At 32.5% G+C, this 70,202-nt stretch overlaps 7 protein-coding genes, 9 non-coding genes and 1 pseudogene across 19 annotated transcripts; 16 read left to right on the top strand and 1 right to left on the bottom strand.

Annotated features, from left to right (window-relative positions):
* The first annotated feature begins 7,975 nt into the window (after positions 1–7,975).
* Positions 7,976–12,058, top strand: LOC145579873 (uncharacterized). 3 transcript variants are annotated; one of them, XM_081637162.1, is made up of 5 exons: positions 7,976–8,622; positions 8,827–8,910; positions 9,021–10,691; positions 10,784–10,943; positions 11,220–12,058. In XM_081637162.1, the coding sequence occupies exons 3-5, from the start codon at positions 9,024–9,026 to the stop codon at positions 12,044–12,046; spliced, it is 2,655 nt and encodes an 884-aa protein (XP_081493288.1). In that variant the 5' UTR covers positions 7,976–8,622; positions 8,827–8,910; positions 9,021–9,023; the 3' UTR covers positions 12,047–12,058. The 3 variants fall into 3 exon arrangements, with proteins under 3 accessions (XP_081493288.1, XP_081493290.1, XP_081493289.1); XM_081637164.1 differs by having other exon boundaries at positions 7,979–8,622; positions 10,787–10,943; XM_081637163.1 differs by lacking the exons at positions 7,976–8,622; positions 8,827–8,910 and having other exon boundaries at positions 8,922–10,691.
* A 4,732-nt stretch (positions 12,059–16,790) lies between these two features.
* On the top strand, positions 16,791–24,467 carry LOC145579872 (protein LIKE COV 1-like). The gene is made up of 7 exons (XM_081637161.1): positions 16,791–17,128; positions 18,993–19,045; positions 20,047–20,156; positions 22,327–22,494; positions 22,603–22,700; positions 23,445–23,571; positions 24,074–24,467. The coding sequence occupies exons 1-7, from the start codon at positions 16,985–16,987 to the stop codon at positions 24,169–24,171; spliced, it is 798 nt and encodes a 265-aa protein (XP_081493287.1). The 5' UTR covers positions 16,791–16,984; the 3' UTR covers positions 24,172–24,467.
* A 1,289-nt stretch (positions 24,468–25,756) lies between these two features.
* Positions 25,757–25,852, top strand: LOC145580524 (small nucleolar RNA Z43). The gene has a single exon (XR_014099546.1). It is a non-coding gene; the product is annotated as a small nucleolar RNA Z43 (small nucleolar RNA).
* Positions 25,853–26,097: 245 nt separating this feature from the next.
* Positions 26,098–26,182, top strand: LOC145580528 (small nucleolar RNA U83). The gene has a single exon (XR_014099550.1). It is a non-coding gene; the product is annotated as a small nucleolar RNA U83 (small nucleolar RNA).
* Positions 26,183–26,230: 48 nt separating this feature from the next.
* LOC145580520 (small nucleolar RNA snR60/Z15/Z230/Z193/J17) lies at positions 26,231–26,324 on the top strand. The gene has a single exon (XR_014099542.1). It is a non-coding gene; the product is annotated as a small nucleolar RNA snR60/Z15/Z230/Z193/J17 (small nucleolar RNA).
* A 69-nt stretch (positions 26,325–26,393) lies between these two features.
* Positions 26,394–26,504, top strand: LOC145580526 (small nucleolar RNA snoR1). The gene has a single exon (XR_014099548.1). It is a non-coding gene; the product is annotated as a small nucleolar RNA snoR1 (small nucleolar RNA).
* Positions 26,505–26,553: 49 nt separating this feature from the next.
* Positions 26,554–26,680, top strand: LOC145580533 (small nucleolar RNA snoR77). The gene has a single exon (XR_014099555.1). It is a non-coding gene; the product is annotated as a small nucleolar RNA snoR77 (small nucleolar RNA).
* Positions 26,681–26,794: 114 nt separating this feature from the next.
* On the top strand, positions 26,795–26,881 carry LOC145580525 (small nucleolar RNA Z43). The gene has a single exon (XR_014099547.1). It is a non-coding gene; the product is annotated as a small nucleolar RNA Z43 (small nucleolar RNA).
* A 230-nt stretch (positions 26,882–27,111) lies between these two features.
* Positions 27,112–27,237, top strand: LOC145580534 (small nucleolar RNA snoR77). Its single transcript, XR_014099556.1, has one exon. It is a non-coding gene; the product is annotated as a small nucleolar RNA snoR77 (small nucleolar RNA).
* Positions 27,238–27,327: 90 nt separating this feature from the next.
* On the top strand, positions 27,328–27,421 carry LOC145580521 (small nucleolar RNA snR60/Z15/Z230/Z193/J17). The gene has a single exon (XR_014099543.1). It is a non-coding gene; the product is annotated as a small nucleolar RNA snR60/Z15/Z230/Z193/J17 (small nucleolar RNA).
* A 253-nt stretch (positions 27,422–27,674) lies between these two features.
* On the top strand, positions 27,675–27,775 carry LOC145580523 (small nucleolar RNA Z43). The gene has a single exon (XR_014099545.1). It is a non-coding gene; the product is annotated as a small nucleolar RNA Z43 (small nucleolar RNA).
* Positions 27,776–31,081: 3,306 nt separating this feature from the next.
* LOC145579871 (chloroplast processing peptidase-like) lies at positions 31,082–36,213 on the top strand. The gene is made up of 5 exons (XM_081637159.1): positions 31,082–31,668; positions 34,743–34,880; positions 35,341–35,427; positions 35,521–35,588; positions 35,698–36,213. Exons 1-5 carry the CDS (start codon positions 31,156–31,158, stop codon positions 35,828–35,830), a joined length of 939 nt encoding a protein of 312 aa, XP_081493285.1. The 5' UTR covers positions 31,082–31,155; the 3' UTR covers positions 35,831–36,213.
* Positions 36,214–36,601: 388 nt separating this feature from the next.
* LOC145579723 (NDR1/HIN1-like protein 1) lies at positions 36,602–38,920 on the bottom strand. Its single transcript, XM_081636956.1, has 3 exons — positions 38,411–38,920; positions 37,008–37,193; positions 36,602–36,880 (listed from the first exon to the last, which is right to left on the bottom strand). Exons 1-3 carry the CDS (start codon positions 38,918–38,920, stop codon positions 36,602–36,604), a joined length of 975 nt encoding a protein of 324 aa, XP_081493082.1.
* Positions 38,921–42,639: 3,719 nt separating this feature from the next.
* On the top strand, positions 42,640–44,063 carry LOC145578597 (MLP-like protein 43). Its single transcript, XM_081635897.1, has 2 exons — positions 42,640–42,868; positions 43,695–44,063. The coding sequence occupies exons 1-2, from the start codon at positions 42,676–42,678 to the stop codon at positions 43,967–43,969; spliced, it is 468 nt and encodes a 155-aa protein (XP_081492023.1). The 5' UTR covers positions 42,640–42,675; the 3' UTR covers positions 43,970–44,063.
* Positions 44,064–48,585: 4,522 nt separating this feature from the next.
* Positions 48,586–49,597, top strand: LOC145578596 (MLP-like protein 43). Its single transcript, XM_081635896.1, has 2 exons — positions 48,586–48,839; positions 49,117–49,597. The coding sequence occupies exons 1-2, from the start codon at positions 48,650–48,652 to the stop codon at positions 49,389–49,391; spliced, it is 465 nt and encodes a 154-aa protein (XP_081492022.1). The 5' UTR covers positions 48,586–48,649; the 3' UTR covers positions 49,392–49,597.
* Positions 49,598–52,535: 2,938 nt separating this feature from the next.
* On the top strand, positions 52,536–55,319 carry LOC145578595 (MLP-like protein 43). Its single transcript, XM_081635895.1, has 2 exons — positions 52,536–52,732; positions 54,839–55,319. Exons 1-2 carry the CDS (start codon positions 52,543–52,545, stop codon positions 54,898–54,900), a joined length of 252 nt encoding a protein of 83 aa, XP_081492021.1. The 5' UTR covers positions 52,536–52,542; the 3' UTR covers positions 54,901–55,319.
* Positions 55,320–68,956: 13,637 nt separating this feature from the next.
* LOC145579722 (MLP-like protein 43 pseudogene) lies at positions 68,957–69,621 on the top strand (annotated as a pseudogene). The gene is made up of 2 exons (XR_014099181.1): positions 68,957–69,179; positions 69,335–69,621. The product of XR_014099181.1 is annotated as an MLP-like protein 43 pseudogene (transcript).
* Positions 69,622–70,202: the final 581 nt, after the last annotated feature.

Raw genomic sequence — 70,202 nt, 5'->3', positions numbered from 1 at the left:
TGGTCAATTTTTTTGTTTCGTTTTTGGTTGTTTTCGTTTCTTTTTTAGTTTGATTTTGTTTTTTTGTTTATTTTTGGGTTTGATTTTCGGGTACTTTTGATAATTTTGTGGCTTAATTTTCATTAATTTTTGGGTTTGATATTCGAAGTGAAATTGTTTGATTTTTGTTATTTTTAGATTTGATTTTCGTTAATTTTAATTGGTTTAATTTTGTTTGATTTTCATGTTCGAATTTTTGTTAATTTGGTTTACGCGTGGCTTTTGTGGTGGTTGATTAGGGTTTTCGTGGGAAAGGGATATGAATCCGAGGTGGGCTGGAGTTTTCGTGGCAGCTGATGGTGCTTTCGAGGTGATTTAGGGTGGCTGGTGGTACTCCCTCTGTTTTTTTTATTTGCATCACTTTCCTTTTTGGGGTGTCTTTTTTAAGTGCATCACTTCTATATTTGGTAACTTTATACTATATTTTGTCATTTTTCTCTCTTACTTTAAACCCTATTCAACTTATTTTATCATTTCTCTCTCTTCTATGGTCCCCACTAAAATAATAAAAATATCATCCTCTCTCACATACTTTCTCTTTTATGGTCCTCATCTTACTTTTACTATAATAATTTATTCACCCATTCACAATATTATATTACTCTCCTAAAACTTTGTGCAATCCAAATTGATACAAATAAAAAAAAAGGGAGGGAGTATTTTAGGGTGGGCGGTGGTGTTGGGTCAAGGTGGTTAGGGTGGGCAGTGGTGGTGGGGTAGGCAGTTGTGGTGGGCAAAGGTGGTGGGCAGTGGTGGTGGGTCAAGGTGGTTAGGGTGGGCAATGGTGGTGGGGTGAGCAGTGGTGGTGGGTAAAGGTGGTTAGGGTTGGCAGTGGTGGTGGGTAAAGGTGGTTTCGGTGGGTTGGTGAGGCTAGATGTGAAGTACAGGGGTGGGTGTGTTTTTTTTTTGTTTGTTTTTTTTAAAAAAAATTTAGCGACGGCTTATGGCGGTCGCTAATTCCAATTTTTGCGACGGCTGATCGGCTGATGAAACCGGCCACAGTTATTAATATTTGCGACCGTTATCCAAACGGTCTTTGAAAATAATAAAAACGGTCGCAAAAAATCTGTGACTGTCAACCGGTCATAATAATGCTTTTTTGTGACCACGTGACCACCACTGTAACACCCCTGATTTACTATTAATAATAAACAATAAATAAAAGAAAAATAGACAACCTTTGAATAAAATTGCGGAAGCATACACCTAAATCGGAGGTATCACCGCCACACTTAACAACTTGTCAAGTGTTAAGGCTTACAAAATCTCAATAATCTAAGTGAGCTATTTATACAATTCTATAAATTAAACTGGTTATAACAAATTAATCGAAACACTTGATGTCCTTTACCTACGATCATCTCTTGATCAACCTGTTACAATCTTGACTGCTCACCATTAAGGACAAATTCCAAAATAGATCGTCGCAGGGCCACCATAAGAAAAAGACATGGCCGCAAACACAAGTAGCACAACAAAATAATACACACATGTCAGCAAAAAGCTGAGTAATCACCACACATTAGAATACAAAGAATAATATAATAATTAACATTACTAGATCAATTAAACAATGTAGTTCGAAACTACATTACACATTGTACTCTGAAAAAAAAATAACCTTTATCAACTCAACCTCGAATAATAATACAATCCTTCACTCAATTAACTCATAACCAATAAGTGTGTCATGCTCTTTGTTCTATACCTAGTCTTGGACATGGGTAATTCGAATAAATAAACCAACAAGTATAAAAACTTGAATACTCTCAATAACCAGAAAATACCTTGAACCAGACCACATACGGGCCAATTCCCACTGTAGGGGACCATAGAAAAATAAATAATAAAGATTGTACCTCATTCTTAACTCATGATTATTATCTCATTACCAACATGCCAAGAACCAAGGTATATAACGCTGAGCCTCAAACCAAGAATAAAATAATAATCTTAACCTTTTTTATCTCATACATCGATCAAATAATTATTCACAAACTAATACATAGTTTCTCAATAATGGCACGAGTTCCCAAATTACATGATAATTCGATTCATAATATCTCAACTCTTAAAAAAAACACTAATAACCCAAATATAATCAAATCTCAACCCAAAAATAATAATCTGCATTAACAACCCAAAAACCTCAACAAAACAATACTCTCTATAGCAACAACATTAAAACCCTAGAAATACTCAATCAATGCGACAATTAAATCATATAATACCACACACTAATCATATACATATAAATCATGATCATAAATAATTCACAAATTATAAAATTTACACATTACAATACGGAGTACAATTAATACTAACAATTTATAATCAAACAAATCAAAAAAAATTAATTAAGGTCGTGTGATTCCATTCTAGAATTGACACCCAAATATTATAACTATACGCAAACCAGAGCAACACCATCTCCGATCCACTCAAAACATGAGAAACCATAATGGGTTTGTAAAGTAATGATAATATATATAAGTATGAGATTGATCATCAAAGAATTACATTGGGAAATTGGGTTTGGTGATGATGCGATGGTGTATCAGTGATGAGAAATTGATATTGGCTAAAAAACAAGATCTTCTTTGCTTGCTAGGAATAAAGGATGGAAATCACGGCTATTATACATAAGAAAGAATAATAATTAAGCTAGGTTAACAAGTATTTATAGTTTTGTAAACAAAAGTTCTATTAGATATAAAATAAGGTTTCAAACTTTCCAAAAATAAACTATGTGTATAAGGAAGGTTACTTAACACTTAAAATAACTCAATTTATCAATAAAATATTATACATATAATATCATAAAATATTCGAGTATTACAACCACGTTACGACCGTTGACGGTCGTAATTATTTTAAGCAATCGTTTTTACTGCGACCGAATCTCAAACGGTCGCAATTATAGCATTTTGTGACCGCTACTAACGGTCGCAACAACATTAATTTTATTTTGAATTATTTTTGATATGTATTTTTTTTAAAAAAATTATTTAAATACCTTTGCAACCGTTTTATAACCCAAAAACGGTCGCAATATTGCGACCGTGTAAAAATCGATCGCAAATTTCATATTTTATAACCGTTTTCATGACAGTCGTAGAAAATCGGTCGCCAATTGACCGAATTTTAGTAGTGACCCCCTTTAGATAATACATATCTGGTCCCCTTAAATGTGGGGTTTAATTTGTGAAAACTTCCATTTTATATTTGTATAGGAATATTTTCCATTGTCTTTATTCACTACAATGGACAAATGAAAGATAAATACATTGCATGCACCACGTACGTTTGCATTTGCCTAAGAGTACGCTAGGACAAATATACTCGGTCACCAATAAATCATAAGTCAACAAAAATTTGGATGATCTATCTAGCCAAATTTTGTAATTGTGATAATGTACGTACTTTTTCGAAATAAATACATCGTGTCAATGTCGAAAGTATGATTATTATTTTAAATTTATTATGTAACTAATTAGTATACAATTTGATTATCAAATTGATCCTTGGATATAGACCTTCTACTTTGGCATAAGTAGGGATGGCAATGGATCCGGATCCAATCCGGATCTGTGGATCCATATCCGTTTTTGTGGATATGGATCTTCAAAATCTAGACCCGCGCAGATTCGGATCGGATCCGGATCCTATGGGGAAAAACGGATCTGGATACGGGTCTAAGCGTAATACCCGAATCCAGATCCGTTTACCCGTTTTAAATTTAAAAACCCTAAATATCCTACACATACCTTAAGGCCCAGCCCACAAATTACCTCACAGACTACAATTCCTAAGTACACTAACTACATCTCTCAAAAACCAAAATTTAGATCACATACTCTCTCTCTATCCCTAATATTCTCTTTCTACACCTGCAAGAGTTTGGTTTTGTTATTGCTCCCGTCGCTGCCGCACCCGCCACTGCTGCTGCTCCCGCCGCTGCTGCTGCTCCGTTAGGCTGTCGATGATGGTGGTGGCGAATCCATCTATGGCTTTAGAGCTTAGTTTAGATTAGCCCATTATAAAGCTAGATTTATATTACGATTTTTACTTGTATAGGTGTAATATAATGTTGATTATTTACTTTTAGATCTGTTTTAATTAACTACTATGATTCTATGAATTAATGTTGCTTACTTAGTTTACTTGTGCAATTTCAAGGTATATCAGTTATACATTACAGAAATTTGATTTGATTATTGAATTGTACATCTACTCTATAGTATTGTGAATTACTAAAATATGTAAATTAAATTCGTTTTTGGTTGATTTTATATCTTATTATTGAATTAATTGCTAGCTCTGTTTTGGACCCGTTTTGGATCCGTTTTAGACCTGGATCCGTAGGATCCGACGGATCTGGGTATGGATCCTTAATTTCGATATCCGACGTATCCGGGTCGGATATGGATCTAGTATAGAAAAACGGATCTGGATCTGGATCCGGTCCAGATCCGACCCGTTGCCATCTCTAGGCATAAGTGTAGCAAAACGTTAGTTATTGAATTATAAGTTAAAATTCATTAATTATATTCTTCACTTTACAATTGGCAACCAAAAAAAAAAAAAAAAAATAAAATAAAAAATAATCAATTGATGTGAGTCCAAAACTAGCCATCACACCCATTCGTATGTACTAATGATTTCTAACGTATTCACGAAGCAAAGTACAAAAAAACTGTCCATAAAAATGGTATAACTTACATATAAAAACAACAACAATATATTTTGATTTACTCCATGACTTTTAATTAAATTGAAATGTCAACTTCTTTATCTATCAAGCTCTCAAAAATTAAATTTCAACCCTACATTTATTTAACAAATTATCACCAACGGGAAAAAGGGTACTACAAGTGGTGCCAAATTAAATTGCATGCATTTATTATAAGCACCAAAAATATAAGTAAAAAATTTAATCCTAACCGTTATACAACTGCAAGTGTCCTGTGACAGTATTCATTTACTCCATTGTTTTTTAACCTAGGTTTAAATTCTAGCAATGCCTTAACTACTGTCTGAAAAATTACCAATTACGTTAGTACTAGTAACACTAATTAATATGGAATAATTAATCCTAATAAATTATTTATAGGATTTATTGAAATAATAATGTTAATTGATCAGAACCTTAAAACTTTAGTATAAAGTACTCAAACATGTACACACTACTTTAATTTTAGTGTTTAGGTTAGATCTTATATGTATTAAATTTTCTTTAGTTACTTTAATGTCATCTAGCAGTTCTAGCCTTTATTAGTGTTTCATAAGTGGCTTTTTTCTCAGTTGAAAAGTTGAATTTTAATTTAGTCAAAAATTAAAAGTTATGGCTAACTTTAGCATGTTGGATGTCGAATTGCTTGATCTATATATTTATCTTTTATAAATAATGAGTATTCAAGTTACTATGAAGTACCTTTTGTACAAAAACCATCAATACATACTGTAGTTGATATTATCGGTCATGATTTCAACAAGCAATTTACGCAGTCAATATGAATAGATCAAACAAGTTAAGTGAAATAATCAACCAATCAATCAACGAGCACCAATTATCAAGTACGTATCCTCATACGTCTATATATGTTATGATACGTAGAAATGTAGAATAGTTACCAAATACAAGTAACAACTACTGCTACAAATAACAGGTACGAGTAACTAGCTAGGCGATCTATTACAACTAGCAAGCTATCTTTGCTTCCATTTTTTTTTTTGAAATTATGGCTTCATTCTAACAACAAAAGCTGGTTACATATTTCATAGCTATATGACTCGAAACTGCCAAGATTAACCCATGGACCACGCGCTACCAAGAATTTGTTGAGCCTCATGGACCACATTGCCAAGTATCTAATGAAAGAAATCACTGCTTTAGGAGCATCGGACTCAAAACTGTCAAAATTATATCAAGTTACTAAAATTAGATTAATAGAATTCTTGATTTTCTTTCAATTCAAAAAGTTGTCTATCCAATCCTATGTATTATCACTTTATCAGGTACTCCTATTATGATACTGGTATATTGTATTTTAAATTTAAACAATCTACTTTTATTTTAGGCAAAAGAAACCTATCACCCCAATCTTCCACAAGTGACTTATATGTGTAGTAGAGCCTACAACCCTATTTATTAATTACCCTATAAAATCCATATAATTTTGAAATGTTTCTAGGGGTTGCACTATATAGGATATGATAATAATAATTTGGAACATCAATCATTATCTAGCACTTAAACATAGTATGTGTGTTTTTTTCTTTTTCTTTCTTTTTTTATTTTTATTTTTATTTTATTTTATTTTTATCATTGGTCGACCTTATCATAACTTTAAAAAAAACTAGCTTAAATTTGGTTAAATTGGACTGAGTATAGATTACAGACAAAAACAATCTAAAATATACACTAAGCCAAATAACCTTTCTCTTATAGGAGTATGTAGGGTTTCTTTACATTTCTTTTACTTGCCTTAAAAACTCTCAGCAAATTGAAACCCCAATGCATTTGGACCGCAAGGGTTTCAAGACCTGACAAATACCAACTCTTAATGAATCTTGTAACGCTTGATCTATGCACCAGGATGCACCATGCATATGGTGCACCCAGTTAAACAAAAAAGGCGGAAAGAACATAAAGGTCTTGGAAAAAGAACATACAGGTGTTAGAAAAAAAACACAGAGATGATGACCTTAAAATACACTCTACCCAGTCATATTTTTAAAATAAAAATAAACTCAAACATGTAATATAAGATTGACCATATTAGCCGCTAAATTAGCCTAAAATACACTAAGTCAACTCAACACAAACTCAATTCCTGATACATGACATACGTCCAGACTCCGGACCACCCACAAGGGTTCATAAGCTAATGCGATTGACTCAAGATAAAGGGGTTGTTTCACTTGTTTGGCAATCGACGGTTGGCTGTTGGCTTGTTTGACTAGCTGGAAGTATTAGCTGTATGAGTTGGCTTTTAAAGTTATTGTTTAAGCTGGCTGTTTACAAATGTGTTTGGTAAAATTATAAATGGTTGTTAGCTGTTTATTAGTGATAAAGTGGGCCAACAAGCCAAAAGCCAATAGAAAAAGCTACTCTTATTAGCTTTTGACTTTTGACGGAAAAACTAGCTTAAAAGCCAACAAAAAAGCCAACTACCAAACATATTTTTTGACTGTTTGACCAAACTAAAAAGCCAAAAGCTAGACAAAAAGCCAATTACCAAACACTCCCAAAATTTGAGTACAATAAAGCCATGAGCTTAAAATTTAAGCAACCTCTAGTTCACCTCATATTCTGTACAATTGCATGGGTGTCAGTTATCACCCTTGAAGCCTGTTTTGTTTTATTTTCTTCCCCTCTTTTTCTTCTCCGCCAATCACTTGTTGAGTGTGATACCTTCAAATTCTTGCTAAACCTGGATTTATTTCCCTCTCAAACAGTTTTAATCACACATAATCTAACTTTTAATTCACTACTATTTAATTTTTTTTTATGTTTCCTGACCCACAAACGACAAGTTATATGCAACCTTCCCTTTATTTTATAATCATACTCAAATAATTATTCATTAATTTTCCCAACTTTATTGTTAAAAAGATTTTCCTGTCCCTCTCTCAATCTCACATTATTTTTCTTCTACATTTAATTTTCTTTATACTTCCTCCGTCCCTTATTGATGGTCACTTTTGCTAAAAAAATCACGGGAATTAAGGAGAAATAAAGAAAGTACATTGAAAAAGTAAATTTACATATGCAAAAAAGTAGAGATAAAGTAATTAAAGTAATTAAAGTACATGGAAAAGTAAAATTTACATGGAAAAGTTAAATTTCCACAAATATTTTTGCAAATGTTAGAGAACTTTGGTAAAAAAATAATATTAATGGTACTTGAAAAAAGCAAATGTGACTAACATTTTGAGTCACCAAAAATGACAAAAGTGACCATCAATAGGGGACGGAGGGAGTAATTTAATAATTTAATTTCACTAGACAAAAACCCACCAAATCTAACTCTTCATATTCTTATTCTTCTTCTTCCATACTTCTCTGTTACAATTTTTCTTAATAATTTTTTTTATTTTATTTTTAATTGTTTTTTATCTTCATTGAATTTTCTGGGTTGGTTGTTAGACACCCTTTGAAGTCAAATTTGGATATAATTTTTATTAGTCCTTCTTCTGTGGATCTCATTCACCATTACGCTCTCTAATAGTTTTGCAGGTGAGCATTGTCAGAAAACTTAAAAACCCTGCTTCCTTTTTCTTTTTTGGCCTAAATTTTGATTTTTTTATCATCATTTCTAAATTTTGGGTTTTTGGGTAGATGCTAAAAATTTAGGAGGGAATTGGGTTTGATCAATGTAAAAAAAAAAAAAGGCGAGTCTTGAGGTTACCTCAATCGCTAACCCAGAGCCTATTAGTTTCTGACTAATCCAAATTAGAGCTGGGCCGGGCCCTTATTGGGATGAAAGCTCTCCCAACAAAATGCAGAGATTGCAGTTGAGAATTAAGAGTGAAGAAGAAAGAAAGAAAGAAATTACTCACTCAAGTAGTCAAGTGGAGGTAGTTACTACTCTAGTACTTGCTAGTTCTTACAAGTTCCTTTCTTAGCATCTTATCTTAAGAAAAAAAAAAATTAATAATAAAATAAAGATCTCAATTTTTCTTAATTTTCTCTGTTTTTTGTAGTAAATTATGATTTTAATTGAATCTTTGATGCACAATTTTCATCTAAGAGGGTAAGCACTTTTTTTTTTTCTTTTTCAGTTGACAGTTGGTGAAGGAGTATTAAAATGGTGTAATCAATGTTGACAATCTTTGAATAATTTGGTTCAATAATAAGTTGCAAATGTAAGGCTTTTTTTCTTTTTCCATTTTTGTGAATTTTGGTTTTTGAAATTTAATTTACTCACTTTATTTTGTATATTTTTGGTTTGAAAAATTGGTTGGTGGGGTTGAAGAATATGCCTCAAGACAAAAGAAGATCATCAATTAGTTATAGATCATTTGTAACATGTGATGATCCAAAAGGTGTTGAATGTGGGGTAATTAGAAAATCAAAGATCAATAATAATTCTCAAAAAAAGGAGCAAGATTGTAGTAATAAGGTTGAAGCTGACAGAAAGCAAAGAAATCAGAACACATCTCTAGTTGTTGCTTCTGTTATTAAGGAAGAGAGAGATAAAAAGGAGATGGGGGTTAGAGGGATCACACGGGCTGAACTCGAAAACCCGGTATCTTTTCAGCTACTAGAGGTATCTAAAGAGACTGAGAAGTTGAATCATGTGATCAATTCTTGGTCTAGTAGTAGTGGTAGTAGTTATGACAAGTTATTGAGGAAGAAACAAAATGATAGTGTTGCCAAAGATTTGTTGAGAGGAGCTCTTGATCTTCAAGAGTCCTTAGTCATGCTTGGGAAGCTGCAGGAAGCTTCGAGTTATATGTTGGGATTGTCGCGAAAGCAGAAGCAAAAACTCGATGAAGGAGCGTTTGATGTAATGGTTAGTGGGGTGAGGGGAAATTCGAGGCCTGCAATGCATCATGTAGATGGTTATCCTAGGAAATCGGTTGATGAGATGAGGAATGTTGTTAGAGATAGTCTTCTTAGGCAAAATATGATATCAAATCCTGTATTTGAGGAGCATTGTGATCATAGAAAGATGTCTATGGCTTCTCCTGATATGTTGCCTTCTACTAGTTCGAGTACTCAATCATCGATGGTTTATTCGAGTAATTTCGTTCCCTCTGATTCTTCTGTCTCATCATCAACAGCTTCTCGGAGGAAAAATGGAAAAGACTCGAATTTGATTGTTAGACTAATGGGTTTAGAATCATTCCCTTCGAGTCCTAGGAAACACACTGAGAGGGAGAAATTACTGAACTTGGCAAAGCCTACGTACGAAATTGATTCACCAAGGGCAAAGAGGCCTCAATTTGGTGCTCAAGAGGTGGGTTTGAAACAAAGAAGTGTTGAAGAAATACTTGAGAGATTAAAATTTAAGGGGCTTCTTAGAAATAGTTCTGTGGATGGCCTGACAATTCATTCCTCGGAGTCTGAAAATTACTCCTCGAATAATAGTTGGGTTGATGAAAGACCGCCTATTGTTGTCATGAAACCTATGCGCTATCCCTGTCTAGATCTCGACGAGCCTTATAAGACAAAGTTTTGGGGAGAAAGAGACATGAAACCAAGATGCAGTAGAGGATCTGCTCAAGAAATTGTCAGAAATGAAGCTGTGAACTATAGTGAGAACAATGAAGTAGCACGAGTTGATTGTGAAGAAAAGGCCAAGTCCGTAAAGAAGGTTGCATCTGCTAAGCTTAAAGGTTCTGTCAATGTGAAGCCAAAGCCTCAGAAAAAGCAAACGGAAGTCAAAAAAGCAACTGAAGTTGAGAAGGTGACTCCAACTAGAAGGAAAGTTGAAGAGAAGAAAGATGCAAGATCGAGTGATCAGTTGAATTCACGAGATCAGGCAAGGTTTTCCACAGCAAAGATTACAAGGCAAAAGGATGGAAAATCTATCCCCAAAAACCAGTCTTCTAATCAACAGAACACTACTTCCACTTCAATGTTAGATCAAAGGAAACGCAGAACATCAGAACGGAAAAAGAACAGACAACCAGCCTTAGGAGTGAGTCCCCCTAGCTGAAAACTGTAATCCTTGGTCTCTTTCAGTTTATAACCTGTCACAAATATGAGTAACATGAGTTTCTTATGATGCAGCAGGAAGAAAAGGGGATTTGCAAAGGTGAAAAGAAGGAAAGCACTGTCTTCTATAAAGAGGATATTGATTCAGCAAGTGACCGCACTTCTGTTTGCCCTGCAGTCAACAGTTTTACTGCTGATAACAATGACAACAAAAGGTGTCAAATTCAGATCAGAGGTTAGCTTACACCTTCATTTCCAAATGTATTGATCTTTCTAATACACTCGAGTTTTTATTCTCTATTTTATCGTATGATCATCTCTCGTAAAGTAAACATATATTGCTGTTAAAATTTCTTTTCTGTGATATTATATGCACACAGATCCAGAGTTTACTACTTTACTGCTTTTTGATTGTGCTACATCAAAATTTTGGTGATAGTTTGTGGGTGATGCAAGATCTGTGTTTATTGAGAAACCATTTTTTAGTTTTGCTTTATTTTTTTGATTGCAGATTATGATTTTGACAGTCAGATTAAGCTGTTAGATACTCCAGACCAATATTCATGTCTTCCAAATGACAAAAATATTTCTCATTATGATGACAACCAAAGCTCTTATTCTGAAATAACATCAGTGTCTACTAGCGAATATTGCAATGCGGATCAGCTCAGTGAGACACAGAGTACTCTTCATGAAGTTACCTTGATTACTACCCATGAAAACGGCATTGCAGTTCATCATGAAACTAATCAAGAAGGAACTAAAAGCCTCAAAATTAGCGTTGAATCAACAGATAACAAGGCCTTGAGACCGTGTCTTACTCCCAGAATGAAGCTAAAAGCTTTGCTTCTAAACAACTCATTGTTTGTGAGCCACATTGAGGAGCTGTTCAATATCCAAGTCAATCCTGAATCAGTTCCTTGCATGATAGATGACAATGATCAAGATTCAGAAAGTGCTCAGATACTGATAGATTGTGCTAACGAACTTTTGGAACTTAAAAGCTCGCAGTTTTTACAATCGTGCCTGCCTCTTCCGCGCATCTATACAACAAAATTACAAAGTTATTTCTCCTTGGACCGACTGTTGGAGGAAGTATGCAATGGAATCGAGAACCTAAGACTCTATTCAAGGCCAGTAAATGATGAGTTTCCCTTCGACGATCTCTATGTTATACTAGATCGAGATTTGGAGTTCAAGAGCATAACATGGGAAGTTGGTTGGAAGAGTATGTTTACTCTAAATGAAGTTGAACAAGTTATAGGTGAGGTTGATAAGTTTATCTTAGGCAATTTGATTGAGGAGGTTGTTTCAGATTTTATGCTATATATAGTATAGTACTACATCCTACATGTTTCTTTCTTTTTTTTTTTAATTAATTTTGCAGCATTTATGAAATTTAGAAGGTATATGCTAGAAATTTGTAAATAAGCATCATATTGTTGATACAACAGGTGGTAGGCCAAACACAGGTGACTTATTCCAGAAAAATTTCCTTCAGATTGAGAAGAAATTAAGGTTACCCCACCTAAATAATTAGTGAATGATTTCCTATACTTAATTACTTTGTCTAATGTTCTTATTTCAGGAGAAAATAGTAAACATTTCTTGGTATGAAGTTGTTGGATTTGAACATTAGTAAGCATGAAACATCTGAAATTCTGTTATTCTGGTGAGATTATGGTATTACTATTATGAAAAATTGTTTTTTTAAAAAAAAAACAAAGTATTTGACATGCTTTCAAAGTCACAAGTCTTAACAACTTTCAAATTCGAAATGAAATAAGTTTAGATAAGTTCAAACAAAATAATTGTGTGGTTTATTAGTGTACCATCTTTGATGAAATAGGATAACCTATTATGTACACCCGGGTGTACCGAATACCCGGGGTAATTTGCTCATTCAACCAACAAGTAAGTAAAAATATTATTTTCTCATTTGTTGATTAAATGAGCAAATGAGCCCGGGTGTATATAACAAATTCTAACGGAATAGGAGCTAGGTAGATATGGCCAAAGGGAGGACAACCCAAGGCCCAAAATGGTGGATGTTCTTGATTTGTGTGTTTTTAACCATTGGACTATACTTAGTTGATGGGCCTTGGCTAGTTCAATGTATGTGGGCCTATATAGTGAAACATAATGTTAACTGCTAAGAGCCCAATTTAAGTATTAGAGGCACACAAATCCACTATGTAGCTGAAGAAACTAGAATTGAGAAAAAACTCTGTTTAAAGAATTACTACACACCAATATGACAAAATTTTCAATTTTCTTGTAGCTTTATTACTTGTATATGATAATCTCATTCAGTTCTCAAATAAATGGGTATAAGCTCAAAAAAAGCGAGCGATGACAAGTGAGTTGATTTACATATACCTTATTAAAATGTTCATTCTATATTTTCCGTTGTAACTGATTGATTCAAATGATTGTGACACTCTAACGAGTTTAAATATCACTTATTACATCTTATTCAAACTTTATTATGACTAGAAGTTATATTCGATATAATACGGAGTATTAATTTTCTCGTAAGCAGTTTTTAAGGTGATAAGATTGTTGATTCTTTCAAAGTTTGAAATATATGTGCCCCTAATATTGCTCCAAAATACTTAGTACTATTCAAAATTAGAGCTATATGTTTTGACTTAATAGTCAATATAACAAAGCAAACTATTTTTGATCCTTGACCGTTATTGTGGTTGTGGTCCTGTGCATACCATCAATTAGTACGAGTAACGATTTTTTGTACTAGAAAAAAAAATGCAGTAATAAAGTGTAATGAGTTACAAAAAAACAGCCGCCTCCTAAAGTTGTCAGTATATCATGACAACTCAGCACATTCCAATTGAATAATTGCTCTTATTTGCTTGGTCAGAACAGGTGGAGTTTGGAAGGCATAATTTCCATTTTTAAACTTCATTTCATTATTCTTCGAAGGATTTATTATTCATGGCAATAAAATTACTCAAATTCAAGATGATAATAACCGACACTAAGCTATTATGATGTATAAACAGCTTTTATAAAGTGTGTCCAAGTAAACAAATTTGTCCAAGATGAAAAATAGGACAATCAAGAACAAACAAGGTTGTGAATTTCTCTCCAATCTATCTATTTATATCTATACTATTATACTAAAGTAATCCCCGTAGTTATCCCCTAAGTACACGTGTCACCACCTTATACAAAATTTTCCCGCCAAATTATTTATTTATTTATTTATCTTTATTTATTTTTTTGTTATTTGTCATTGACAGAAGTTTGTTGCTATATGTTAGGGAGAAGTTTTAACATTATATTTTGTAATTTGAATTAGTACTGTACGTAATAATATAAAATACTCTACTTAGGATATTATCAAATTTTTTTTTTTTTTATTATTATCTCCTTTCATCTTACATACATTAATTATACTACAAATTCACAATGTTTATTGTAATTTTTTTTCTTTTTTTTATTTATGTTTTTTTTTTTGTGTAGTTATAATGATTTCATTTTGTACAGTTTCTATTAAACGATTAATGAAATACTATTGCAAAACCGTGCATAGCACGGGTTTTGAACTAGTATTATACTAAAACACAAGCGCTCAATGTGAAACTGACAAATGTCTCTTTATGATTCGCGGTCTTTTTTTAATTTTTTATTATACATTTTTGTTTCCGTATAAAAAAATATTCTAAATATCTTATTCTAAATATGTAACACCCCGTTCTTAAATTTGTGGTGTTACAAAATAACTAATTAAACTATTATAGTAAAGGCTAGCAATATTTTTGCGACATAATGAGCAAAGGAAAGAATTATACAAGTATTTCGGATTACATGATACTTATTGATACGAGCATAATGGTCAGAGCATCTATTATATAGTAAAGTTTAGAAATATTATTTCTCAAATAAAAAAATTAAAAAAAAAAAGTCTAGAAATATAATGGTAGCATGATACGGTAAAAATAAAATATTCCAAATATTAAAATCAAATTATAATATTCAAATAATAAAATAAGATACAAAATTTTTTGTATTCGTCTATATAAATAATAGTCATGGTCATAGACTCATAGTCATATAAGTCTTTACATTTTTCATTTCAAGGTCATATTATATATCTATATTACCTAAAGGTTAATATATTGTTCTTCAATATGAAATTCACATATTTGACCTCGTCCCTCTTAAAGAATCATGGTGAATAGATTAAATTAAATTAAATTAGATATATACAATCCGAATAAAGATATACAAATTAAAGTGAAATAAATTAAATTAATTTAGATTAAAAAAATATATATCTAATGTAACTTTTTTTCTAAATTAAACAATATTTTCCTAACAATAATTATGCCAAAAATTTATGCATATATAATAATTAAAGATTCCGTACAATTTTAAAATATTTTTTTTTATTAACATAGATTTCTAATGAAATTTATATGAAGATCGAATATTCTCATTTCTATAACCATAAATTTTCATATTTTCGTACTAATGTAATGCTAATATTTAAAATTTAAATAATTACAGTATAAGAATACATGTCTGTAAAAAAAACATATTACATACATGATTGAATAGTTGATGAGATTTGCCTTTTATTCTTAAAAATCATAATAAATATCTTTTATTCGTATAAAAATTAACCAATATCTTTATCTATATATTTGTGTTGTATATTCTATCAGCTGTTGCTTGGTTGTATGGATATTATGTAATTGTTTTTGACACAATGTTTTGCTTAAAAAAAATGTATATAGTTGTGAGTCATATATAATATAAGGTTATTATTGTGTCTAAAGATTTGGTGAATACGATGGGTAAAACAAATATTCGATTGTATAGCTGCTGAAGTGAATGATATGGTAATAAAATTTTTGTTTTTATCTACGGGAGATAGGAAATGATTTAGTCTACTTCTCTTATATAATTATGTGGTGTATAATTCATTTAGTTTTCAATTAAAATTTTAACATTATAAAAAAAATATAAGGGAATAAAATAAATCAAATACCAAAGACATAATTAATTTGTTAGTGAAACAGAGCCCTTTATTACTAAATTGAATTTTTTTTTCTACGGGATTAATAATGTTTTTTTCAAAAAATTAATAAGTTGATTTATAAACCGTGCATCGCACGGGCACTAAGCTAGTTCACTTAATATACGAAGATACTTGCTAAGTCTCCCAATATCTTTTACCATGTTAAAAGAACGGATAATAGGGGTGTTTGGTAATTGGCTTTTTGCTTGGGTTTTAGCTTTGGTTTTATAGTTTGGTCAAATAGCCAAAAAAAAATTGTTTGGTTGTGGGCTTTTGGCTGCTAATATAGCCTTTTCTTTTGGTTTTGCTTTGTTGGTCTATTTTATTACTAATAAACAGCTAACGATCACAACTAATTTTGTCAAATACTTTTGTAAACAAATGGCTTCAACAACTAATCCATACAGCTATATTTCTAGCTGGTCAAACAAACCAATGAAAAGCCAATCGTTGATTGTCAAACAACCCCAATAACCAAATAACCCTAATTAAGTAACCCATAACCGTCCGAGTAGCTCCTAACCGACTAATCCCGACCACATGATGTGACCAGCCATATGTGAAAATTTATGTACTCCCTCCGTTTCAAAATGTTAGTCCCATATACTATTTTGGGCTTTTCAAAAATATCTATCCATTTGAATATATTTCATTTATAACTTGATTTTTTTTTTGAATTAATTGATTGTGGATTGATGACATGACTCTAAGTAAGGAAATTTTTATCTTAAATTATACAATTATGACTTGTGCTTTCCTAATGAAAAATCAAAAAAATTAAATAAGGTAAACTAATTATGAAATTTGTTGTACTTTAATGTTAGATTCTAAATATATTTGTTTTCTTATTTTATGTGATTGATTCCATACGGGACTAATATTATGAAACAGTGGGAGTATTATAAATCATAGTTTTACCTCATATAACAAACAAAAAGAAACGAATGAAATTTTATTTTTTTAACAACGCATATATTGATAATTCGATATAGATTAGGCAACCTAGCCACACAAGACACAAATCAAATTTTATACGAGTAAATTGTTTTTTGAAAAAAAAGAAAAGCGACAAGAAGATTAGGAAGGAACTGACTTTGCTAATTTGAAGCACCATCTTTCCCAATTTTCTCTCTCATCAAAAAAAGCAACTGAGTCAATTCTTTGAAGAACTCCAGCTTGATTGAGGTGGGGGCAGTTGCAGAGTTCTGCACACAAATTCAAAATTAGTGATGGGAGATGACAAATCCACCATGGGTAATTCCAGTAGAGAAAGAGATCGGGAACTCCTCATTCCAGTTGCTGATTCTTCTGGCAATCATGATGATTCTGCTAAACCTAGCCCTTCTGTTTCATCTTCCCATACTGGTCGAGAGGTCATTCTTTCTCTCTCCTTTTTGTCCGATCTATCTGGGTTTTTCTTCAATTTTTATGGGTTTTTCTTCAATTTTTATGGGGTTCTTTCAATTTGTTGTTTACCCTTGAAGATTTTGGTATATTTGGGCTTTTTTTTAGGTTTTAATTAGCGGGTTCAGCTTTTTTAAAGCTTGAGATTGATTATTGTTGTATTTCTGCTGAATTTTGTTGATTTGGGAATGTTTAGATATATGGATTTGATCATCATAATAGTGTGATATAGGAAGGATTTTATGTTTGGGAATAGATTATGATCTGGTTATTCTTTTTAATTTTCTATCTTTGTTTGATTGCTTGAAATATTGAATTATTGGTCTGGTATAAGATATTATATGGGTTGAAGTTGAATTCAATAGCTCAAGGATATGTTGATCTTCTATCCTCTCATTGCAGTGGGTTTATCTTGATTTGTACTCATGGAAGCTAGTGCAATTGGTTAAATGAGCATATGGTCTTCGTGAGTGTCATTCGTTAGAGAGGCACTTAGTGTTGTACAATATAGGGGAAGTGTTGTATTGAACCTATTGGTTAAAACCCGAGTTTGAATTTCGGTGCAGCTTGAAGTGTGGTAATTTCATCTCCATGTAGTGTCAGTTGTTAAAGCGATACAGTGGTAAATTACGTTGGGAATGTTGGCTTAGCGCAATCCTTAGTTCAAATTTGTGTGCACCTTGAACTGTGGTGGTTACAATATTTTGTCATCATATAGTTTCGTTTAGCTGTTCTTAACCCTCATGGTGACTTTGGTAGCCAAGCTTTGCCGTTTACTTTCTTGGATTTAAATAAGAGCTACCTATGGGAAATGTACTCCAATTCTTATTTCTTCCGCTAATTGACTACCACTGCCATTCATTAGAGCTATAGAGATTACTCTCTTTATCCCTCCAATTCCTTTGGCAGTGATCACTGAAGCCAAATCAGCACGGTTAGAAATTGCTTTTGATAGAGGTATATCATTGGAAATGTTTGGAGAGCAAAGGGGAGTAAAAGGACAAAGAGCATTAGATAATGGATTTTTTTTTTCAAAGTTGATAATGATTTTGTTGAAGGGTGTTCCTTTTTAGTTTCCTGTCTCTGTGTTTAAGACATATTACACAAGGGATAAATATAGAAAGTGATTTACAAGGTGCCTAGACTCTATCTAATTGCTTAAGTTATTGGTATTAATGAACTCTAGCTCACCTATAGCCATCTTTCCGAACTCTAATAAAGCCTAATTGTTTCAAATTTAGAACTTTGTTTTTGCTTAGAAATATTGTTGCATAACAACTGTAAGTCTGTAATTGATGGGTTTGAGAGTAGAAAAAGTCTTTTGGTTCCTCACAATCATGGTAATGCATGTTTCAGACTTACATATACACACCAGGAGATCAACGATGACCATGGCTTTTGTCTATATTTAAAAAAAGAAAAAGAAAAAAAGGTGGCTATGACCTAGTACTTGGTGTTGGAAATTGTTTATTTTTGTAAGCTCGAGTGACAAGCATTTGGTGGTTTCATGTTGAGTTGTAATATTTGGGATAAGGTGACTGTAGGAAATAGTGAGTTACTCTCTAGTACAGAAGGTGCTGCTTTAATTGCAATTGTGATAATATCACTAATTTATTAATTACTTCATAGTAGAATGTTTGGTTTCTGGGGTTAAGTTTGTTACAGGTCTGTCATTCCTTAATGATAATGAAGTAGCTATTGGACTTGGTGAATAGAATTGGTCTGCTGATGTAACCTTTTTACCTTTTTGTTGCCTTCTGTTTGATTCAATGTGGTCACCTGATCTTCTTCTGATCTTGTATAATTAATACCGTTTGTATTTTAATTCCACAGACTTTTTCTAAAATAATCAGAAGTTGGGCTTCAAAGAAGTTTATGACTGGATGGTAAGTTATGTTTTGCTTTGTCTCAAAAGTACTTGTATACTCTGCTGGAGTGAAGTTACCAAAGTCTATTCCTTGTTCTATCTTTTATTTTAGATTTTTTTTTAGTTATAACCGACCTTGATATTATATAACTCAACACCAAGACTATTCTTTTGACAAAACCTCTATTTCTTGATGGATACCTATAGCTTTTAGGTTCACGGCTACTTTCCAAGCCTTTATTCTTGATTTTGCTCTGTTTACCATGTCATTGGTATGTATATTCCACTTCTATTAGTTTCTAAAGGTTAAGAAATGGAGTATATTGATCTTGTGCGATTTGAAGATTCTGCATGAATATAGAGTTGAAAATGACTCTGGAACTTGAGCACTAGACTGTCAAACTGTGCTATAGACTGTCAAATCCTACATTGGTTTAGGACTCAGGAACTTCATGCTTCTGAAACCTTGGGAGAGTTAAAAGTGTCTGCTTTAACATAGATTGATATCTGAGAGAAGAGACAGACATAGGACTTACTAAGTTACTAGAATGTTCTGTACTAGAAAATTCTGAAGAATATTGAATAAGAGGCTTCTGTAGACTGTAACATCTCGAGAGAAGAAATTATGTTGGGCTTTCAATATATAATTAGTGGAGCAAATAAGTCCATGTCATTATATATGTGGACTTATGCTGCCTGTATTCGACAAGTGTTTTGTGCATTATGGTTTCTTTTTCTTGTAATTCATGAGCTATGCACTTGAGCACTAGACTGTCAAACTATGCCTTGTCTATAGCAGGACCTTGTTACATTATGTTGTTTAATTATAAATTTTAAATAGGTAAGATAGTTACTGAAACAGCTGTTTGATTCTAGTTTACTTGGATAAATATCACTTTAGAGTATTTGTATTTTTAGTTAGTTGAACATGTATTGATGATCCCTTCTTCTTCTTCATTTTTTTTTTGACATCGCAAAGACTTCAAGTACTGATGCTATTACTTATTTTCTGATTTGCAGTGTCATCCTGTTTCCAATAGCTGTCACTTTCTACGTAACCTGGTGGTTCATACATTTTGTGGATGGATTTTTCTCTCCTATCTATGCTCAACTTGGAATTGATATTTTTGGTAAGCTTTTATGCTTGTTTTGCGCTGCTCCCTTGTCTTAACTGATGGGAACTGCGAAGTTATAGCAACCAGTCGGCTTTTGTTTCTCATTCAATCTATTTTTTTGTGGAGCAAAATTGAAATTGAGTCTTAGGCAAATAATTATCTTGCTGAAGGATTGACTCTGCAATAATGAGTGGAAATGTGGAATGCAAGATTTATTTGTTTATCTATTACTTCTTCTGTTTTTTTTAGTTGACACCTTTCTATTATCATGCTTGCCAACACATGTTTTTCACAATTAATTTCTCTAATATCAACATTGTAAAATTATAAAAGTGGATATTAATAAAATATACGTTGCGATGATTCGAACAAGATTCCACATGACTATGCTTTATCGTATCTATATCTATCTATAAATCAAAAAAGCGAGTCATAGTGTACCAGTGTAGTGTGTGAATAGTGTAAAAGTCAAACGGTGTCAACTATAAAAAAACCAAGGAAGTATTAATTAGTGTAATTAGTCACTTAACTCATCACCTTATTATTTATACCGAACTTGATTAAAAAATTTTAACACTTTATTTAACTGATTTACGCTAACTGACTTTGCTTATGTTAAGTGATTCACTGCTATATTTGTTCTTTGAAGTTACTGATCTTGTTGCTTGAGATTTATATATAATTATTGAAAGAACTTTTTGAATATCATTTTTTAATGGAGGAAAGTACAGGGCCTTACCCTTCACTTTGCCTTCTATTATGCTTTCTTGCCATGATGAGTTTCTACTCCAACTGCTCAAGTGATGTCTTAGGTCTGTGTTTTTTGCGTATCATGTATATGCTTGAAATGATGTATATTTCAGGTAATGATAATTACATAAAATTTGAATGTATGAATATGAATAGGGTACCATATGTAGTTCTATATTTCTATTATCCAGACTATCGGTGGTAAATTTTGTGATTTGAGTAATTTAATACTGCATTTGATCACTACAATGCTTTCAGAAACACCTTTTACATCCCCTGACATGTATATTAATTTATTTTCATAAAGTAGATAAACAAATATGTACAGATTACGTACACAATAAGATTTATTTCAATCCTAATTTAAAAAAACAACTCACCAGATTTTTCACTGCTCAATTAAAAACTTATTATTTTTTTTCCTTAAAAAAGCGGTCATTCAGTGTTTGATTACTTCGCTACTTTGATGTGTTCATTCTTGAAACGCTCATTCGCTAGCTATGCATGCACTTTGATTCGTGATGAATCCTATTCTTTGGATTGTGTTGAATCTGTTGATCTAATGGCTCTTGTTCTTTCCTACTAGGTACATTTTCGTTTATACCTTAGCACATGATCCAAAATCTTACTATCTTTCTGAATGCATGTATGCGTATTCTTATTGGATTGTGTATAAATGTTCATTTACTTACATGAACATGCCTATTCCACTGCTTCAAAGTGCTCATTTCACTATTTCTGGACATTCATTACCCACTAATCCGTGATAGAAAATTACTACGTATATTTCTTGGATAGTATTGATCCAGTGGTTTGTGTTCCTTCTTTACTTTAATCGTTAAAGCTTTCTTATTACATGGTACAATGTCCCTCTATCTACCTCTGATGTTTGTTAAATGGGTGAGTATTATTGATTAAAGCCAAAACCACAGTTGCCTCATCACAGTAGTTTCATAAACTATCAGAAGGCAAATTTAGTCACTTGCGACAATTCCTCTGTGGTTCTGTATACCTTTTTCATTGGAATTTAACATATAATCAAATCGTTTGTTTACCCTAGTTTTTTTTTTCCTAGTTTATCTTTCTCTTTTTAAAAACTTGATTTGATTTTGTGGAAGGCTGTTTCAGAAGCCTCAGAGTAAATGCTGCAGAATTCCTTGTATAATGAGTACATTACCAGGAGGTATATTTAGTGAAGTTTGTTGGTCACTACTGCATGGTGGATTTTGTTACCTTTGCATCATAAGATAATGCTATCACTATATGCCTTCTGGATTGATTGATGCTGCAGTTTTATTGTGGTTTGATGTCAATTGGCTTCTTAGCGTTACAGTGTCATTCATGAGTTTAAAGGTTGTTTGGGAACACATGGTCAGATCAAGTACTTGAATATTAATATACTTTTCTTTCTGTTATACTTTTTTTTTCTTACTAGGCCTGGGATTCATAACCTCAATAGCATTCATATTCTTGGTGGGTGTGTTCATGTCTTCATGGTTGGGAGCATCTGTTTTAGGCCTTGGTGAGTGGTTTATTAAGAGGATGCCTTTTGTTCGTCACATCTACAATGCCTCAAAGCAAATTAGTTCCGCAATATCACCAGGTACACTGGCTTTTTTTTTTTGTTTTTTTTTTTTTGGGTGAATAACTTGCTCATTTGTGTGTGATTATATCCGTAAGCACACTGATGAATATTCTCGACTTTATACAGACCAAAACACACAGGCCTTCAAAGAAGTTGCCATCATTAGACATCCGAGGATTGGAGAATATGCTTTTGGGTTCATCACATCATCTGTTACTCTGCAGGTACACACGTTAAAATAAGGAGCTTGTTGCATTAATTAAGTCTCTCTTTTCCACTTGCAATGTTCTCTTTGTATTCTTATCTCTTTTTCTTGAGAGAGTGAGCTCTAGAGATTGTGCCAAAAGACGTTGGCCTTTTAAAATCTGAATGATGGAGCCTGTTTGATAGTGATGTTAACTGTTAGAGACATATGTGTTAGTTAAAAGTTGCCTTCTTGTGGACATGAATGAGTAAATGGCATACATGTTACTGTATATGTTTAACGCGTCACATCCTTGGACTTACTTTAGAACCAAGGGTCAAAGCATAGCTAGATGTGAGCCAGGCATTGCTTATGCTTAAGTTGAACTCCCTTTTTCTTCCGGTAGCACATATTCCACTGCATAGTGATTGAGAATCAGATTGAAGATGGGGAAGAATGTATAGGGATGATGTTGAAGCAGATTGTTTGGTTCTACTTCTGCAGACAAAATAAATACTCAGTACTTGACTACTACTCTCTCCAATCCTTTTTGTTCTTCCCATTTGAATTTCTTTTGTAAGACAAAATAAGTTAAAGTTGGGATGAACAAAAAGGATTGCAGGGAGTACGAATCAATATTAATCTGCATATTGATGTTAAATTCCCATGTCATCTGTTGCAATTATAATCCTATTTGAAAAAGTAAATGGTTTTAGTTGTGCTGGATTTTTGCCAAATGATTCATGCTGATATATGGTTTCACTTCATGTATATTATATGGCAGAATTATTCTGGGGAAGAGGAATTATGCTGTGTCTATGTTCCCACCAACCATCTGTACATTGGTGATATCTTTCTGGTCAACTCAAGGGATGTAATCAGACCAAACCTATCAGTTCGAGAAGGAATTGGTGAGTGCTTTTGCATAATTTCCTATCTTAGCTTTTCTGAAGATAATCTGCTGAAAGTGAACGGTAGCATGGCAATAGGGATCAATTAGCAGAATGACTTAAGTTAGTTCTGTTATGCCGTGAAATGGAATTCCAATACCTTTCACTTTGTATTTACTCTTACTCCATACACTATCTAATTTTTTTGATTTTTGTAATTAAGGTTTGTAACTTCCCGAGTTCCCATAAATACCCTTAATGATACCTATAACAAGTTAATTGTATAAAAAAACAACATTGGTATAGCCGAGATTAAAAAAAATGATGAAGGATACTTGAGAATGTTGAGATATATTAAGATTATTAACTAACATGACCATGACCATCAATAACTCGTGGCTTATCATTTTAAGGACAGAGTATCATTTTAAAATTATTCGAGTGTCAAATTAAATAATGTTATGTTTGAACTTCAATCTATGAGTCACTCTAATGACGTGTTCATTATGCTCTGTTCTTGCAGAAATTGTAGTGTCTGGTGGCATGTCTATGCCGCAGATCCTTTCAACATTGGATACACATATAGGCCATATCGACAGAGTAAGATCCAACAGAAGCTGAGACTGATGATATTGTTTAGGTTATAGATTGTCTGTTCAGTAGATAGTTAACCAGAAAGTCTCAATGTATGGGGAAAGTACTACGCAATGCATGCAACCTGTTTATATTCATCTTTCGGAAGACCAATTAATAGTGTTAAATTATTTTTGAGTTGTGTCTGCTTTTTTTATTTTTAATTTTTTGGAATACGATACGTTATCAGATTTTTTGTACAATGTAGATGTAGAGTGTTGTTCAAAACCAGAAGCACGATGTTACTTACCTGACTATATGATTCTGTTTCCGTTCAAGCTTAACTTCTTTGTTTTCTGTTTTCTGTTTTTATGTTGGTAACTTGCACAGGCAACAAAACATTGTAACGATTCTATTAGATTGATCTTCCTACGAATCTACGATGGTACCCAGTGTACCTTATTAATGTTACTCAGACAGAGGGGGTATGTAGTTACTTTTGTATAAAACTCCAATTTAATCAAAATTTCCAAAGATTAATCGTGGATGTCAACTTAGGGTTTGTTTGATTCACCTTATTTTTACTTATCTGATCTGGTCTGGTCTGATTTGATCGGATCTGAATGTCAGATTTAACCAAACTTTGACCTTAAATATACGATAATCTATACGGAAAAAATGTATCAAGTGGGGTCTTGTTAGATTTGTAATATTGTGTATTTTATCAATATGTGATTTGCATAATTTTTTTCATTACGAAATTAAAGATATTTAGCAATAAAAAACTGCAAATAAAATGATGATTTAATCTGAACTTATTTTTTCTGATCTGATTGAACTTACTTTTTCTGATCTTATTTAATCTGAAATAAGTAAAAATAAGGTAAACTAAACAAGGCCTTAGTGGTATGTCTTAGCTGTGGTACGTTGAGATCAAATCCCTTTTTCATCGTTTCCTTGTAGCTCCTTCATTCAATTGGCTTAAGTCTCAATTAATCTGGGTATTCCCCTCATAAACACAAAAATGTTCATACATCATTTAACAATTATTAATTATATTATTAATTTTAAAACTATTCCTTCCTCAAAATGTATGTACATAATTACGCTACTAATAAATTGTTTATAAGAGAAGAAAATTAGGAATTGAACTGAACTTAACTGATTGGAGTTGAACTGAACTGAACTGAAATTAAAATGAACAAAATAGACCCTAACTCGTAATCCCAAAACACTCTCATCCCCCACCCATCCACTTCTGAAAACCGCCCTCACCTGGCCACCACCACCCTTAAAATTGCTCCCACCCCAAAAACAACCCTCCTTCTCTTTATGTTAACTTGTAAAAAAAAAAAACCTAAATAATAAATGGGCCAATTACCTTCAGAAACCGATGGCATTAAACCCAAATAAGAAGCCCAATTTAAAACCCTAATAAACCCCACTCTCCTCAGTCCTCACTCCCTTATAAACAAACTCACCACAATTTCATTTCTCATCAATCAGTCTCCTACTCTCCTTCTCCTCCATTTTCCCCGAATCATTCAAACTAGGGTTTTTATCTCTCCTCCATTTTAGGGTGTTTCTCTCTCCTAATTTATCTGTGTTTTTTGCTGGGCAATTCAATCGAAGAGGACGATGACGAGGAAATCTTGGTCTCGTTCGTCATAAGCGCGATTTACTTCGCCTTGATGACCATTCTATATATCACCACCCATAAGCCGAGTCCTCTTCACTTTCTCTCTCCTCTTTCTAGGGTTTGTTCTTAATTTTCTGCATTTTTTTTTTAATTTTTTCAATTGATTTTGATTTTGATTTTTGGCCAATGATTAAATTTTTAAAAATAGACAAGCATATGTCTGAATCATACATGTTGATCACCTAATCTTCTCTATGAGGCCTTGTTTTTCTTTCAAATCAAACTCTTAATTTCTTCAAATTAATCTCCTTTTTGTTGATTTCATTGTTTGGATTTGTCAATGATGATATCCATTTGATGTGTTAAATTGTATGAACAATCCAGTGATTACAATCACATTACTGCCTTCCTTCTGAGACTATTTTAATTCTCTTTTTATTATTAATTTTTAAAATAAATAATTATTATTGAGGTCGAATGATGATTTTAAATGCATAGTTCATATGATAAATTATATGATTATCGTAAACCAATAGTCTTTCGCTCCTATCTGATGACCTCAAATTTCCAATCATTTTTCAAAATTTCAATCTTTTTAATTAGTGATTTTAATTAGAGTAATTTATTGAGTGGCGAAGATGATTAATGCTGTATTTCTGACACCTCTTGTATGAGAAGTGCTTAAGTTTGATTAATTTGAATTTAGGTTCTTCACTGAGCAGATTAAGCAAAATTCTGAGCCATTAATTATAATTAAAACTAGATCATTAATTATTATCGAGTAGTTATTCAGGCAGCCCCCTAGCAAAAAAATACAATTGATAAGGGAGGTGTTATTCTACTCGTAGATTAATTCTTTGGCTCTTCAGACCTGCTGAGATTTTCTATGACGCAGTTCTAGTAACGCTAAAGTACATCCTCTTTTGATTCATTCATACGTTTTGACTACTATAGGTTATATTAGGTTAGCTTAGTTGAGTCGATTTTAGTAGGCGAGTGTGGGTACACCCGAGTTTATAATAGAAGTTACGAGGACAGTGATGAAGTTTAAATTAAGGTCTCGTTCGTCGTAATTGTGATTATATCGCATTGCCGAATACTCAAACCATTTCTGAGTCCTTGATTCATCATCAAATTTAGATAGTCTTTGATATGTAATGGATGATTTATGTTAAATGGCCTATGATTGAATTTGAATAAAGACAAGCATATGTCTGAATCATGATATGTTGAAAATTTTATTTTATGAGGCCTTTGTTTAACTTGTTTGAATTCATGATAAGCTGTTTAGTGAGTTTTAGGTAGTGATTAACAAGTGATAGGAGGTCTTTAGTTTCGAGTGGTTTTTCAGGCAACCCCCTAACAAAATAAGCAGTTGATAAGGGAGGTGTTATTCTGCTCGTAGATCGAATCTTTGGCTCTTCCGACCGGCTGGAACTATGATGTACGCAGGTCTAGTAACGCTGAAGCACATAAATCTAATTAATCTTGTATTTCGTATTACTGTGATTGAGGTGATGTTCGTTATGATTTGGGAAAACATCTGAGTACTCGTTATTTGTTGAAGAGGTCGAATGATGATTTTAAATGCATAGTTCATATGATTATGTATATGATTATCGTAAATCAATAGTCTTTCGCTCCTATCTGATGACCTCAACACTTATATATCAAAAACTTTCACTAGTTGATCATCTTTTAAAGTGAATAATGATTTTGTTAAGTATTACTCAACATTAATATTACCCAATGATCTTAATGATTTTGAAAGACATAGTGATATTAATAATACTTTAGTTAGTACTCCATAACGTATAAAATTACTTGTGAAGATGTTATGAGCTTTGGATAAGATATTGCTGCGTGCTGTACGACCGTTTATAGTTCTAAACTATATTGAATTATTTGAAGAGGACAATGACGAAGAAATCTTGCAAGGTCTCGTTCGTCATAAGCGCAATTTACTTTGCCTTGATGACCATTCTGTTATATCACCACCCATAAGCCGAGTCCTCCTCATTTTCTCTCCTTTGTTTTTTATTTTTTTTTTCCGAGGAACTCTTCATTGTCCCTTTTTTCTTGGGTTTGTTTTTATTTTTGTCATATTAAAATCAGTTTTTCATTATTATGATTGATGATTTTGATTTTGAATTTTTACCATTGATTAAAATATTAAAAAAAAAAGCATATATCTGAAATTCTGAATATATACTTGTGAGTTAACATAGTGAATAGGTACTCAACTTTCTGATTTTTTAGGAATTGGGCACTCAACTTTATTTTTTAATCAATTGGGTACCCAGAAGCTAACTTCTATTAACTTGTCAATGTTGTTAACTATAAATAATCTGGGCTTAGCCCTCTTTCTCACAAAAAAAAATAAAAAATAAAAATAAATCTAAAACCCATCAAAAAAGTAATAAAAATCATTATATATTTCGTAAATTAGTTTTCCTATCTCTTATAATGTCAATCCCTCTTTCTTTCTTCTTACTCCGTATTAATTCATTATTAAGTAAATAGAATAAACTACTGATGAATAACTCTATGCTTCTACCTCAACAAATTAAAAGAATCTGTCAAAAAAAAAAAAAAAAAAATTAAAAGAAAGCTTAATTTAAGAGGTGTATATATATATATATATAACTTAATACAATTATGAAAGCTAATTGCCTAAATTCTACTAAAAATTTAAAATGTTGCAAAAGGTAAAATTTATCTAGAAGACTAGAAGTACTAGCTTTTTAGTTTGAAATTCCATTGATGAAGATGCTTTTTATGATTTTGCCTTTGAAAAAAAATTAATTGTGTCTTAAAAGGAGCATTAATATTTAACATATCAGAAGCCTTCTGATGTCCTTTGTCATGAGATGAATTATAATACACAATTTTTTGACGGAAAATAAAGTTGGTTATTAACGGTGTTACGCTAAAGTACTCACTTGATTAAAAAACAAAGTTGTGTATCCACTTCCTAAAACTGAAGAAAGTTTTTAAGAGAGAAGAGAGAAAGAGAGGTGGTACAAATGCTTGAACCCTGGACCTAGACTTCAGAGGTTTCATTCTCTTACCACTAGTCCACAAGGGAAGCTGGTTAAAACTGAAGAAAGTTGGATACTCACAACGTATCTTAACTCTATACATGTTGATCACCTAATCTTTTCTATGATGTCTATTATGTTTAGTAATCAAATTAGTTTAGTTTTAACACCTAATTAAGCAAGTGCTTAAGTTTGGTTATATTGAACTTAGGTTCTTCACTGAGCAAAATACTGAGCCAAATAAAATTAGATGTATTATTATCAAGTAGTTATTCAGTTAGCAAAATAACTCGATTGTTAAAGGAGATTTTCTATGATGCAAGTAACGCTAAACTCTCAAGTACATCTTTACTTTACAAAATGCCCTGTTTGATAATCCTATTGACGCTTCTTTCGCTTGGGATCTTAGAATTGAAATTGCGATCGGATTTGTTCATTGTAATTCTTTGTCCGTTGCAATCCTTGAATTGTAAAACTGCAACAAAATTGATTAAGAAGGGGCTCACAAACGTATGGAAGAGCATCAACTATGTAAATGATGGGAATTATGCTAATCTTGTTAGTTTTTCTAGACGGATATTATCTGGATTTTAGCATATAGAAAATACTTGTAAAAAAATCATACCTTTGTAATAACTAATCTGTGTATTTTAGTATTCATATTGTATGAAAGACATGTTGATACTATTTATCACCCAGTGGTACACTCTAAATCCAGCACATGGGGGCGAGAAAAAGGAGGAGAGAGATGGGTAAGTAGGGCCACTTTTAAATGTACCATTAAAAGCTTAGATAATATCATTGACTATGTAGTGATACTATTTCTATACGTAGTGAGTACCGTTGAATGAATATGTAGTATCACTACATATATACATAGTACATATATACATAGTACCACTGAATGTTTAATGATACTATTTGATCATCTAGTGATACAATTGATAACCCAATGATACTATTCTAAATTCAGAAATGCATTTACGTGAAATGACTCCAATACCCCTCGTTATGTATTTACTCATACATCACAAACCTCCCTTTGGAAGGCCTTAACCTACTCTTACTCAAAATTCACGGAGTATAATAATATTATTATTAAAATTTAAAGGGGCAACATGTAAATATTTGAATAATGACATATTAATGCATATAACAACACATGGATAATGACATAACGACACATATAAATATTTGGATCATATTTAACCCTTAACACCCTTTGGATTTTTAAACTTTTATTACCATTATTATTGTCCAATCATGGGACAATTAGTTATAACTTTTCATTAACTAAGGGTTCGTTTGGCATTGTTGTGATTTTCTATTTTTTGGTTTTTTGTTTTTTAAATGTATATGATATATGTCCCATAATGAATTAAAAATTATTTAAACTTATTAAAATCATGATAATTTTAAAAACTGACAACAAAAAAGTGGAAATACCTTTTTCTTGTTTCCTATTTTTAGTTTTTGGTTTTTTTTTAAAAAAAAAACAGAAAACTGAAAACAAAAAATGATGCCAAACAGGCCCTTAGATTCCAAAAATTTTAGGCTATTTATGCAATTTCCTACTACTCCCTCCGTTTTTTTTTATTATTATTTTTATTTTTATTTATTATGCATCACTTAAGAATTTGCACTATTCATATGTTATCCTTGACTTAATTTTTTTAGTACTATAAAATTTAAAAACATGATAATGTAATACATTGTTGATTTGTTACAATGTCAGTTTTCATAATATAATTTTTTTAATAATTTTTTACTAATATCTAATAAAGATATTAATGCTCAAAGTTGTGCCTCAACAATGTAAAAATTCAAGTGATGCATTAAAAAAAAAAAAAAAAAAAAAAAAAAACGATATTGAGGGTGTAAAATTGTAAAGGATACAACATACAAGTATACTACTCCATTTCTCTTTCTACACCATTTTTTTTTTCCATTTTGAATCTGTAATATCGCCTAGGCCACAAACTAGTTTATCTTTAAAATTTGATATCAAAATGTATACTAACACTTTTTTTTTTTTTTTTTAAGAAAAAGGTTACATGGGCCGGAACTTCTAATAGGTCAACCCAATATTGATTAGCGGGTTAGGCCATTTAAGAGTGGATGATAAATAAGTGAATCTCCATTTTAAAAATGTTTTTAATGAAATTTGATCTAGCTTCTTTGTGAGATAATCACTTTTCAAAATTGCAAAGATAAACACATTGGTATGTTGAAAATGTATAAAATTCTGTATTTGCAAATAAAAATTCCCACAAATGTGATTTTTTGTTAAATGGGATGAGTAATAATTAATGGTCGTAGCGGCTAAAATTCACAAATCGGAGATTCATCAAGATGACATCTTTACACCTACTCCCTTCAATCTCATCCATCTCCTATACAAACCCCACCTCAAACAAATTCCCCAAATCCACCAAAAACCCTAATTTCATCATCTTCAATCTCCATCCCATCTCAAAATCCCTTCAATTTAACAAAACCGAATTCAATTCCTTCCTCAAAACCCCCAATTCTCTCTCCTTCAACCCTCTAAAACCCTTGAACAGTCTCCTTTGCAGGAGTCTCAAAGAGTCCCAAGATGACACCAAAACAATTCTACCACCCAAAAGTGGCGGGGGAGACGGAGGTGATGGCGGCGGAGATGGTGACGGAGATGACGGAAAGAAGGGGGATTCCTCTGGGTTGTTGCCTGAGTGGTTGAATTTTACTTCTGATGATGCGAAAACTGTTTTTGCTGCGCTTGCAATTTCGCTTGCCTTTCGGTCGTTTATTGCTGAGCCCAGATATATTCCTTCTTTGTCTATGTATCCTACATTTGATGTTGGGGATCGACTTGTTGCTGAAAAGGTGAGATTTTCACTGTATTTTTCTGGGCTTTAAGTTTGTATTTTGTTTTATTGTTCTTAGAATTTGGGTGCTTTTGTTGTTTAATTGATTGTTTATACTGTTTCTGAGCTTCCCTGAATTATATTAGTTTGTTTTCTTATGTTAATTTATATGTGGAGGTCCAAATTAATCATTTTCTAACTTGATTGTGTGGGGATGAGTATTGTGGAGGAGTTTGTAACTTTGTTAAGGGGATTTTGGTTTTGCTAATTAGTTCTGATAGAATTAAAGGGTCAAGAGATGTTAATGTGAATTCAGCTTTGCTGTTTGAAGTTTGAACTTCTAATACTGCATTGAAGCTGTTATGCAAGACCATGAAGTTAGAGTTTGACATCAAGAGATGAGAATTGAGTGAAATTGCTCTTTCTTAGGAAAAGAATATACGAAGTACTTCCTAGTAAAGTTTGTTTGAGGAACAGTGTGGGATTCCCAAAGAGCTGAAGCTCCTACCTTGATTAATTACTTATGCTCATTGATCTTATATAGTTATTTGGTTAACAGAAATGAGAAATGTAATCACAGGAACAGGGGATTGTGAGAATACAAGTTTTATAAATAATTAGGAAAAGTAGAATTGTGGAAAACTTAAGCTGAAAATCATTAATGTTAACTAGAAATATCAATTTATTTTGTGTCATTAGAAAATAATACAAAAAGGTATCACAGCTAATTCTTTTTACGGAGTACTAAAAGAGAAATTCTTTTCGGGAGTTTAATGATCCATCAGACTGAAGTACTTGGTGGTCATCTAAACAAGTTTCTGTAGAGTTTCTTGGAGTTTCCTAGTTTCCCTAATGGAAAATGTTGTCTTCAAGAAAAGTGTTTGTTCACATAGCCATCCAAAATATAATTTACTTTTTGGCAATTGTGCATGACCAAGAGGTAAGCGTAAAGTTTAAAATCAAGGGATTGGAATTTAGTGAAACTATACTAAAATAGAAAAGAACGTGATGACGTAGTGGGATTTCCATGAGCTGAAGCTTCTACCTTGATTGGTTACTTTTGCCCATTGACTTTGCATTTGGCTTACAGAAATAAAATGTGAAAGCAGAAGAACAGGTGATTTTGCAGAGTTTCTTCGACTCTTCTAATTTCCCAAATGGAATATGTGATCATCAAGAAAGTTTATGTGCAATGGCCATCCAAACTATTTGTATATTTTACTACTACCTCTTTCCTACCAGGATTAGGTTAAAGCTTAAGTGATAAGGAAGCTTGCTGGATACTTCCTAGTATTATGGTCACTTGGCCTTAGAGAGGCCTTAATGCCACTGTTGATGCTTCATGCTGGATATTTGTAACCTTCCTTGAGATTGTTTTGGCGTTTTGATTTGGAACTTATGGTAATGGTAGAACCACTTGAGGCGACCGGCCCCCGTTTTGTCCAGGGTTGGAATAAGGATAGAAGTATAGAACCAAGATCGTTGTATATTTTGGTTAAGTAATCAAGTGTATATGTATCCCGTTAGATCACCACCTGCTAACCTGACTTAGCTTGCTACAGAGATTGGGGAAGGAAAAGGGAGGTTGGTAGAGAGGGACTGAAAGAAGTTCTGAATGATCTTGCTTGGCTACTGGCACTGCTGGATCAGCAGACTAGTATGGGATCAGGTGAAGGTCAGATAGGCCTCATGGAAAAAGAGAGATTTTTTTTTTGGCAAGGGTGGATGACATTAGGTGGGGGAGAGGGGAAGGATGTGAGGTTGGTTGCTAGGTGGAGTGGTTGCTAGGTGAGGTTGGTTGCCAGTGCCGGGGCTAAAATTGCAAATTATTTTTTGGGTCCTGTTCAACTTTTCAAAATGGGGCCTTCTACTCAACAAATATATCCTCTCCATCAACATCAGAAACCTCACGTTTCTCAAGAGCATTTTCAAAATTAAAACAAGAAGATGAAAGTTTCTCATCATCCATTGAATGCAACTTATCGGAATTGAATAATTGAAGATAATAATAAAAAGTAAATTAGAAATGTTGAAAACGAGAAGTTTTAATAGTTAAATGTGAAATTAATTTTGGAAATATATAGTTTTTTTTTTTTTTTTTTTGGAATTAGAATGATAGATTGAAATTTTTTTGGGAGAAAAATATTTGAAAAGAAGAAAGATCTAATTTTGGGTTTGGGCGGAGGATTCTAGAGCAATTTCAATCATTGTATTTGGACACTCAAACGACATTACATGCCAGCTGTAAACTTTATTTCCCAAAACAAAAAAAAGAATATGTTGGCCCAAAGGCTTGAACCCAGATTTTTTATTCAAAGCATAAGTGCTCTGACCACTACTCCAACTACAATTTTATGATATTATACCCAACTTAATTACATATATATAATTTTTGAGGCCCCTCAAATTTGGGGGCCCTGTTCCGTCGACCACCTCGCTCCGGCCCAGAACCGCCCCTGTTGGTTGCTAGGTGAAGTGGAGAATTTAATATACTACGTTATGTCTTTAAGAATAAGTAATTATATTTATATAACACTGATCCCCCATACCTTTTCACTTATTCTTCAGGGTTGCTTATTTGCTTCTGATCAATTTTCCTCTTTATTGCCTTAAGTGTTAAGTGAGCTTAAACCCAGTACCTCACCATGGTCACTGAAGAATTTAATACAAAACTAGAGTGTAGGTCTCATAGATGACTACTGACTATGATATGTGTGTAGTTTGTAATTGTATAGTGTTAATTCTCCATGTTAGCTTATAAATATAATAAGAAAGGAGTTTCATGTGAGGGACGATGAATCAAGCTTAAGAAAATGGTTCTTGTTGGAGTCATATCTTTCAGATAAAAGAATACATGTATCAGTTCAATGCGGCTATTTAGTTACTTTGTCAACCTAGTCATGTTGGATTAACGGTTTTTTGTCTCCACTTATCTATAGTATGTTTGTCATTAACTCTTTTATAGTTTTATTTGGTCAGGCTATGAGTCTGTAAACGTCTTATATTTTACTTGTGCTGCTAGCTTTTGAATTTTACATTCCAGGCTTCCTCATTATCCATAGTATAATTGATGTTTGTTTTAGAGATTTTCAGGTGTCATACTATTTTCGGAAGCCTTGTCCCAATGACATTGTAATTTTCAAAAGCCCGCCAGTTCTTCAAGATGTTGGCTACACTGATGATGATGTTTTCATCAAAAGAGTGGTTGCTAAGGCTGGTGATACTGTTGAGGTATGGGTCAGTCTTTAGCTCGGTATTAGTGCTTTTATAAAGGTGAAAAGTTGTCCTAAAAAATATATACTATATATGACTTGAAAAAGAACAAATTGCTTATACCTGGTAATCAATCTATGGCCAGAGAGAACAAGTATATATATGAGCATGTATTTTAGCCATTCTTCCAACATGTCCTTTCCTGCCTTCAGGAGTGGGGAGGGAATCGAGGTAGATGGGAATCAAATTTACTAGACATTCCTTCAGGAGTGGACAGGGGGTTGAGGTAGATGGGAATCTAATTTATTAGACATTTTTTAAATCAATATCATAGCTGTGAAAGGAGACTGTGTGTGTGTGTGTGTGTTTTATCCTGAATTCAATGTTGCCCTCCATGTTGATTATGTGCAAGAAAGCATGTCTGCAAACAATATTAAGTTCTGTTATCTGTTTCTCATTTTAAAATTGTTGACTGCAGGTGAAGGATGGAAAGTTAATTGTAAATGGTGTTGTAAAGGATGAAGGATACATATACGAATCTCCCAAGTACAACATGACCCCAATAGTAGGTCTTCTTTCAATATGCTTGACAATTTTTGCCTTCTAAAGAGTGCATACTGATTCTCTGTCTGTGTTTGGTTATATTCGATATGTGCAGCGTGTGCCAGAGAACTCTGTTTTTGTGATGGGTGACAACCGCAATAACAGCTATGATTCCCATGTCTGGTAATTTTCTCGTAAAACTCTGGTGTATGATACTGTATTGTCAGCTATGAATTTCATCGCTGCAAGTCGTCTGTAATATTGCTGATTACATGTTGCTGGATTTGGTCAGGGGTCCACTTCCTGCCAAGAACATTATTGGAAGATCAGTCTTCCGATATTGGCCTCCTAATAGGATAGGGAGTACAGTTCTCCCAGAGGGCTGTGCTATTGAAAAGCTGGAGAGCCCTTCACCAGCATCATAGAGAGCAATTTCTCTCATTATAAGCCAAAATTGTTCTGAATGGTTCGGCAATCCATTTTGCTATCGGACCATCCACCTTCTTCAGCCTCCTGAGGCATTGGTTTTGACAGCTTTATATGGCAGAAGTAGTGGTGTTTGCTGGTCACACTTTGGAGACCCCATTGGTCACTTGTCTAAATGCGAGCAACGATAGAAACCTTTGGATGAGAAGATCATCTAGATAATTTGACTCTGCAGTTGATCTCTTGAATTTATTTCAGTAAATCTGTATCAACCGTCTCATAGAAGCTGTTATCATGTTCGTTTTTACACTATTGTTACTTGTTAGATAATGTAAATTTTGAATCAACTAATGATTGAATTTTGTTGAATTATTTCTACCGATGTCGATCTAAGTTTATACTTGATTGAAGGTGGAACACTCTTGTTAGTTGTAAGTTAATATGGCAATGGTCTGTGCCGGGTTGATCCCTGTGTCATGACCAATTTTCAGGCTTTGTGTTAAGTCATCTCAATCCAAACCTCAGCCCGTGCCACAAGCTAAGCCTGTGTCAATCCAAACCTCAGCCCGTGCACAAGCTAAGCCTGTGTTGACTCCCGCATTCTTTGTTAAGTGTTCTGGTGAATGCAATTAAGGTGTAACCATAAAAAGACAAGGGATTTACATCTTTTGAAACAACGAAACAATCAAAATATTTATATGGTTCAAGATATCATCATTTACATTCAAATTCATTTGATTATAAACTTAACATGCTCACTTCTCTCAAGTTCATCGCTCTATACAAGCATGTTCTGCAAGTCTAACAATCCGGGTGTTTTGAGAGCTGATGTTTAAAGAACACCTAACATGTCGTTGATACTTCGTCTTCACCAACTTGCCCACCACCTCTCCTTTTGACCTGATGTCAAAGTCCAATATCAACGGAACACCTTCAGCCTTATCAGAGACCACAAAACCAGCACCAGCCCCATACAACGGAACCTTCCTTCCTTCGACGTTTACACGAACTGTTCGCCAGCTTTGTTTGGGTTGATAGTATGGGTCCAACTATACGTAAACCACAAACTAATCCATGTAAGTTATATATACGTAAACACAATGACAAAACTGACTCGTATCCAATCTAAATTACTTGCAAAACTAAGAATCGTTAAACTAAGCAAAGCAATCTTACCTGACCAGAAGCAATAGTGAGATCATAATAACGAAGGTTGATAGTTGAGCAGCTAACATGAATGCCAAAAAACGTAGCAGGGTTATGCACTCTCATTCTCAACGAACAATTAATTGTCAATATCTTGCTTGGTACCCCTGTAAGATCTGATCCTTCCCCAAAATAGAAATTATGTACAGTCACATCCTACATAGTTTGTTACAAGTATTAGAAAATTTTTAAGATAACAACTATCAAAGTTGTAGATTATGTCAAAGAAATACTTCGTACATGCATACTCTCGCCATCTCTTAAAGATTGCCTCATTTTCTTTTTAAGTCGCCCCTAAAAGACTACCACATACTAAGTGTATTTTAGCTTAGGTTAATTTAGCCTCATTTCAATTACTCGTACTATCTTTTAATGATGGCGGTATGAAAGTTATTAGCCTTATTAGAGAGCTAATTAATTGATCTGATAAACTAGTTTGTTACTAAATTAAAGCACGTAAGTTTGTCACTCAAATTTACGTACCAAGCAAGACTTTTTCCGTATGCAGTAGGATTAGGAAGAAGTAGCTAGAGGTTTAGTGGAGGAAATTTAATCTTTTGGCATTATCGTATTAATTTCAGGTGAGTTTTCTCACCCTCTTCCTCTATTTTTCTTTTTGTTTTTTAATGAAGTAATAAAGTTTATATATACACTAGTAGGCTTCAAAATACATGTACATATACATATATATATATATACACAATATAATTTCATGTAATAAAAAGGCGGATGATTTATAGGAGTTAATTTAGTAACATATAAACCAAAATTCACCACTAAATGCTTTATTTTCCATGTCACTCTAGAGTCTAGTCATCCTTCTTTTTTCTATTTAGCTAAAAAAAATAAGTACTTTGATCTTTTGTTTCATACAAATCCTTGAAAAAGAAAGAGAAAAATGATACTCCATACTAAACTTGCTTTTTTTACCAAAAACAACATTCACAAATACTATACAATTTCAATGACGTGATAACCTTGAATCATGTAACATATGTTGGGAAGGTTCATGATTTTTTGCTTCATGCAGTATAATTAACTTGTGTATATCGACACGTTATTCATAAATTCACACGGAGTATACAAAAATAAGAAATAAATGAGCGATCCATTATCAAAATTCAATTTATGAATTATGATTAAACTCAATTCTTTCAAATTAAAACAAATAGTTTTGACTTCTTCTTCGTAAGATAGATCTAACATTTCAAGATACGTCTCTAGAATCATGACTATTCAAAATAATCTAAGTGCAGCATAATTAATTACCTAGGTGCATGATTCTTATGGTTTAAGTGCATGCATGTTTATATAAAAAATAAAAAATAAAAAAATCTAAATTAATGATTACATGCATGTATAAAACAATTTACCTTGAGAAAAACTTGTGCACTAAAAGGCCTGCTTGCACCCCAAACAATAAAACACCCAACCATAAAAACCAACCCTAAAAACATCATCCACATAAAAACCTTGCAACTCCTAGACAACTCTTCCCCCTCTTCATCCCTCCACCAATTCACATACACCTCCCCCTTCACCTCCGCCTCGTGTCGACGTCCCGAAAGCAACCGTACCCTATCCCTCTCCCTCCTCTTCCGCCGGTACCCTTGTATCCCACTCACGCGACTCGTGGCAGGTGACCTTGACTGACGACTAAATATAGAAAGCAATGACAATGCATCCGATGGGCTCCGGTACCCCACGGGGGTGTTAGCCGCCTGTGTCGCTGTGGCTGAGGCCGATGTCGATGACTTGTCCTCTTCTTGTGAATCACGTGAGGGACTTTGAACGTAGTAAACCGGCCTAGGTGGCTTAGGTGATGAAATTGGTGATGATGTTGCTAGGCTAGTAATATCAGATTCTGATTTTGTGTACATCATTTTTGTTTTTATTTTGTTACAATCAAAATGTATGAAACAAAGCTAAATATTTAATTAGGAGAATTAAAGGCTAGATGAGGATAATTTGGGATGTGACTAAGTAATCCACTCAAGTAATAATGTAGGTGTATTAGTAGTACAAGAAATCAGTACATTTTTGGTTATTGAACATGAATTATGATCAATCGGTTGAAACGCTCAAACTTTTGACTGAATTTTGGGGTAACGGATGTTATGGTGGGTTTTATTTTTGTGTATTTGTGCTTAAATTGGGGGGATTTCGGTGGAAATGTAGTAAGTGGAAAGCATGCCTGATTTATAGAAAATGACAATTTCTGTTGATGTATTTATTGTTTATGAGTTTTGAAATCATCTTAGATAGTCTCAACAATAAACTTTTTAATTCCAATGATCCTTTATGATATACTGGAAAGAAGGCCTTCAAACTATGTTAAAACAGTTGATAGGGTGGCCTAATTAAATATCCAATCTCATCCAACCTGATTTGATTCGATTCGATCTGATCTCAATTTGAATCTAGTTTGAAAAAATTGGATAATTGATGGATCCAAACATCTTAATATAAGAAATTATGAGCAAATGTGGTGTGTATGTGTTGGGGATTGTTACTTTTAACAAATTCTATGATTGGAATTCTAAAATACTTTGTCAAGTCGGCCCAAACCCACGTGTTACTTATAAAGTCGAGCTTATTTGTCTAGAAATAAATTTTATTTTATTATATTGTGTCTATTGAAAAAAACCTCGTGTGCCATGTTTTTCAAAAAAAAAATATAGTCCGGTTGTGACACAATATGATATTGTACAGAGTAGGCTGTAAGTTATGCATCTCTCGAGCCAGAAATTTTCTTCGAATGTGAAATATGAATTTTGATAAAATCGAAATTAGACCTTTTTTTTTAAGTATTTTGTGATGCAGTGTCGAAAGCTTAACTAATGGTGGGGGATGGCATCTAAAGGTCATACAATTAGACCATATAAGAGTGCTACATAAAGGCATGTGGAGGTGGTATTGAGTTAATAAAAAGAGACGTGAACCTAGACACCTAAATTGATAATTTAAAGATAAAGTGGATAGTTTTAACCACTCAAATAGCCTCGAGAGGTCTTGTAGGGTTCATTTGAGACACCTCTACCTTTTCCAATTTGGGCCAAGAAAAAAAAAGGTCGAAATTATCCAAACTCGAAGAAATGAAGAGTATAATTCACGCTTTTGAAATTTTTTTAGAAATTTATCCCAAATTAAAGGGAATGTGAGGGGTGTCCCTTGAAGTCATAAAAAATGGTTTGAAACCATCAAAAAGATAATAATAGGCCTATCAATAAGTCTAAAAAGTTTAGAAATTGACTTTGGCTCTATTATTCAGTTATTTTGAAATTTTGTTGTAGTGGTATTTTAACATTGTAATAAGGTCATAAGGTGTCTGCTAGAATCCTTGATTAGATTAGCAAACCCAAAACATCCCATCATAATTGATGATGCATCCATTGGTGTTAAACACACCATTGCAATTGTTGATTTTGGCTGCTAACTGTAGATCATAGTGTATTATTTGCTCTTGAAAGTAAACCAAAATGAAATAATAAAACCCATCGAATAATCAATCTATACTGTGTTATACGGAGTATAAAGATAGTTTTGGCTTATGTTGAGATTTGAGTTCATCCAGCCTAGATGCCATCCTTAGAAGAAAGCAACAGGATATGATTAGTACAGTTTATCTTATTACTAATATCATCAAAGGACAATTATACAGGGAAACTATGTAACACAGTAACAGAGTTTATCTCTTCTGAATGCTAAAATGTTATTTGGATAAATCGTTTAGAAAATGAAATAATAAGACATGACATAATACTATATATTCATTCAGTGGTACTAACTGCGTGTAGAAATAGTATCACTACATAGTCAATGATACTATATAAGCTTTCAGTGGTACATTTAAAACTGGTCCCACGTGCCCATCCCTCTCCTCCTTTCTCTCACCCCCATGTGCTTTACAATATATATTTTTCAATATTTTAAAGTTTGATATGTATTTGCAAATACATATCAAACCTACATTAGTACTTCCTCCGAGTAGGTTGTTGTATTAACTAGTTAATGTCATTTGATAGCCAATTAAAAGTAAGTTTTCTTCATCATGAGTTCATGACATGGTAGATAGAGTAGATTGGGAAAGATGTCTTTAATTTTCACAATAAATAGATTTTAATTAATTCAAAAGAAATTAATAGAATTTAATTTCATTAGTTGGGGGTTTGATAGATTTTCAAGATTATAAAATCATAATAATAACTCTTTAATATGAAGTACTCCCTCCACCCCTTTAAGTTTGATCCTTATGGCCACATTTGCATTAAAATACTCTATAATTTGCAACACTATTTGTGTAAAATTAGATTCTGTGTAAATTTTGTTTTCCCACATTCTTTTATTAATTTCTCTTTCTACTTTTTTGCAAACCTCATGTATGTAAATTTCATTTTCCAATATATTACTACCGGTACTACTTCTTTCACTTTCTTAGTTTCCGTGAAAATTGCCCATAAGACCATAAGTGTAAAACCTAAAGAGACGGATGAAGTATTTAATAATTTTAAGAAAATTGGGGCGGCTAACGCACGCAATGCTCATGTCAAAGCCAAAAGTTCTTTCGATTTGGCGTTGTTATTAGCGTTAATATGGAAAAAATGTAAACAGATATTTTCAGGGGTATAAATGTCCATATGTTAATCTTAAGAGTTAAAAAAAAAATTAACATTAATGAGCGCAAATATGTAAATAAATATTTTAGGGACATAATCGTCTCAACACTATTCATAAAGTATGGTCATACTTTTAAAAGGGATAAGTACGTAAATAAACATTTTTATATAGTCTCAACACTATTCATAAGATTATTCATACTTTTTAAAAGGTAGGGATTCAGGCATATATAATCCTTTTGCTCCACTAAATGAATGTCAATTATTATCTTTATAGGGTAATTAGTGTCAATTTGTTTCATCTAGTAGCAAATTCTTATCAATTATCTTATGCATTTCATTAATAACTATGTATCTTGGGCGTTGTCCCAGGTTGATACTGTTATAAACGTGCAATCGATAAATTTTCTTAAAGACTTGTCAAAATCGAAAATTTTCATTATAAAACTAAAATTAAATCATTTTTTGAGTATTTTTTTTAATCGAACCTTATTGTTTGTGCATATATATATATATATATATATATATATATATATATATATATATATATATATATATATATATATATATATATATATATATATATATATATATATATATATATATATATATAAACATAGTTGATAATTAGCTTAGATGGTAAAATAATCATAATTTATTATAGTAGGTTGCATGTTTGAACCTACTTATCGTTGCACATCGACATTCTTAGAAATGCCTTTTAATATATTAGTGTAGATTCATGTTATTGATTGTAATTTCCCTTTAATATTATTATAATTTTCGCATCATGTGGGACACATTTGTTAATGACACCCCTTAATATTATTATAATTTTCGCTACCACGTGGGACACATTTGTTAATGACACTATACCTGCTCTCTTAAAAGTGAAACAACTCTATAAGCCTCACTTAGCTTGTCCTCCTATAAAAAAAAAAAAAAAAGATGCATGTCATATGCATATTTGAGTTGTGTATGTGGGTTTTACGCTCAAGTTGTTATATAGTACGTGAGAAAGCATGAGTAATCTAAAGCGTAAACTTGAGGGTGAAGTTGAGATTCGAGAAACTGGTGCAGATGCCCACCATGACATATTCAAGAATAAAATTCATCATGTTTCCAATGTTGCCCCTCATTTTGTGCACGGCGTTGACTTGCACGAGGGTGACCATGGTAATATTGGCTCTATACATGTTTGGAACTATACTTTAGGTAATTTATTCTTTTTCTCTCTTAGCTTATCTATTCTTTAGGTAATTAGTCTAACTGTGGCTCGTAGATTTATTAGGTATGATATATGGATTAGGAATCCGTAAAATCTATTTTGATGTTTGCGTAAATTCAATTTCTAAATCCGTACTTAAGCCTACAGAGTATGAGATTTAGTTTCCCACGGAAAAAGGTGGGTCGTTTGAGCTATATTAATCTTCTAGATTTCAAATAAAAAAGAAAAAAATATTAATTCAAATCCTAAACAACAATTTTAATATGGATCTTTCTAACAAACGCCTTGGGCGTTGGATAAACATTTAAAATATTACTTAAAATGGTATTAATTTAGGAAAACATGACAAAATCACGCGTCAATCGGTGTAATTAATGTTAATTTTAATTTAATCTTTCTACTATTAGCTAGCTTATCCAACGCTCCCGGAGCGTTCGTTAGTTTTTGCCTTTTATATTTTATACTATTTCTCCTAATTAAAATTCTGTGCATGGAGAAATTGTTCGAATGGAGCAAGTAATAAAATACAATGGGTTAGATTAGTCATATTAGCTTTTATAACATATATTTATTAGAAAAAACACATTAAAATAAATTAAACTCGTTACAAATTAAAAGTTACTCTTAAAGGGTTCAAAGTCCCCGTGCATAAATTTGTTAAAGTTACCCTTAGATTGACTGAATTTCAATAAAATTAACGTAAGTCCATTTATTGTCCTTTTAATTACTTCGATCGATCTCTATCCTTTTACCAGCTCTACAAGAATTGCTAACAGATCGAATACACTGAGAGTCTGAGAATAATTATTTTAGGTGGGAAGCCTATGGTAGCAAAGAGTATACTCGAAGAGATTGACGAGGAGAAGAAGTTGATCCGATACCGAGCTATTGAAGGTGATGTCTTGAATGAGTACAAGACCATGGTTGCAACATGCCAGGTGAAACCTCAGGATAAGGAAAGGTGCATAGTGAGGTGGACTTTAGAATATGAGAAGCAGCACCCTGGTATCCCTGAACCATCCGATTTGCTCGATGCCTGGCTTGCTGCTTCTACGGATATCGATGATCATCACCATGGAAAAAACTAAACTATAGGCTCTCAAGTTAAAGCCAATAATTTCGAACTACATATAACAATGGTAATGAATTTGTGTGTCAACTATGAAAAATAATAATGTAATAATTGCCCACGTTTACGTGTTGATGAAACTACTTCTAGCATGTGTTATTTATTAATGAATAATGTTATGTACCAGTCTCTTAATGGTAATTTATTTATTTATTTATTTTTTTTTTTTTTGGGTATTTCACCTGATTCTTCCCTTGGGCTCATCCGGATTCAAAAATTAGTTTTGGGCTGTTAGGTTTTATTTCCCTCTCAATTATTGTTGCGGGAAATCGAACATGCGGTCCTCTCTACTAAGTATAGCCCAAATCACCACTAAACCAACAACCAATTGGTTGAAAAATAGTAGACAATCAAAGAAGAACCCTGACCGTACCTTAACCATCACCATTTTTTGTTCTAGTATTTATGAGTGAGGGGGAGAATAAGAGCAATGTCAGATGCATGTGGCCTTGATGGGGAGCACTTGCATACCCATTTTGCAAAAAAAATAATGAAATTCAAGGCCAAGTAAAATATGTACTTATTCTAATAGCTTTTGCTCTCCTAGTTTCAAGTTGGTTTCCTTAAACACAAAACCAAGTAATAGAAATTCTAGATATATTATACTCCGAATAAAAACTAAAATGACATATTATTTCTGTTTTATAAATATTGCAATGTTTACACTTTTAATACTATTCACACTCTAGCGGTGAGTCCGATCTTACACAAAACCTTTCCAAGTATTTTACATAGTTTGTTTCTTGAACGATAAAAAAATGTACTTCGTTCATAGCTTTGTAAACCTATAGTTCGTCAGTTCGACGGTAATGACGGTAAAAATTAAAAATTATACAAGGGACATTTCTAAGTTAATGAAATAATGAGGCGATATATCATATCAATATGACAATATTAATGGTATAATAAATCAAGTTAAGCTTGGTCTAGTGGTAAGGATCGCACCTTTCAACCTTGAGATTTGGGGGTTTAATCCCCACTAGAGGCACTTTGAAGGTGGAAATCTCTTACTCTTCCTTCTCACTCTTATTTAGTGGCAGATCTAGAAATTTCAAAATGGGGGTCCAAAATTTTTTAAATTTTAATGTAACAAAAAAAAAAAAAAAGATATTCTTTACAAAATCAAATGTCCACTAATATTATTAAAGTTTAATAATGCATGCGAAATGTATTTACTTTTTAGTTCTTATTATACTTAGCTAATTAAGTTTATGCACATCATTTTCTTTTATATTGCAATATGAGGTAATTAGGTAATTACATTGTCTCTTATTGCACAAATTAAACCTTAAGAGAACTTTATAACAAAACCTCAACTAATTATATTTTCATGACGTATAAATCACAATATGTGGTTACATACATAGTAAGACTTATAACAAGATCGACCTTTAACTTGAATTCTTGATTGAGGGCCGACAAGGCTTGATCTCGATTAATGACTATTTAATGTAGAGGTTGAGCTAGTGATATGATCTTGATGTTTTGAAATTCTTCTTTGCTTCGTGTTGAGGGTCATCAAGGTTTGATCGTTTCCTCTAGAAAGGTTTAGAATATTTGACAGGCTTTCTTTGTATTTTGATTCTCCTCCCCCCCCTCTAAATGAAGTAGAGATGCTCTATTTAGTACCTGTTCACATTTACTGAACTGAGATGAATTGAACCGAACGGAACTGATTGGAGCTGAACTGAACTGAACTGAACTGAACTGAACTGAAGTGAACTGAATACAACTGAAATGAATATTTTATGAGAGAAGGAAATTAGGAGCTGAACTGATTGGAGCTGAAGTGAACTGAACTGAATAGAGCTGAAATGAATATTTTATGAGAGAAGAAAATTAGGAGCTAAACTGAATTGAACTGATTGGGGCTGAATTGAATTGAACTGAATTGATTGAAGCTGAACTGAACTGAACTGAAATTAAGTTGAAGTGAATAGACCCTATTAAAGTAATTAACCCCTCGGGTTAGGGTTAGATGTACATTAAAGTTGGGTATACTTGACTATTATAACCCATTTTTAATGGATTTTTACTATTAAATAAAAAAGTTTAATTAAAATAACTAAAGTGGGTTAATTTAATTTATTCACCCATTTTAATTAATTTTAATTAATAGTCAAATTAGCATCAAGTCAATATATAGACTTTTGACTCATATAATTTCAATGTGGCACTTATTTAAATTTTATGATGAATTCAAATTTAAATTTAGGGCATGTTCTCTTCATCTTATTTTCAGTTCAGCTCTAATAAGTTCAGTTCAGTTAAGTTAAGTTAAATTCTTATCTTAATTTCCTTCTCTTATAAAATATTCAGTTCAGTTTAGTTTAGTTTAGTTCAGTTCAGCTCCAATAAGTTCAGCTCAGCTCAGTTCAGTTCAGTCAATCAGAAGAGGCCCTTAGTCATGTATGGTTTTAGTTCCAATATATATATATATTTTTTGACGAACAGAACAATACATTTTTTTTCTTGACATAAGTTAGTTCCGATACAATGTTGTCTATCATAAACTACTACAAGTACTTTTAATTACACAGTCCATATTAAACCTAAAATCCCTAACTAAGGCTTGATAGTAATGTGAAATAAATCAATTTACAGTGAAATTAAATAAACCTGATAAAATTAAAGGATATGATCAAAGTTAATTTGATTTGATCACATGCATATTAAGTGAGTCGAGTAGATATAGAGGGTGTATATTAGAACGGCTTATTATAAGTAGAGATAGGTCAGCCTATATTTATGTTTAGACTTTATCTTACATATACCTATTACATGTTTAATATTTTCTAAATTGCGTATCTAAGTGAGTAGAACAATACATAAAAATATGGAAGGAGTACCAAAGAATTATTGTAATTTGTAAAGACCATCACAGCTCGGAAGAATTATTGCTTGTGAACAACGACATTGATACTATTGTCGTATTATGAACCAATGATTTAAGCCAAATGATGAGTGTCTAATGCATTTATGCATGTGGTGTAAAATATTGATGGTGAAACTCGTGGGAAAATCATGGGGCCATACCATTAATTTGTATGGTAACAATTATTAGTGCATAATTAGTCTTTTCATACACAATCACTCTTGATACAACATTAAAAATCATAAATATTGTTATAATAATATATCCGTACCTCTTATATTAGGCTATCTCTATATGATTTTAGTATGAAATCTCGCTTTATTTGTGTGCTAATCATCTTTCTTACTACAAAGGACTTTGATCCACAATCTCCTCGTTCTGCATTGGAAGTCATATCTCCCATCAGCAGGCAATTGCTCTAGGTCATTTATTTGGTTCGGATTTAGGAATGTAAAGTCTATTTAGATTTGAGTTTATTCATATCAATTGCTAGGCCAATTGATTTTATATTGGAAATTAAAATAAATTCATTTAAGTCATTTATTTTATTTTTGATTAGCTCAAATCGAATTGATTTTGGTTCATATTAATGTTGTCAAGTCTACTTCGTCTATTATATTGGGACATCTGCCAGGTACTACATTGTCATGCGTTGTCATGACTAGTACAACTGATGTAGATAAAGGTTTTGGGCAACACCATATATAGCATCCACAAACTCCCCTTTCATCAAATAAATTTTGAAAACCAACAGTACTTCGTGTAAAGTGGCCTGGTCCAATATGTTTATAAAAAAAAATTTTACGTTTGGCCAAATAGAAAGGTTTGTATCTTACAACCATTGTGAAATCAAATTCTACTATACAAGGAAGCACTTTGGGGTGGGGCGGATTCCCTTACTCTCCAATCGCTCTCCCCCAAAGAATTCAACCTACTCATCCGAACTGGGTTGACATGTGCAAAAGGTTTTAGCTTAATATAACCTTTTCTCATCTAAAATAATAACACCATATGAAAAGAACTGTTAAATACATTCCACCTCAAAACCATATGGCAATGAGGGGAGTAACCTCTTAGCCTTATATTGTGGTGGTAACTCTTGAATTTTTTCAATGTGGGATTCCATTACCACTACACTCCCCCTTTAGTGTTTTAGTATGGGACAAGAGAATGCTCACATATGGGTTATTCCTGGGCTCAACAAGAACTCATTAAAGACGGGATGTTCTTCGTATACCCGTCATAAAAGACATAAGATTTTCCATCGCGAGCCCGTCTTAGAAGGGGGCTATCGTAGAATACATTCCCTTCGCGAAGCTAATTATGACGGGAAAAAATCCTATCACGAAAGCAAATAACGTGTGTCATGTTTGTTTGAGATTTTAGATGAGTCATAAGAGTTGGATTGGCTAGGGTCTTTTGTACGAAATTGAATATGTTTTATGACAAGCTAAGCTAAAAGACAGTCACTAACAGTATTATATTAGGGACAACATTTGAGCTTGTCACTAATGGGTTGGTATAAAATAATTAGAATTTTGTAGAGTGAAGAGTATTGCCAAATTTCACCAATTTATTAGCTTGGATGTCATTTTCACCCACATTGTAATACAAGAGTATATGACTATATGAGAAATACGTACAATATACGAGTATTTAATATGTCGACGATCTCCGTCTATAAATTGCTCGCTACTCGTATAATATGTTGTGGGCATACAATATTTCGAGCATTTACATACCGCAGTAAAGTAGTAAGAAAACATGAGTGGTTTACGTAAGCTTGAAGGTGAAGTTGAGATTAGAGCAACTGGTGCAGATGCTCACCATGACATAGTTAAGAACAAACTTCATCATATTTCTAATGCCGCCTCTCATTTTGTGCACGGTGTCGACTTGCACGAGGGTGACCATGGTAAAATTGGCTCTACACATGTTTGGAACTACACTTTAGGTAATTTCTATTCCAATAATTTAATACCGAGTAGTTCGTTTAATGTTTTAATTTAGTCTTGATAAAAATATAAAATGTTTTAAGATTAATTTAATTTTTAGTGATTTTGATATATATAGTTCACAAAGTACTAAAAATTTAATTCTTATAGATTAGTTCAATTTAGGCTTGATAAAACGTTTAAGATTCAAAGTATAAGTTGATTTTAGTGATTTTTATGTATATATTTAGTTTCACAAAGTACTAAAAGTGCAATTTATGACTATTATGGTTTTAGCTGGGAAGCCTCAAAAGGCAAAGACTGTACTAAAAGAGGTTGATGAAGAGAAGAAGTATGTCAAATACCAAGTGATTGAAGGCGATCTCTTGGACGATTATAAGACCTTCTATGGAGCAAGCCAGGTGATACCCAAGGATGAAGAAACCAACATAGTTAAATGGACTTTAGAGTATGAAAAGAAAAATCCCGATGTCCCTGAACCATCTGCTCTGCTCGACTCCTGGCTTGATGCTATCAAACACGTCGATGATCATCACCATGGACAAAAGTAATTAACAAATTAAGTTAATTATGTTGTTACGTACGCCATGTTTATTAAAATGTTCTAAGATATAGCATGCTTTCCATGTTATTTATTTGTATTAATGTTAATTGTGAGAAATATTGCTACAAAATAAGGCATGATGCATGCATGTATTCAATCCTTGATTATCCATAATGTATTATTAATATATTGTGCTCTAAGCTGTTTTTGTTATATGCATTGTAAATGTCTGCCAAATATATGTCATATTTTATGGTTTAGTTGTATTTAAAAATTACAACATGAAGTTTCAACTATTCCAAACAAAATTTTATACTATATATGTAGTACTCCTTATATACTCCCTCCATCCTATAATATATTTCTTGTTTTCCTATTTTGGAGATTCAAAATATTTTTCCTGTTTCTATTTTTATATAGTATGTAAAGACTATTATACCCTTATTTTTTTAACTTTATTCATTGTACTTCTTAAATTACCCTTGAATTTTGCACATGTCATGTACTTTTTTCCACTTTCTCTCTCTAACTTTTGTTTATAATTGTACTTTTGACTTTTATTAATATACTTTCATCTGTTCTTTCTTCCTATTTTTTAAATACCGTAAAAAAACACAAACAAGAATTATACTATTATGAGACAGAGGGAGTATAATATATAACGAGCACCCCAATATTCTTAAACAAACTGTTATGTCTGATAGTTTGTTTGCCGCTGCAAAAACATCGATGATCATCATTACGGAATCAAGATTCAAGAAGTCGACAAATAAATATATTTTTTCCAAGTGAATTATGATCGTATAATTATAAACCCTTTGGTACAAAAATACACAGTATTCAATCTTTAAAAAAGGCACGCATAATTACAATAATGTCCAAATAAAAGGTACGGAGTAATGTATACTACGTATATAATAAATGTGTACAGTACTTAATTCAAGTACGGAGTATATACTGTAGTGATAACATTTATTTTGTGAGAAGTTTAATAAAAGATATAATCCAGAAAAATGGTATTGTACTGTGAGTTGTAATAATATTCCAGTTACCAAGTTTTTACTTCATAACTTCAAAAGCCCATATGACTATATGAGTGATTTGAGATAGTTTGCATTAGTTGGACTTATCCATAAACTTTCTATATTAATCACATATTTCAATTTGGTGGGTCTATGTAGAATTGGTAAATAAAATGTTCGGATTGAAAATCCAATTCAATCATATATATATATAGCTCTAATTAGTTCAGTTCAGTTCAGCTCCTAATTTCCCTTTCTCATAAAATATTCATTTCAGTTCAGTTCAATTCAACTCCAATCAGTTCAGCTCAATTTAGTAAATGTGAGCAGACCCTAAGTATTAACAATGTTTTAAATCTGAAATCCATAACTACAAGGCTTAGCTTGATAGTAATGTGAAATTAAATCAATTTATCAAAAAAAAAAAAAAAAATGAAATTAAATAATCTAATACAGTAAAATTCTAGGACATGATCAAAGTTAATTTGATTTGATTACATGCATATTAAGTGAGTCGAGTTAGGTCAGGGCAACAATTATGTTTAGACTGTTCTAGATGAAGGTGAGATGAGAGGAAGTGCATGCAGGAGATGGAGGATAGACCTTATTCATTGTTGTCCAACTCATTTAATTTCTGAAAACACCCTAATTATGATAACCACCCACCATATCTATCTACAACTCTGCAGCAACATTAAAATCGTTGGGAACGGACAATTAACTAACACATTAAATTTATGGGTAATGCTATACATAGCCCTTAGGGCTATACTTAAGCATTAAATTTACTCTTGAAAAATGTATAAAGTTAGGAATTCATGACAAAAACACGCGCAAATCGGTGTAATTAGTGTATTTTTGTCATGAATTTCTAATTTTTAACAATTTTCAAGAGTAAATTAAATGCTTATATGTAGCCCTAAGGGCTATGTATAGCATTTTCCTAAATTTATTTAGTTAATTACGAGTAATAGATTTTGTGAATTTAATTAATAAATAGATAAATTTAAATTGATTATTTGATTGGTTTTCCTTCATTTTTTTTTACAATGTGTGAGTAGGGACCATGTGAGGGGAGAGATATAAGAAGAAAAAAAAAATAGTGTGAGGTATATTTAATTATGCAGAAGTGTTGCACGCAATTAAAAAAAAAAAGTCGAAGGGAGTAGCTAGTTACATATACTACGTAAGATAAAAAAAAAGGGGGAAAAACAACCATATGTCCTTCCCCTCTCTCTAAAACTTTAGCCTTTAATGTTGAATTTTAAAGGTGCTTTCATCGACCAATTTTTATTGGTAAAAAACCTCAATTTTTGTTCTTGTCTTCTTTTCTCTTTGATTTAAGTATATAAACCTTACTCTGCTAGAAGGATCTTTTTTCCCTCGAAAAATAGGGTTTTTGTTCTTTTTTTAAGGAGGATCTTTCTCATTTGGAAAACAAGGTTTTTCTTCTCTTCTTTTGAGGGAGGATTTGATGTATGCTTTTATGGATTGTTGTAAACTTGTTTCATCAGTAAAGAATTTAGCAGAATCGTAAAATTTACCTTTTTCTCGAATACACTAAAACGAATAAGGTAAAAATCATCCTTAAGGCTACAACAAATTGTTAGATTGTCTCTCCAAAAAGGTTGTAGATTCCAGTGATGTAAGCAGGAGGTGTTCCACGGTACAAGTTCTAATTGACGATAGTAGTTTATATGAAGGAATTCTTTTTTATTCAATATATTTATTTGTTAAATTTGAATATCTTTTGTAGATGTCGTATGAGTATTTATTAATGAATTAATTTTAATACTCCGTAATAAAAAAAATAAATTAAATAAGCATCCATAAATGGCAAATTAGGTACATTATGTTTGCATCAATAATTGACTTGAATTGGGCTAGTAATTTCAAAGAAGATATTTATAATATCTAATGATGACGATTAAAAATTTAATTATCTCAATATTTAATTATCTCAATAATTTAATGGTGGGACTAATAAAATATAAATATCTTGAGAAAGCAGAATTCACGTGATTATTCATGCAGAGCAGATCATCTAAATAGAAATGTTTCCCTATAAAATGATATGATATATTATATGGAAAATATTGAAATTTAATACAAATAAAAGTAATAATAGCAATAATTATGGGTCTTAAACGTAAACTTGAGGGTGAAGTTGAGATTAGAGCTGGAGCTGGAGATGTGTACCATGAGATATATGAGAGTAGACCTCATCATGTATCCCATGCTGCCCCTCATTTTGTTCAAAGTTGTGACTTGCATGAGGGCGAGTTTGGTAAGCCTGGCTCAATCATCGTTTGGAAGTACAAAACTGGTACGTATTGTCGTATTTATATAAATATATATACAGACTACAGAATATTTAGTACTCCGTATTAGTCAACATAGTTATATACTCTCGATTTGGATTGTCCTTTTGTTTGTCTATAATTTTATTAGATTGAAATTATTTTTTAGTTAAACAAATTGAAGGAATAAGCTAGAATAATATATTTGAGCTAAAGTTATCACTCTTCTAAATTAATCAAGTGATCGATTGAATATCATTTCATTAATTGACAAAGCTTTAGGACTTCAGGAGCCACAAGTTGGAAGCTTTAATATCAACATGCCGATTTTGGCCCTGATTAGGGTGCGTGGCCTAAACTCTAAAGGGTATAAAACCTTAAAATTATCATGGGACTTAATATTAGAGGATTATTTTAGCTTTAAAATTTCAACACCTTAGCTTATAATGTAATTAATTAGCTACCTTATTATTTTCAATATGATTATGGGTTTCAACAAGCATCATATTCCTGTAATAAAAAAAAAAAAAGAAAAAAAAAGCATCATATTAATATTAAGGATTTTTTGTGATAAACTACCTTAAACCTAGAATTTGTGAGAAACTACTTAATAAAAAATACTTATTCCGTTTTTATTTAGTTGACACGTTCAATTTAGCCACACATATTAAGGAGAGAAGAGAGAATGAAGAGAATGATAAAGCAAGTGTGAGTTTACAACAGTCATTTGAAATATGACTACAATAATGTTTTCATGATTTCATAATTAATATTTTTTTTTACCAGATAATTAATTATATTACTTTACTTCAGTTATAAAATAGTATTATCAACATTTTTTTGATTTATCAAATTTTTAGTTTCATTTATGTAATTTTTATTCTTATTTTATAGTTTCTCGAAAAAAAAATTATTTTATGTTGGATTGAAAATTTCAAAAAATATATTTGCATTGTAGATATAATAAGAGTAATTGTGACCATTTTATAAGGTGAAAAAAATAAACAAATCATATTGTATATCACTAAAATAATATGATAGTCATTTTTCAAATAACTACTGTAAAATGATCCAAGCAAGTGGGGTATACTAGTAAGGACTTGTTCTCTTCACCTGAAATGAGTAGATCTGGTCTGATCTTTTTAAGGTCTGATTTGGTCTGGTTTGATCTGAATTTTAATTATCTGATCTGGTCTGATCTGATTTAACAATTTGACTTTACTTTGACCGCATTTTAATACTAATCTATAAAAAAAAAAACATTATCAAAATGGATCTTGTTAGTTTCGTCTCATGATGAACTTTTCAAATATGTAATTTTAAATTTTTTCTTAATACGTAATTAACGATATTTAACGATAAGTAAATGATAATCAAAAGTTCTGATATGGTCTGATCTGATTCTTTTTTACCTGGTCTGATCTGACCTGAATTTATTAAGAAATAAGTATTAGGTATCTGAAATAAGTTGAAGAGAACAAGTCCTAAATGCAAAGTATAAAACTTACCCAAAAAGAAAACGTGTCAATTAAAAATAAACTTCCTAAAAAGGAATACGTGTTAACTTAAAAAAAAAAAATGGAGGTAAGTATGTTATAGGAAACTAGCTGTTAAAAGGTAAAATGTTGTAAAAGACTATCTTAGCTTTGACCGAATTTTTACCGTTGACCTAATTTTCCGACGCTAACCCACCACATAACACCCCCAAAACCACCCGCTTTCACCCCCAAAACCTACACAACCCACTTGAATTGCCTCCACCAAGCCGAAACCACCCTCCCAACCCAAAGGCGAGCGGTTTTGGGGGTGTTTTGTGATTGGTCAACATTGGAAAATTGGTTAAAGATGGAAATCCGGCTAAAGGTAGTCTTTTAAAACATTTTACCTTTTATTAAGTATTTTCTTAGAAGTCTTAAAAAAAAAAGTATTTTCTTACAACATTTTTTTTATATAAGGTAGTTTCTCACAAATTCTAGGTTTTATTAGGTAGTTCCTGACAAAAAATCCTTGTAAATTAATTAATCAGCTTTGTTTCAATGACTTCTTTCTAGGGATTATTGTCGCGTCTAATGTATGCAGCCTAAACTGTTTCACTTACATTTCTTTTGATTAATGTTTATATTCATATATAGGCGGAAAACCTCTTGTAGCAAAGAATATAATTGAGGAATTGACAAGGAGAAAAAGTTGGTGAGGCAACGATGTATTGAAGGTGATCTCTTGGATGAGTACAAGACCATTACTGGCATATGCCAAGTGATACCTAAGGACAAAGATACCTGCATAGTGAAGTGGACGATGGAGTATGAGAAACTCCATCCTGGTATCCCTGAACCAACCGCCTTGCTCGATTCTTTGCTCAATGCAGCCAAAGACATCGACGATCATCACCATGGTGTAAAGAAGTAAACAAGTTTTGCTCGTATGAGCCGACTAATGGTAGAAAGTGTCACGCTGTGTAGCGTAACACTTCCTATTATGATGCATGTATCTTTATGTCTTGTTCTACCTTTTATTATGTAATTGCTTCTAATAATAATGTTGTAAGAAGTTATATGCTTTATTGGTTTTTGTTGTTTTTATTAAGTTTAAAGCTAAATAAGGCTTGTATCAGATCATGATCAAGCTCAATGTATGAATGGCAGAAATTATGCGTGTTTGTAATATGTTAATTCTAGATTTAATGGTCAAAGCAGACTAACTTTGATCATGTATATGTTATCAGTATCTGTTATATTTTATCTAAAAAACATGTAATTGCTCATGAAACATCTTATTTCATTAGTAGAGTTATTGTATCATTCTTCTCCCTAATTACTAATTAATCAACTAATCCGTTAATTGGATTGATGTGGTACATATACATAAAACTATATAATCATAAGGATGGAATAATTAATGCGTAATTTGTGATTGCGGGGTTATCCTTGGCTCGCAATTCTCTTATATCATTGTAGCCTACTACAATTCTGAACTACATTACTACTAGTACTTCTATAGCATGAATGCATGATACACGTGATAGATTTTATAGTTTTTTCATATATGGCCATAAATAGGCCATGGATGATATCAAGTTACAAACCAGCCTTTTTGTCTCGATGTCACTTTTTGGTTAAGGTCAACTTTAGGTTATAAATTAGGCCCCATGATTGAGGCTAAAAACACGATGCCACTTTAATTGATTATTTTTTCACATATTATCTGATCTTGTCACGCGTGACTTCCTTTCTAATGCAAAAGTTAACAGAACGACACATCAAATTTTCATTATTTAAATAACCTATTTTTAATTAGCTAGATGAATTGGGTCTTTTGCATGAAGTTGAGTATGTTTTTTTAATGATAACAAACTAAGCTAAAAGACCATTATGAAAAGTGTTGTATTAGGGACACATTTGAGTCAGTCATCATTAGTGGGTTGTCATAAAACAATTAGAGTTTTGTAGTGTAATAAGCATAGCCAAATTTTGCGATGACCTTGGATCTTGTCAATTTTATTAGTGGACCAATTCAATCAAATGTTTAAGCTGATGGTGAGCCCCATGAATGTGTTTTATACTCTATCATGCCTCCTTACACGATGTCCGGCCCATTGGGCTTGAATTGTGGATGAAGCATAAGCCCCACCATACGCAGCGTTTTCATATTCCACTTTGAGCGGAAGGGTGGATGAGATTCGAATCCGTGACCTTTGCGTCACGCTAGCTATTGATACCATGTTAACGGACAAACTCAATCAAAAGGTTAAGCTAATATTTGAGGCCTAGGAATATGTTTTATACTCTATCACATGCCTTCACACACAAGAGCCTGTTGGGCTTGAAGTGTGGATGTATCATGAGTTTGATCCTTTTGGGTTTTTTGTGAAGAATTTGCAGACGGGGAGCAAAATAGTGAGATGTAATAGCAGTGGTGATCTATATCCATTCTTCACGAATCGTCAAGTCATTAGCTCTTCAATTTCGTCAGCTTTTGCAGTGTTTTCTCCTAGTATGTGGCTTTGCCGTTTAGGTCATCTGGAAAATGCAATTCTTAGTTCTTTGTGTAGTAGTATTACACAATAAAAGTTTGAGGTGATGATTGTTACCCATGAATATGTTTTATACTATATCAAGCTTCACACAGTGTAATACAAATAGAAATACGTACAAATTTTGCAACATAATATTTGGACTTGTCACATACGAGTATCTAATATCTCGATGATCTCGTTCTATAAATAGCTATAATATGTTGTGGACATACATATTATTTCAGAGTATTTACATACCGCAGTAAAGTAGTGAGAAAACATGAGTGGTTTACGTAAGCTTGAGGGTGAAGTTGAGATTAGAGCAACTGGTGCAGATGCCCACCATGACATAGTCAAGAATAAACCTCATCATATTTCTCATGCTGCCCCTCATTTTGTGCATGGTGTTGACTAACACGAGGGTGAACATGGCAAAGTTGGCTCTACACATACTTGGAACTACACTTTAGGTAACTTCTATTTCATTTCTTCGATCTCTTAAAATATTTTGATGCATATATAATTCATTTTAATTGTTGATAAAAATATTAATGTACTGCGTATAAATAATCCTGTAAATATATATTACTCATTGACATTTAAAATAATGTAAGTCGTTTCCAAATTTTCATATGTATAGTTTTACAAAGCACACAAAATTTAAATTATAATTCGTATATATATAGTAGCTCAAATTAGTTTGATAAAATGTATTAATTGTATCATTCGTAAAGATTTAAAACATAATCGCTAACTCATCGCTTTAGTAATTTTCATATAGTCCCACACTAGTTATTCAAAGTTTGATTATTTATAATTCTTAATTAATTATGGTTTTAGCTGGGAAGCCTCAGAAAGCAAAGACTGTAATTAAAGAGGTTGATGAGGAGAAGAAGTACGCGAAAGGCCAAGTGATCGAAGGTGATCTCTTGGACGATTATAAGACCTTTTATGCAGCAAGCCAGGTGATACCCAAGGATGAAGAAAGCAGCATAGTTAAATGGACTTTTGAGTATGAAAAGAAGCATCCCGGTGTCCCTGAACCATCTGCTCTGCTCGACGCATGGCTAGATGCTATCAAACACGTCGATGATCATCACCATGCCCAAAAGTAGTAAACATATTAAGTTAATTATATATGTTACTTATTACATATGCCATGTTTATCAAAATGTTTTAAGAAGTTGCATGCCGTTTTCCATGCAAGTTATTTGTAGTAATGTTAATTGTGACTTTGTGAGTGATATTATTGCTACAAAATAAGGCATGTATGTATGAAGTATGTATTAAGTCCTTATTGATTATCCATGTGTTATTAATATAATGTGTCCTAAGCTGGTTTTGTTAGATTAATTATTATAAATCTCTGCCAAATATATATCATGTTTTATAATTTTGTTAATCACTCATGATCTTCATTTTTTTTTTCATTATATCCTTGACCTATAATTTTGGACTTTCTGTTAAGAATGTTATGATAACCGATAACATATGACAGAGTACATATTTGACCATTAATTATTATATATTTTTTTGTTAATATCTATTAAATTAGATTATATAAATTTATATTTTAAATTTACAACGTGAAGTTTCAATTATTTCAAATAAAAGTTTATGCGCAGTACTTCATTCGTATAATATATAATGAGCACACAATTACACAAATATTCTTAAACAAACTTCTAAGTTTAATAATTTGTTTGCAGCTGCAAAAACATTGATAATCTTCCCCACGAAATCAAGATTCAAAAAGTCAACAAATAAATATATTTATCCGAGTGAATTATAAATTTATAATCATATTATTATAAACCCTTTTGTACCAAAAAAAAAAAAAAAAAAATCAGATCAACACCTTTTTTTAAAAAAAAAAAAAAAAAGTTTTCAACATTGAGAAAGGCTCACATAATTACAATAATGTCAAAAAAATATGACAAATAAAAGGTCATCTACAATTTAGTTCCGATAGGATCCCCCCCCCCCCCTTTTTTTGGCATAAGCTAGTTCTGATACAATGTTGCCTATCATAAGCTTACGAGTACCTTTACATAGTCCATATCTACACTAACATATTAAAAAAAACCATTTCTAAATTTGTCTATTCACCACGTGAACTCCTTTATTACACCACATCACATATTCAACTTTATGGATGAGAAAATTTGAACAATTAACCTCTTAGAAGAAACATTATTAGCGTTTAACCATTTAGGCTAATAGTCATTTATACTGCAAAACTGGCCGACCACCTCCCTAGCCCTCCCAAAATGGCCGGACCAAATCTGGATTGAAACCGCAACCGTAACCGCAACCAATTGGTGCGAATCTGGTGCAAAATTGGTTCGAATCTGGGTTTCAACCAAAGTAGCAGCAGGGGTTGCGATTGCAGCCGGTGGCTGCCACTGCTTTGGTTGCACCATTGCGGTGGCGGCTGCTACTGTGGTTGCTCCTTTGCGGTGGCTTGCGCTGCAATTGCGCCGTTGTAGTGGCTGCTGTTGCTTTGGCCGCACCTACCAGCCCAAACGCCCACCAAACCGCAACAACAGTTCAGCCCATCAACCGCAACAATTGCACATAATGACACAATAACATCTGGGATGAGCGATTCAATGGTGGGTGGGTGATTTCAGGGGTTGGGGATGGGTGATAGAGGGCCGATTGGCTGTTTTCGATTGTTAAGGGGGTTGGTCGGTCGGTTTCTGACATGGTTAGAGGGTGGGTTAGGGTTCCGACGAGGTTTGGGGTTGGGGAGAGAGATTACGTGTCGTGGGGTTACGGTGCCCCCTCCCGTCGTCGGGGGCAGGGGGGTTAGGCTGTTGGGAGGGGGTGGCAGTGGGGTGGTTGGCGTGGTGTTTGTTGGTTCTTTTTATTTTTGTAAAGGTTTTTTCATTTTTTTCTAAGTTTTTTTCAATTTATTTTAAATTTTTTAAAAAAATAAAAAAAAAATTCGACCAATCACATGTTGACACGTGGCTTGGTAACCTGTCATAAAAGGTTGTTGACCACTTGTTGACTGGTTGAGACTACTATAGGCAAACTCACCACATAGTTAGGATTATTAAAAAATAAACCTTAGTTGGGATTATTAGATGTAAATCGGCAATAGTTGGGATTATTAAAATATATATTTCCTATAAAAATTAGCAATTGCATAACTATAAAAGTAGTAACCTAGGACAACGCCTGGGCTACTCATTAGGTAAACCTTAATTTCCTTAAATATGTTACTATAAGTCTATAAGGCTTGATAGTGATGTGAAATAAATCAATTTACAATGAAATAAATGTAAAAAAATTATAGGATATGATCAAAGTTATTTTAATATGATTACATGTATATTAAGTGAGTTGAGTAGGAACAAAGGGTGTATATTAGAACAGTTAATTATAAGTCGAGTTAGGTCAGGCGGCCAAAAAATATGTTTAGACTAGATGAAGTTGTGATGAGAGTAAGTGTATGTATGAGATTGAATTTTTTTTCATAGAGGCGGATGCACGATGCTCCGTGCATCCTTTTTTTTTTAAAAAAAAGGCGGAATGAACATTTAGTTGTTCAGTAAAGAACATACAGTTATTTTGTAAAGAACATCTAGCTATTTTATAAAGAACATCACATATAGTTGTATTGTAATGAACATATAGTTGTTTTGTAAAGAACATATAGGTATTTTGTAAAAAAAGAAAAAAAAAACAACCAATTTTATGTTCTTTATATATATCTAAAGAACATCCATAATATTTATAAATAACATGATAATTAGAGGTGATCAACTTCGGTCTGGCCCGAAAATAGGACGGGTTTGGGCAACCTAAAAATGTTTTTTAGTTAAAAATCCAAACCAGTCCCAAAGAAAGCCCGTTTCATTTTCCTGGTTTGGACACAAGATATTATGTTAAGGCCCGATCCAACCAAAATTTTTGATCACCTCTAATGATAAAATAATGTAATCAACATTATTTTTATTCAACCACCATAATCTAAATACAAAATTCAAAGAACATTTCAAAATAAACATTTAACATTATGTCACAAATAAAAGTTCATTATAATGACAATCAAAGAACATGAAGATAAAGAACATTATTTAATAGTATGTTATGTTCTTTACAATTCTATAACATGTTCTTTTCACTTTAACTGAATGTTCTTTACATTTCTATACAATGTTCTTTACAATTTTATAACATGTTCTTTTCACTTTAACTAAATATTCTTTACATTTTTATACAATGTTTTTTCTGCTTTTTTTTTGGAAGAGATGCATCATGCGGATCGTGCATCCGCCTTTTAACCACACATTGGTATGAGATGGAGGATGGACCTCACATGTTTATATTATCATGTCGCTCCTCATCTAAATCATTGTTCTCCAACTCATTTAATTTAATTTTAGAAAACACGCTAGTAATTATTACGTAGTATAACCCACCATTTCTCTCCAAACTTTGCTGCAACATTAAAATCATTGGGGACAGCTAACGCATTAAAGGTCGTGGATTTAGAGTCATTTTTCCATTATATTATATAAGGTGTCATCATTTCGGGTGTTTGGGTCGGTTTTGGTGAGATCTTATCGAGTCTATAATTTTAAAGTTGTCACATTAAATTATTGTGTCATATCTATACTAGTCAAAATTTAAATTGGATTTTTTTTCAAATATATGAGGAGCCCGATATAAGGATCAAAACTCCATCATTGGAGAGGGGGGAGGGGGGGATGGGATTGGAGGGACTAACCATCCCTCCACTCCTATATCCTCATTTAAGAAAAGTGATTGGAAAAGATTTCTTATTTATTTTATTCCAATTCGCGCTATCTTTGATTTCCACAAGTACCTTTTTTATAACAGTCAGCAAATTAAGGTATATCTATAAAGGTAATTAAGGCTGTTCATATCATAATTGATCTCATGTTCTCATTTCAGTTGATGTAGCCTAAGACAAAGATTGCACTAACATCAACGAACTCTCCTATACTATGTGAACATGTTACACATATTTCATTAGCATCTTAATGTTAGATGTTGGGAATTTGGGATGATTGATTATGAATTAGGCTCCATGATTAAGGCTGAAAACACGATGTCACTGTAATTGATTATTTTTTCACATATTATCTTGTCACACATGGCTTCTTTTCTAACGCAAAAGTTGACATGACAACATATTAAATTTTTACTAATTTTAATAGCCTACCTCTAATTAGAGATTAAGCGTTCAAATTATCCATGAGCAATAAACGTGAAAGTCAAAACGTTATAATTAAAAGTGATCAGAGGATATTATTCACACTATACTATACAGGTATATTATTCAATCTCCATTACATTCTAACATATCATAAATCAATTTTATTCGTCAGCAAACCATTCTAGTCCGAAGTCATTTAGAATAATCTAATATTCAACAGAGTATATTTAATCTCTATTTACATGCCCCACATGCCAATGATAGCTAGTTATGGTCTTGTAGATGTGAAGTTAATTGCTAGAAATTGAAGACTTCTTGTTGGTATTTTGTTAAACATTAATAAATGGAAGTGATTGTATCAATTTAGAAAATTTGCAAATTACAGCGATTTAAAACTTATATTTTGCAAATTGCAGCCATTTTAAAAAAAATTGCAAATTTCAGCCCAAAAGTTGTTATAAATTGTAATTACAACCTAATTCTATTTTTCATCGATTTACGTGTCGAAAAATGTTCGATTAAGATTTTAGAGGCTATTTTAGCCCTTAAGGACCAGAAGTGAGCTCGGAATTGGAAAAAAATAACGTAGATGCTTCATTTTGCGTAACAAAAATGTATCGATTTATGGGCAACTATTAGTCGAACATTTTTGTTATGGGCAACAAGGCGTTTACGTTATGGGCAACAAATGTAGATGCTTCAAATGAGCCAACACTTTGCTAGTAGTCGTCCTTTCTATTATTGTATGGAAGTATATAAAAATTAAGTACTTCATTGTCTTAAAAAAAAAAATTAGGTACTTCATATATACGAAGTATATTCCATCTATTATTATTCAATTTAATTAGTGACATATCCTTTGAATTACCCTTTTTGTGTTTAAAATATAATTAAATTGATGGATTCAAACGTGTAAATTGTGTTCATATATAGACGGGAAAGCTCGTGTGTCAAAATATGATTGAAGAGGTTGATAGGGAGAAGAAGTTAATTAGACAACGATGTATCGAAGGTGATCTTTTAGATGAGTACAAGACCATTACTGGAACATGCCAAGTGATACCTAAGGACAAAGAAACTTGTACGTTGAAGTGGATTCTCGAGTACGAAAAACTGCATCCTGGTATCCCCGAACCAACTGCTCTTCTTGATTCGCTGCTTAGTGCTGCCAAAAACATGGATGATCATCACCATGGTATAAAGAAGTAAACAAATTGCTTTATTAGTTGTAGCTCGTATTAAGTTCATGTCTAAATAAGCTAGGCTTGTATCATGATCTAGCTCGAATGCTTATGATCGAGCATATGTATATAATGTTATGTATGTTATACAAGTATATGTTATTTTAACTTATTTAACGCCTAAATGGTAATATTGTAAAATTAAAACTTACATCACGTTTTATGTATTGTTGTAATATTGCTACTCTTATGATTTTAGTCATCTAGATCATCTTAGATTACTCAATCAGGATAACTGATGAGTCCAATTTGAATCATAGATAATTAGGGACGACATAACTAGAATAAATTAGTGGTAGGGCCTGTTCACATTTATTGAACTGAAATGAACTGAACTGAGCTGAACTGAACTGAACTGAACTGAACTGAATAGAGCTGGAATGAATATTTTGTGAGAAAATGAAATTAGGAGCTGAACTGAATTGTACTTAACTGGACTGATTGGAGGTGAACTGAACTGAACTCACACTACTAAAATTCGGTCAAATTGCGACCGTTTTTTTACGACCATCATTAAAACGGTCGCAAAATATAATATTTGCGACCGTTTTTAAGGCGGTCGCAGATTTGCACCGTTTTTAGGCTATTTAACAGTCGCAAAGGTATTTAAATTTTTTTAAAAAATAATATACATGTTAAAAATAATTCTAAATAAAAACAATTCTATTGCGACCGCAAATGGTCGCAAATTGCGACTATTACGACCGTTATAGAAAACGGTCGCAATTTGCGACCGTTTTTGAGGCGGTCGTAATTATTTTTTTTTTTAAAAAAAGTGGTATAAAAAAGGATCCCACTCCCCCCTAACCCTAATAATATTTCAACTCAGTCGTTTTCTTTCTTTTTCATTTCTCTCCCTTCTCTTTCTTTCTCCTTTCTATCTCCTCTCTCCGCGTCCCTCCATCATCCTTCCTCTTCTCCATTTTTTCTTTATCTCCTCCATTTTTCCTTCTCTCCTTCATTTATTCTCTGACTTTAATTTCCGCAAATGAGACAAAATTCAAAGAACTAGGTTAAAAATCACACTATGAAGCTTTGTGAATTTCGTCACCGACACCAACCTTCAACCGTCACCTCCATTACCACCACCGTCACAAGCACGAGCCCACTGCACCACCACGATCTCCACTGTCACAATCTCATGCTTAAACAAGTTAATGGTTTTTAGGGTCAAATTCGACCATGAAAAGGCTAGATCTAGACTTTTCATGGTCGAATTCAAATTCGAGGTGAAATTCAAAGTCCATTCGGGGTTTGAGGTATGTTTTCGGTTTTATATTTTTTTCTTGTTTGATTTTTTCGAATTTGGTTTGATTTTTTTTTTTTTTTTCAAATTTTCATGTTCGAATGTTTGATAATTTTTTTTATTTATGTTCGTTTTGGGTTTAAATTTCGTTTTGATTTTTTGTTAATTTTTGGGTTTATTTTTGTTAAATTTCAGTTTTATTTTCGTTTTGATTTTGGGTTTGATTTTTGCTAATTTTGATTTTGGGTTTGATTTTGTGGTTTGATTTTGGTTTGATTTTGTGGTTTGTTTTTGGTGGGTAATTTTGTGGGGTTTTTATTGTTAATTTTGATTTAAATTTTGTATTTTGGTTTAGTTTCTGGTTGTTTGGGTTAAGATTGGCGGTGGTGGTGCATGGGTTAAGGTGGTTTTGGGTTGGATGTTGGCAGTGGTGGTACGTGGGTAGAGGTGGATTTGGGAGGTTGGCAGTGGTGGTACGTGGGTACGGTGTAAATGTAGGCTGGGTTGCATTTGTTTCTGTTTATTTTTTTATAATTAATTAGCGACCGCCTATAGCCATCGCAAATACTGATTTTTGCTACCGCAGCTCTACCGGTCGCAATTTTTTATATTTGCGACCGTCTTAGTACTTGTCGTTGAAAATAGAATAAACGGTCGCAATAATTTTGCGACCGTCAACCGGTGGTAATTTTGTTTTTTTGCGACCATGGAAATTGCGACCACCGCTTTGCGACTGTTGACGATCGCAATCGTTTTTTGCGACCGTTTTTGCTATTTTTGCGACCGTTTGTGGCGGTCGCAAAAACCTTAATTTTTAGTAGTGTGAACTAATTGGAGCTAAACTGAAGTGAACTGAAATTAAGCTGAAGTGAACAGACCTGTAGTCATCCTGCAACAACGCACATTAAAAAGTATATGTGACAAATGGTACCTTTCTCTTTTAGCTTGCATTAGATTATTAATTACAGAATTTTTTGGGATTTTTTTTTTCAAAAGCTACCTATAAAAGTCTAGATTTTGCTAGAAACTACCTAATAAAAAATGTTGTAACTTATTTATTTTTAAGGTAAAGGAGAAGGACCCTAACCGTACTTCAACACTCACCGTTTTTTTGGTCCAATATTTGTAGTTCATACACTTTGAGAGTGAAGGGGAAGGGTAAGGGACTAAGGGATGTCATTAATGGGGATTGAACCTCAACCTCAAGGTTGAAAAGCGCAATCTTTGCCACTAGGCCAAATTTAGCTTGGTAATAAAAATGTTGTAATTAACTACCTATATATTAAAATGTAAAATGTTGTAATGTACATACTACCTTCCACCAATTTTCCACCCTTGACTTTTTTTTTTTCCGATGTTGGCCACCCCCATGTGACCTACACATAATTTTAATTTTAATAAGTCATTATCTCCTTTACTATAATGAGCTACAAGGACAACACAAATTACAAATGAGCGTGGGGGATTTGAAAATGTGACCTATCATACATGGTCCCTCAATTTTAATCACTAAACTAAGAGCTCATTAGTTATAAATGCCGCTTGTGATTCTTGGCCACCCCCATGTGACCCACACGTAATTTTAATTTTAATAAGTCATTATTTCCTTTACTGTAATTAGCTACAAGGACAATACAAATTACAAATGAGGGTGGGGGATTTCAAAATGTGACCTATCATACATGGTCCCTCAATTTTAATCACTAAACTAAGACCTCATTAGTTATAAATGCCGCTTGTGATTCTTTTAAATTCTACAATAAATACCAACTGTTATACAAATTAAATTAACAATTTTTCTAAAATGAAGAAAGTTGAAGTCATTATAGGCTTTAGTATGGAACCTCCTTAGGCATTTCCTTCTTGTTTGGGTTGCCCAAACCCATTAAGTATTAAATGAGGTAGAGTGTTGAAATCCCACCGTCCATTATAGTATCGATACTCATAAATACCCTACATCTATGTATCTACTATATATTAAAAGATGTTCTAAAAATTGTGTGTATATATGGTGTCTCCTTTCTTACACCAATATCATACCACATCATCATTCAACAACAAACTTGAGATCATAAACCAAAAATTGCATACAAATTAAAGAGATTTGAATATCAAACCTCATATTGAATGAAAACCATATTATATATATATATATATATATATATATATATATATATATATATATATATATATATAAACCTTCTTAGCTAGAAATAAATCATACTATATTAATCCACATTTATATTTAAATACATATAATAATAATAATAATAATAATCCAAATCAAGTCAGTATTGTCATTGTATTCTAATTTACTCACAATAAAAAAAATTTAACAAGTCTTGTAAAGCATCTAATATAAAAAAGAAATTTTTCAAAGTATCACCCGAGTCACGCGCTAGTTGTAGGTGAAAGAAAAAGTTATTTTTTTTTAAATATTATCATCAATTGGTTTTAATATAAGAGAACCTCCGTTTGAAAGGTAGTTATATTTCTCAATAGAGTAATAAAAGAAAGTAGTTACACGCAGTTCGGGGGGCACTTGAGTCAGCCGCCGGCGCCCGACTGCGCCTAGGGGAGACCTTACTTTCACACGCATGAAAGCGAACGACGCGACGGGGTTAACCAAATATAGCAGCTGCCAGTCCCCCCGGCTTTCCAGTCTCTTTGCCCTTTGCTAGCCTTCTAATCGCATCAGCCTTTACAGCAGTAGAAATTGAAGCTTTCTATTCGCCTTACCCTTTAGCCTCTATAGTTCGGCAAACGATAGGGCAAGATAGAAACAATAGCAACAGGAAGCTCTTAGCCGGTCTATCGAACGTCCATTGTTATTAGGCTTTAGCAACAGGAAGAGTAGGAGATGGTTCATTAATACTAGTTTAGTTAAATAACTATGTTGTTAGCTCCGATCGAGCTCTTCCGTTCCTGATTCCGGCAAGACTGTTTTGTTCCAAACCTGGCGGCTCTGACTAGACCTTCTGGTTCGCCTGTCCTGAATAGAATCGGGGGAGGGGGCTAGCTTTCTAGCCCATGCAATGCACGGGATATTTATAGGTATACAATATAATTTTGTATTTTATAATATATTTTAATTGGAAAATGAATAGTTTATAAAGGAGAAGAAAGGTGAAAATTGAATGTAATTGTAGAAGATATTAACTTGGGGGAAAATGAAACAAATAATATTTATACTTGTATTGAATTAAAGATTTTTTTTTTTTTTTTTTTTTTAAATATAAGAAAGGGTATTAATTAATGAAAGAAGGTGATATGTAGCATTGGTGAAAAACAAAGTTTACATGTGGCTTGATGGGGATGATGGTTTGTGTTTTTAAATACTAAAGTATAGGTATATATATTGATAATAAAAGAATGGTGGTTAGAAGAATCGTAGCTATAATCATTTTAACCTACCCCTTTCATAAATCAACATGTGATTAAAAATCAGCAACGATAGAAATTGAAAGATTTTTTTTTGAATGTGTGGACAGTTTGTTTAAATTTGTCAACAAGATGATGAGTTGGTCGTTAGAGTTGTGATTCAATTATTTAGCACACAAATAGGCTAACAAATTTTTTTTTTTCCATAATAAATACTCCGTATATTGTACATCAATCGAAAAATTATGCAAAGCTATACTCGTAGTTCAACTCAATAGGCTAGCAATTTTCAAGTACTACGCATGCCATTAACATATTATTGATAAGAAAAATATTCGCTGCAAAACTCTACTTTCATGTTATTCCATTTTTGGGTACCCAAAGGCCAAGACTTGCAAACTTGTTTCCCTTTGATATCTCACCTTAACACCGTTGATTTCCCGTCAAATTTCTACATGAAATACATTACTTTCTTCATTTAAATTATAAATCTAAAAAGTGATTTAATCATAGCTTAATGATCATGTTGATGTGTTATTTGTTTCAAAAAAAAAAAATAATGATAAATTTTCCTATATTGTTGGGATGGTTTATTTTATTAAAAAAAAAAAAGTTATCAAGGAGAAAATAAGTTTTTAAACATTTTCTTACGTTTTTATCATCGTGATTAGATTTTTTTTTTTTTTTTAGAAAACATGGTGATTAGATTTTATTTAAAAGCGAATTTTTATTTTTTATTTTAATTTACATTAAACTTACTTCTATGATTTGATACCACCTTTAATTTAAAGGCAGTAACAGACAATAAATTCATGAACTATCATTGCTATGATTTGATATAGAATTGTCAATATCTTACAATGATTAAAATTTTGATCAACTATAGCCAACCAAGTGTGTTAGTAACATTAAGAAATTTTGTTGATTAGATTTTTTTTTTGAGTAAAAAAAATTAAATTTGTCGATTATAATGTACACGTTTCATTCTACTTATGGAATTTCATTTGGACCTCAAGATTAGAAAATTTGGGCCTTACCATAACTATTAGGACCATCTCAGTAACTTTGGAGGTAGATAATTTGGTAGTTGTTGATTTTATAATTCTCCTTCTATATAAGACGTTGTGAATTATTGATCATTTTCATATAAACCAAGTATTTGTATATAATATAGATACATAAAACTAATAAATAAGAGTGATTATGGGTCTAAAACGTAAGCTTGAGGGAGAAGTAGAGATAAGAGAGAGTGCTGCTGATGTTCTCCATGACTTGTACAAGAATAGGCCTCACCATATTGCGCATTCCGGCGGGTCTAATTTCATACAGAGTTGTGACTTGCACAACGGTGTTGTTGCTAAGCCCGGTGCTATATTTTCTTGGACTTACACTCTAGGTAATTAAATACGTACTCTCATCTCCAAACTTAATAAATCAAATTTATTCTGTCAATTTAATATCCTTGTTTATACTTGTTACCTTTTTGTTTGAACAATTATGATACATAGTCTAGCTAGTATGCCCTATTAACTTTCTTGTAAATATTTTAAGATGGGAAGCAAAGAACAGGCAAAACTGAAATCGAAGAAATCGATGAAGAGAAGAAGTTGGTAAGGTACAAGCTGATAGAAGGTGATCTCTTTGATGAATACAAGAGCTTGAATTTTATATGTCATGTTACACCCAAAGACCAAGGAAGTTGTACATTGAAGTGGATACTCGAGTATGAGAAGGTGCATCCTGGTATCCCCGAACCATCTTCTATGCTAGACGCGCTCCTTAACGCAGCCAAAGACATGGATGATCATCAGTTCATCACCATGCTAAGAAGTAAATAATAATGCTCTAGAGAAGTGCTTATATGCAACGTCTCCTTCGAAAAAACAACTTCTTTCAAATATGCGGTATATGGTCGCATGTTGTTTAAAGGTGTTTGTTACTGCATGCATTAAATAAATAATACTAAATAATAAACAGGATTGTATCTCAGATTTTGTTCATTAGTTGAGTATTCCACTAAATTGTACGAAGTATATTATGGTATGGCTGACGAATTATGTGTGCTATATATGCATGGAAGGTTGTTGTATAATGTATAACCGTATGTTTGCTATGGAAAAGGTTGCTATATATAAGTATGCTTGTTTATTCTTATTGATTTATTTTTTTCATAAGGTGAATGACATTGATTAGACTTCAACCCTGTATTTTTGGTCTAATATTTAATTAAGGGTTAGATAATATGGAGTACCTGAAAATAGTATGGTAGAGGGGGGTATACCATGTACTGTGCATGATACACCTATCCGGAATGAAGTACATTACATATAAATAAAAAAAAAAATTGGGGCAAATTTCGAGACCAAGTTGCATCCGATATCAAATCTCCACAACAAGTCTCAAGGGGGCATTTGTTGAC

The sequence above is a fragment of the Chenopodium album genome, chromosome 14, assembly GCF_948465745.1.
Source record: "Chenopodium album chromosome 14, dcCheAlbu1.1, whole genome shotgun sequence".
Lineage (NCBI taxonomy): Eukaryota > Viridiplantae > Streptophyta > Magnoliopsida > Caryophyllales > Amaranthaceae > Chenopodium > Chenopodium album.
This window is presented reverse-complemented; position numbering and strand designations above follow the sequence as displayed.

Coding starts and splice junctions, on each gene's coding strand:
- LOC145579873 (XM_081637162.1), top strand. CDS start 9,024: ATGCCTCAAGACAAAAGAAGATCATCAATTAGTTATAGATCATTTGTA. Junction 10,692..10,783: donor ACAGACAACCAGCCTTAGGA/GTGAGTCCCCCT, acceptor CTTATGATGCAG/CAGGAAGAAAAGGGGATTTG. Junction 10,944..11,219: donor GTGTCAAATTCAGATCAGAG/GTTAGCTTACAC, acceptor TTTTGATTGCAG/ATTATGATTTTGACAGTCAG.
- LOC145579872 (XM_081637161.1), top strand. CDS start 16,985: ATGGGAGATGACAAATCCACCATGGGTAATTCCAGTAGAGAAAGAGAT. Junction 22,495..22,602: donor TAGTTCCGCAATATCACCAG/GTACACTGGCTT, acceptor GACTTTATACAG/ACCAAAACACACAGGCCTTC. Junction 22,701..23,444: donor CATCATCTGTTACTCTGCAG/GTACACACGTTA, acceptor ATTATATGGCAG/AATTATTCTGGGGAAGAGGA.
- LOC145579871 (XM_081637159.1), top strand. CDS start 31,156: ATGACATCTTTACACCTACTCCCTTCAATCTCATCCATCTCCTATACA. Junction 31,669..34,742: donor ATCGACTTGTTGCTGAAAAG/GTGAGATTTTCA, acceptor AGAGATTTTCAG/GTGTCATACTATTTTCGGAA. Junction 34,881..35,340: donor AGGCTGGTGATACTGTTGAG/GTATGGGTCAGT, acceptor TGTTGACTGCAG/GTGAAGGATGGAAAGTTAAT.
- LOC145579723 (XM_081636956.1), bottom strand. CDS start 38,920: ATGATGTACACAAAATCAGAATCTGATATTACTAGCCTAGCAACATCA. Junction 37,194..38,410: donor GTGCACAAGTTTTTCTCAAG/GTAAATTGTTTT, acceptor CAAACTATGTAG/GATGTGACTGTACATAATTT. Junction 36,881..37,007: donor TCACTATTGCTTCTGGTCAG/GTAAGATTGCTT, acceptor GTTTACGTATAG/TTGGACCCATACTATCAACC.
- LOC145578597 (XM_081635897.1), top strand. CDS start 42,676: ATGAGTAATCTAAAGCGTAAACTTGAGGGTGAAGTTGAGATTCGAGAA. Junction 42,869..43,694: donor TGTTTGGAACTATACTTTAG/GTAATTTATTCT, acceptor TAATTATTTTAG/GTGGGAAGCCTATGGTAGCA.
- LOC145578596 (XM_081635896.1), top strand. CDS start 48,650: ATGAGTGGTTTACGTAAGCTTGAAGGTGAAGTTGAGATTAGAGCAACT. Junction 48,840..49,116: donor TGTTTGGAACTACACTTTAG/GTAATTTCTATT, acceptor TTATGGTTTTAG/CTGGGAAGCCTCAAAAGGCA.
- LOC145578595 (XM_081635895.1), top strand. CDS start 52,543: ATGGGTCTTAAACGTAAACTTGAGGGTGAAGTTGAGATTAGAGCTGGA. Junction 52,733..54,838: donor CGTTTGGAAGTACAAAACTG/GTACGTATTGTC, acceptor ATTCATATATAG/GCGGAAAACCTCTTGTAGCA.